The following is a 72,089-nucleotide window of genomic DNA, read 5'->3' as shown; positions in this document are numbered from 1 at the left end:
GGAATCATTGCAGCTTTTGTTTATACCAATATTTATGTAAAAAAAAAATATGCTGCTTGATGCTGGACACATTGTTTTATCTTGCTGAGACAAGATTTTGATTTAAAATATATTTTTTAAGATATTTTAGATATTTATGGTTAAGGCTTACATGCAGGACACTGTAAGGCAAATTGTGAAATTGTGATTATTTTTCAATAAGGGGTGGCCACATATTGCTATATTAAAGCTGGAAATGAATATAATAAGGCCAAAAATGATAAGAAACTTAACTCATGGCCTCAATCCATTAATCTTTTATTATAACTGGAGAAGAACTGTCAGTTTAAAGATTAGAGGTTGATGAAAGATTGGCAAATAGTTTAGAAACACCCCAAATCAGAAATCATAATGCATTTTCCTTTCACATTGTGATGAATTTTCTGCAACATGGTACATTTTCTCTCATGAAGTTGAGGTCTTAAAACAGAATATTATTGGTTAACGGGCTTATATTCCAGAAAGTCTTTCAGAAGTAAAGATGGGGAGGAGTTCACACTCTCTGAAGGACTGGGTGGAAAAATAGTGCAACAATTCTAGAATAAAGTTTCTCAATAGTAAAATAGCAAAGAACTTGGGGATTTCATCATCTATGGCACATACTATCATTAAAAGATTCAGAGAATCCAGAGAATCTCTGTATGCAAGATAAAGGCTGAAAGCCGATATTGGATAGCTGCGAACTTTGGGCCCTCAAGCAGCACTGCTTTAAAAACAAACATGATTCTATAGTAAACATCACTACATGGGCTCAGGAACACTTCTAAAAATGTCTGTCTGTGAACACAGTTTGTTGCTGCATCCACAAATGCAGTTAAAACTCTAAAACTCAAAGAAAAAAACACATATAAACAGGATTAAAAAATGCTCTGGCTCAAGCTCATTTAAGATGGTCTGAGGTAAAGTGGAAAAGTATCCTGTGTTCCGACAAGCCTAAATTTGAGTCCAGCCTGCAGTCCAGACTGGTCACCCTGTGAAAACATTTGGTGCATTATGAAATGATAAATACGACAAAGGAGACCCCAAACTGTTGAAAAGGTGAAATCTTACATTTCACTTTCAAAACTACAGCAATTGGTCTCTTCAGTTCTCAAACACTTACAGAGAAGAAGTGATGCAACAGAGTGGTAAACATGCCCCTGTCCCTACTTTTTTTGAAACATGTTGCTGTTTAAAAAAGTTAATATAATATATTATATAATGTGGATGATTTTTTGATGGACCTGATAAACCCCAAAACCAAATTTCCAGAAACTGAAATAATGGAATAAAGTTCAATTATACATACAATTAGAATAGTCTCTGCATGTTTTTAAAAGGATAGTAGGAAGTGAGTTCTTACACGAATGTAACGACACTTTTTCATTTTTGTAGTAGCATAAAATCTCACAGTGGTCAGAGTGGAGGCGACGCCTGAGCGTTTTGTACTTTTCTGTGGACTAAATGAAAATGCTGGTCATCTTTGGAATCCTGCTGATGTTCACAGAAGCTGGAATGGGTAAGTTTCTGCAGTGGAATTTCATTTTATGATTTAATGCTTCACATTTTTTGATGACAGTGGCAAAGACGTTTGTTCATGTGACAGTTTTCAATTTATGTGTATCTTTCTACTGAATTGGTGCAAAGTCAGAGCCTAAAACACATTTCAGACTTTTAACTGACTGGGGCTTTAGACTGAAATCTTCTTGTTTTGAGTGATTAATTAAGTTTATTTTATTAAAAGAACTAATTGAGCATTCCAGTTTGTCACTACCAACAGAATCATAACTCTACCAACTTTACCAGATGTTTGTAGTGACTGTTTCAGCAGTGACAATTTTAGCTAATTTTGAGCAGAACTCAAAAACCCCAGTACATGATGAGCAAGTACAGCTTTGAACAGTTGTACATCTATTAAATCATAATGTTTTTCATTGAAACACAAAAAAAAAATTTACTTAATTGCAGAAAATGTGGTTTGTCAGTGACATTTCCTGATGTTACACACTGATTTTCAAACTTTCAGACATATTTACTTCAAAACAAAGGGATCTGCTCACCATATGGTCATGATGGACAGGGATGCAGTCTCATGTCCTGCTCTAATGCAGGGGTGTGGATAAAATAAGGCTCTGCGTATGACCTAAAACTCTTTGTGTTTCAGTAGTGACATAAAAATGTGGGACAGCATTTTTTGAATATACTTTTTTATGAAAAATGTCACAGTGATAGAAGCCAGGATGTTGAAGGGGCATGAAAAGATCCAGAGCTCTGCCCAGTTCATTGTAGAATTGCTCTGGCATATGGTCATAACATATTAGTATTATTTTTAATTGATGTGTCTCTTTGCACATAGATCATGTCTGTTACAGTCCTTTTATATATTAAAAAAAAAGATAGAAAATAGAAAATATAAATTAATATAAAAAATATAGAAGATATAAAAGATAATTGGTCATGCTGTAAAATTGTTCTTGACTGGTTGGGGTTGGGGGCGGTATGGTGGCACAGTGGGTAGCGCTGTCGCCTCACAGCAAGAAGGGTTTCCTCCAGGTGCTCCGGTTTCCTCCCATAGTCCAAAAGACATGCAGTCAGGCCAATGGGACACGCTAAATTGCCCCTAGGTGTGAGTGTCTGTGTGGATGCATGTGTCTGTCTACCCTGCAATGGACTGGTGACCTGTCCAGGGTGTTTAAGGAATGGTGAACATGCCTTTGTGTAGTATTATAAGGGTCCAGGCTAGGCAATACCCCTGAGAAGCTGTCACTTTATATGCATTTAACATATAAAGTTAAAGTGTTGTTTTACAATTATATATATTTTTTCTGAGTTTTACTATGTAATATTGATTATGTAAAATAGATTTCTTTGGGAATTATTTTACCTTCCAGGACAAAACCTTCACCAAACTATCTTAAAACTATGTCTCAGACATCGGGCCACATATTCATAACCACTTCCTGTACTAGCTTTCTGTGAGGAAGTTGTTGAAGTACATTGCAGAGTTTTTTTAAGTAGACTTAATAATAGTGAAATGATCAGCTCATGCAGGAAGATCATTTTACTTGACGAGAAATCTTAAAATAAGTTCCAGTGTAGAAACAAGTAGGTTCTGAAAAGTGTTTTACAGCCTGAAATGAGTAAAAAATGCTGTGTTTTTTAGATCAAATTAATTGAGATCAGACTTGCTACAGCACAGTAATAAGCGAAATATGCTGTATATTATAATATCATCATTTTTGCATTGTTAATTTTAGAACACTGAAAAAAATGAAGGCCAAAGAACAAGAAAAAATATATTTAAGTGGAAATTAATTAATTCTAGTGGTGTGTAGTTATGCAGTTATTGGTACTTTATGTAACATAGCTTGTTTTGCCTGTAAATTATTCAATTTTAAGATTTCCTGACTAACTGAGGCATAAAAGACATAGCTGTGATCACTTTAAGAATATATCATTAGATCAAAGATAGAAACTAGGAAATACTTTTAAAACAAGATAATTAATTTCATATTTCCAGATTTAAGATTTTAAATCTTGGCAAGCACAAGACAATTTGGAGTACATTAAACTCTTCAGATGTTACATTTCTATCACCACCACTGTGAACAATTTATCACTTTATGCAGAAATTTTGACTGTGGAACTCCCCTTTGACACTGACTTAGCTTGCAATCATTTTTTTTTAAACAATGAAATTAAAAAATCTAATTATTACTTCCACATTTATTTCTTCACTGAAAACTGTCACTCAGTGTTTAATCTCAGCTCTCTGGTGAAAACAGGCTGTTTAAAGTGTTTTAGAGGTGAATACAGTAGACGACACTTCACTGTATCAGATTAATGACAGAATGTTCTTGCTGTTCTTCCTCTGCAGGTTTGCTGTTCATGAACCCTGTTTGTAGATTTAATCAGAGTGATCCATGTTATGGAGCTGTGGGACGACCACTGTACCTGCAGCTGCCATCTGAGTATCAATTAGTCTTAAAGAAGAACATCAGTGGAACTGATTCTGTAAACATTTTCAGATTTAAAAACCAAAAAATCACACAAAACCATTCAGATTATCCAAGATGGCAGTTTGTTACTAATAACAGCACCATGATAATAAACAGTGCAGAGAAAAGAGACTCAGGAAGATACATTTTAGATACATTTGATTCAGCAGGGAGAGACAGAGGCGTTTATCATCTCCAGCTGGTTATTGAAGGTAAGTCTACACAACCTCTAATTACATCACACAGTAACAAAAACATAAAACTACTATATTTACTAATTAACTCATATAAATTCCTAACAGAGAATTTTGGTAGAACAAGTAGGACCACAATATGAGTTCAGTACTACTTTTAACAAACTGTATAATGACATTAAATTTGGGATTTCTAAATTATTTGCTGCAAAGATTGGTATATTGGCAAGTGAAAATGTCTAAAATCTTGTAGAGATATCTAATATTTCTCATGTTGAGACTGTTGTAAGCTTATTATAAGATTATTTAACTTGCCTCTAGGTATTTTAAAGTGATTTTAGTAAGTGAAATTATCTCACTTCATTCAACAAGCAAAATTATCTATCAGTACAGTGAGATAATAGACTAACTAAAATCACTATAAACACACAAAAATGTCTAGAAATAAGTTAAATAACTACATAGTAAACTTACAATAATCTCAATGAGAAATATTAAAAGAATCAAATAAATATAAGAAAATATCACTTGTCAGGATACCATTGTGTTACTGCTGTATTTGTTAATATCTTACAGGTTTTCTCAAAACATCAGTAGCTTTGATTGTAAGTTCTTGTATTCAGAAAAGAAAAAATCTTAGTTGTAGAAATTTAACTGTCTCATTCAGTATTTATAGAAAATTAAGTGGTGGAGAAATTCAGGCAGCCAAATAACATTATTAGCTCATAAAATTGATACACATAGCTTGGGGTTGATTGATTGATCTGTAATCTAGACTATGTTATAATCTAGACAGAGTAATAATCTACAATGTGCTGTAATATAGATGGAACCACACTCTAGACTGAGCAATAATATAGACTGAGCTGTAATGTAGATTGAGCTCTGATATAGACTGAGCTCTAATCTAGACTGAACTCTAATCTAGACTGAGCTCTAATCTAGACTGAACTGTGATCTAGACTGTCCTGTATTATAGACTGACCTGTAATCTGGACTGAGCTGTAATCTTGAATAGCCTGTATTTTAAACTGAGCTGTAATCTTGACCTGCTTGTAATCTGGACTAAACTGTACTCTACACTGAGCTGTAATCTTGACTATCTTGTAATCTGGACTAAACTGTAATCTACACTGAGCTGTCGATCTATAATTTCCAGATGTGGTGTCCTCAGTGGCTGTGAAGTACAACTGCTTCTCCATTGAGAACAGGACATTGTCTTGTTCCTCTGATGGAGATAATGTGCACTACAGCTGGACTGTCCAACATGCACACCAACTGACTGATGGGAACCAGACTCTTCTGCTGAACAAAGAAGCTGTTGGAAATGTGACCTGTTATGCACAAAATCATGTTAGCCGTGAACACAAAACTATTGAACTACAACAGTGTCCTGGTAAGTCTTGTCTTTTTAAAGATTTAAATGAGAAATAAAACAACATTAACAACAACAATAACAACAACAACAGTGATACAACTGTGAAAGTGTTATTAGACACAGCTTTCAAGGCAGAACCCAAAGCAGGTCATGTGTGAAATTAAATCATCTCTCATGCTGTTATATTTCACATCATATTTTCTTTCTTTTTCCAAAGCAAAATGTAATAACTGTTGGCATGTGCTAAAGAAGTTGCAGTATCATTGTTTTTTTTTTATTCTGTGAATTTGGTGTTTTCACAGGAAGTGATCAAAGGTACGATATAAATGATCGATAAACAATTTTTCAGGACCTGCAGTTTCAGTCTGCTTTAAGGATGCTAGGATGCTTGAGAGTTTTAAGTTTGCTTTTTTTTGTTGACATCTTAGCTGTTCGATTTGAAAAGTAGACTGAACACATACTTCATAATGAAGGGTAGCTAGAGTGGTGGGTTTATATGATTTCAGCATATTTACTGTATAGACTTGCCATTGTTTTGTACCTATAAGGCAGAAATGTATTGTTGTGTCACCTTATTTTTATGACATTGCAGGACATTTAGAAATTGTAACTTATCCCTAAAAGAAACTATCTAAGTGACATACTCACTTTTCTCTTTATCACAATTGATGCTCTGTTGGTGTGTAATTACAGAGCCTACAACTGTGACCCCCAGTACCACTCTGAAAGTCAAATTGACCCCATGGATGCAATCACGTAAAGGTACAAGTCTCACACTGACTGATAAAGAGGCTCAGACCCCCACTAATAATTGCACCTCCAACCCTCAAGTTCCTCTCAGTTTTCAGAGTAAGAGAATAGCTTGATAAAGACAACACTGCAAGAAAATCAGCGTCACAAAAGAACTTAAAACCTTATTTGGTACAAAATTCCTTTGAAATAAAATGTTTGAACAAGCTTCAAGCTCAATACTAGAGAAACTTTGTTCTAGTAAATAATGAATAAAGTAATAAAGTAAAAATTTCTACAAATAATACTTTTTTGCTTAAAATAAGATACATTCCTGAAAATGCTTCTCAAAATGAGGCACCAACGTTAAAAAACACATATATGATAATAAACTGCTTTATGAACTCCATAGAGTTAAACATTTGATGCTCATGTGGTGACACTGCAAACAATGAAATCTTAATGAGCCTGAAAATCTTTGTGTATTCATTTTAAGATTAATAGACTAGACTAGATTTATATGCAAGACGATAAATTTAGTTTAAAATTTCAAGACAACTTATTATTATTATTATTATTATTATTATTATTTAACATTATTTTAACAATGCAATGTTTTTGGAATATTCTGAGTTTATAAAGCAGGAAATCTGTCCAGTTAAGTTCTTATAATAATTGGTCTTGAAATGTCTTCTACCATAGTGGAGAGCTTCAAAAGTTTTCAGACCACAAAGTCTAAAAGCTCCTTACTCTAAAAAAGGTAATTGTAAAGAAGTACCATCACTTATATGTCTGAAACAGTGACATGGTGGTTTGATTTCAACTTTGGGGGTCACTGCTCACAGCATCTGTCTCAACCTATTCTAAGTGTTCAAATGTTCAAGAATATTAAGATGTGGAGTCGCTTAACCAAGAACAGAGAAGTAGGGCTGTAGTCAAGACCACCTTTGTCGAGTCAACGACCATGGCAAGTCGAGATCAAGTCAAGACCAAGTCTAGAGGGGGCTGAGATCAAGCCAAGACTAATGACAGTGAAACCTAAAATATCAAGTCCCCTTTGAAACAAAGTCTTAAATAGTCTTTATTTCCAATAAATGAAGGATTTTCTTTACACAAAAATACAAAATATCTCCATTTCTATTTACACAGATGGAATATGGATTCAGAGTTTGGCATTCATTGCCTGATTGGAATAAATCTAACCAACAGCATCAAAATTATATCAAGATATTTTCAGATTTTTATCTGACGAAGTTGAGAGTCAGAATAAAGCCTTTAAACAAGCATCAACTGTTGTAAAGAATGAAGCCCTTCATATGACATCAAGAATTCTTCCTGTGCTTTTTAACTGTATGCTTCGTGCAACTGTCTCCTTTTTAAAGAGATTAAGGTACCACTTTAGAATAAGATCACCATTATACAGCATGGCTTAAAATGAGTTTGTTAATGTTTATTAGTTGGCTCACAAACACTTTAAAAATCATAAATATAGCAGTTATAACACATTATGAAAAGGGCAAGTGATCAGTAAACATCAAAATCTGAGGTTTAACTGTATAAATGAATGTGGTTTCACTATTAGGCAAACAACAGGTCACTGTTGCTCTTTTTATTCATGTGTTATAATTGCTTATTAATGATTTCAAGGTCTTTATGACCTAAAAAATAATGATTAATTAACTCATTGTAAACCATTCATAAATGCTTTATTAGGGGAGTCTTATTTTAAAGTAGTACCAAGATTAAGATAGTACAGTATTTTCTACAGAACCTGTGAAATTGTTCACCTCTATGCAAAACTACTGCGAAGTGTTTAATACCATCAAGTCAGATTTAGAAACATCCTCTCAGACTCAGACTCTGAAAACTCCAGCCGTCCTACTGAACACCACTGCAATAAAAACCACACCAGCAAAACCATCATATGTTGTGTGTTGGATGCTGGTCTGTTGGTCAGCAAAAATAAAAGTTAATATTCCAATCACCAGAAAAAACAGCATATGTTAGGTTTTGGATGCAGGTATGTTGGTCAGTCACAGTGACCATGCTAAGTGACCAACTCAACCAGCACCAGACCAGCATAAACCACCATGGTATTTATGCTGAACTGTGCTGTTTTTTTCAGCAGAGATTAATAACCAATATAACTCAGATTAGCCATTTTAATCTACAAACACTGTTAGCTAGCTTGCTAGGTGAAGAAATATGCCTTTGAGTACATTTGAGCCAGTTTTTATACATCACACTTATTGTCACAGTTCCCCCTTTGTCCCTCTTCTTCCCCTGTGTGGTAGCCATGTCCCTTTAGTTTTCTTGCTCCTGTGCTTTTGTTGTTATTTTGTTCTGTGTCTCCTCCCTGGTCCTGCCCCCTTGTTATCTTCTCCACCTGCCTGTAGCTCCAAGGTGTTTATCGTTTCCTCTCAGTGTATTTATACCCCTGTTTTTGTTCAGTCTCCTGGTCTTGCATTGTGCATGTTCTTCTGTTTCATCTTTTCTTGATCTTTTCTTGATGGGTTTCCCAGTTTCTGGATGCTGTTAACTCTGATTTCAATAAAAGCAACTCACACTTGCATCCCGCCTCCTCACCTCCAACGTTAAACTTATAAAAGGCTGTTGAATTTAGTAAAAGCTTTTTTTACACAGATCTCTGCTGGCTGCACAAATTGGATTTATCTTCCTCGGTTTTGACTTCTGTCTGGCTCTTCAAACTCGGTTACATACCTCGGTGACAGATTGCTTTAGATTTACTTTTAAAAATGGTAAATAATGATGAATAGTCTAGGCTACTTTTTGAGGTACAATAAAATGAAACAAATCTATTAACCCAGTTAAATATCATAAAATATCAGAAATGAACCCATAAGTACTTACATGACAGGGAAAAGTAGTATTATGAGTAGTACTAGTAATTAGTTACAGGTTTAGTGACCATATTTACAGCATAATCATGCTGGTTGAGAGCTGAAAGACAAAAGTGCAATGACAGGGCTAAAACTGTACTTTATCCACTTCAACAAAAATCAAGACACAGAAGAAAATTTTATCAAACTTCTGTTGAGAGTGAATTATTGGGGAGAACAGTTCACCCCCTCACAACATTGCATGGCCATGTCCCCTTTCCCCCCCACTCCTCTTAAATCTGTGCCTATCAAAACATCCCACCCCTAAAAATTCAACCCCAGAGCACCTCAGCTACTTTTTCCTTTCATCTTTGAGTTATATTATCAGGAAGGGGGTTTTCCAAGACTTTAAATTGATAAGGCCCACTTTAGAGACTACTGCAGCTTCTCTGTACCAGGCAAGTAGACGTGTTTATAGATATAGCACTTTTTTTTATTTTTTATCCAGAGTGCTCCTTTAATGCACTTCTTTTCAATTCAAAATATAGAACCCTTCCATTATAAGAAAGTCTGTAAAGACTGATATATTACATCCATTAAACGCTTTATTTAGGTTATTCTGTATATTTCTATATAGACCATAATAGAAATAAATTCATATTCAGCTAATTTTTATTGTCAACATTGATGTTGTTACAGTTACTGAGCAAAATTCCATTCTCTCTCTATACTGTCTTTAATCCAGTTTTTGAATTTCCTGTTTACTGTATTTACAGCTAATGTAATACTTTTTGGTATATTTGATGTCTAATCTCTCTCGCTCTCTCTCTCTCTCTCTCTTTCTCTCTCTCTCTCTCTTAGGAGACATTGTGTTTGTGTCTGTGTGGGTTTTGGAGATTATTATTCTGCTGTCATTGTTAGGAGGTTTTCACATCTATGCCAGAATCCAAAGAAAACAGGCCAGCAGAGCAACAGAAAGTAAGAGCTCTGTGTTTACTACACAATAAAGGCACATTCAGAAAGTATCTTTAACCAGAATAAGACTCAAGTATAGGGCTGTCACGATCATGAATTTGGACCATGCCTTCAACATACGGTGCTAGTATGAGTGAGGATTGGTGGAGGGAGGAATTGGGGTGTTCTTGATGGCTTCTGTCTGGGGCTACGAGGCCAGACCACCAAAGAACTCTGAGATGAATTTCAGAACTGTTTAGGTCTTCAAATGAATGAGGTGCATGAGGAGTATGATCAAGGTACCTTCACATGAAGAAAAAGACAGTGGTCCAGAGACTTCTGTACTACAAGAGCTGATTCTGCAACAGTGACATGAGAACTGTAGCAGCTTGGGTAGAACTTGTTATGAATATATGCCAGCAGGATATGTGGGAGCTGGATTTAAAATGAGGGTTTGGTCACTTGCTATTAAGATAAGAGGAAAGATGTAGCAGATGAATTTGACTTGGTTTCATGGCTTGATGGTGAGAACTGCATAACAGACATCTGGGTCTGAAACCCTGATGAGCAAGCTGAGGGCAAGAGTGGCAAGGAAAAACTCCCAGAAGCATGAGGAAGAAACCTTGGGAGGAAACAGGACTCAACAGGGGCGTGGCAGGTAAAGGGTTGGATAAGAATAAACAGATTATAACTTACTGAAAAAAATGGTCAAGGAGTAGGGATGGCTATTAGAAGGTATTGGCTGCATATGGGATGGGTTGGTGATGGGTGTGATGATAGGCAGAGGCAGCTGGTTGATGCTGTGGTCAATGTTTGATGTAGTTTAGCCTGGAGTGTCCTATTGGCAACACAATGGTTGTTCAATTAAGGTTATGGATGAGGATCCCTTGCTTGAAATCCAAGCTTCCAAAAGGCCAGTGATGGTGAATCGACATGGATCCCATGGATTGAGGACTGAACGGGATACGAGAGCATAGTCAACAGTATATGGGGAGTCAAATCAGTGATGGCAGAAGTGTGGCCAAAATGACTTGGAGAGCAGCAGGTTCCCAGGGGCACAGGCAGCATCTTCACAAATGAATCAATGTTAGTCCATTTTAAGGGAAAGAAGGGATATTTATGGGATTTCCTCTGCATTGAGATGCAATGCTGACCCAGGGTAGAAGGAGTGGGAGAGGTCAAGCTCAGCCAAGCTGTTGCAGTGGAGAGACCTGGGAAGCAATGGCATCTGTTTTGTGAAGCATCAGATGTGATGGGGATAAGAGATGCAGCCAGCAAGAGTAGAGGATCAATCGGAGGCTGGGGTAAATGAAACAAGACTGTATGGGAGATGGAGAGAAGCTGCTGTTGTAAAATACGAAAGGAGTGGCTGATGCAGTTGAAGTTTATTGCATTGGGGTTTTGAGATGAATGCTGAATGGGGGCTAGAACTCTGAATGAGGTGTATCAAAAGTGCTGGAAGGACAATGGTCAAATTCAACGAAATGGGGTGCTTATCCCCTGCAGTGATGTTCCAAGTGGCAAAGTCCATGGGGTCACTTGTAGGTTTGGAAAGAAAAGTCAACAGGGGACTAGAGAGGTAGAATGAGAATGCCAGGTAGCAGGAGACGGTGTATGATGCTTGAGAAAGTAACAATGTTGATTCCAGGTCCTGGTAGTAAGAGTAGGAATGGGTGGAGGCAATCTATAGCAGGAGGCAGGGCTGGACGATTAATTTCCTATATAACGAGACATATTAGCCAATGAGACCATTGTATTCACAGTTCTTGGCCTGAGGCAAAGATGTGAGTCCTTCACCGATAGAGGAGATGTGGTGCACCAGGCCTTGTTAGGTGCAATTCCAAAGGGGGGGAGTGGAAGTGCAAGTCGGTCAAAGAAACAAGGTGCCAGTGTAGGGGGATATTAAAGAGGGGGATGAAGTAGAGCTTAGACATTCCATGGGTGCAGACCTGAAGAACTGGAGGAGTCAAGCAGTGATAAGTGGGGCAGTTGGGGAGAGGGGTGGTGGCATGAGTCATGTGGGGAATGACAGCCATCACAGGGGTGGAGCAGGAGGAGAGAGAAGTGTGTAGTTGGAGGATCCACAGGTGCAGGCAAAAGTGATCTGGATGATGTATAGGGAGTGAGGCTTTAGCAAGTAGGACAGTAGGGAGAGACAGTAGCATTGATGCTGCGGGAAGTGGTGAGACTAGCTGAGCAGTCAGGTCAAGAAAGTTTGAAGCATATATAGGTGCAGGCCAGAAGTAATAGAAGGAGGCATTGAGGGACATGCGTTGGCAATCGAGCAGCAAAAGGGTGGTGGAACCAGTAAGGATTGGGTTGGTGGCGGCAGCTGAGGAGTAGGAAACCTGGAATGAGGAGGTACAATGGACTGAGGAGGTGAAGGGTGTGGGATGAGGGATGAAAAAGGAGTGGGTGAAAGGAGAAAGAGGGATGTAGAGAGAAGAGCATGATGAAGGGGGATGAAGGAAGAGGGAGGGCTGAGGGATAAGAGATGAGAGGGCTGCATGAAAGAAGAGACAAATAGAGTGGGACATAAAAAGAAAAGGATTGAAGGGAGGGACAGCAGACAATGGGAAGTTGACTATAGGAGAGGATAAGATCAGTAGGTCGTGAAAGTATATAATACAATATGGAAGGGATCAAAGGCTAAGAAACAGAGCAAGAAGGTAAAAAAAAATGGAGGTCATTTAACACTATCAATGGTACACTGGCTGTGAACATTATAGATAATAGAACTAAGTAAGCAATTCCTCAACAAGAGCTAATACAGTCAGAATGCAAATATTGATTTAGGTAGGTTAGGTTAACGGATAAACTGACAAGCCAAACTGATGAGCAAAATGCTTAACATATGAAGGCATTGCATCCTACCAAGTAGATGTAACATATGATATTGGACAGATTGGAATTTTGGCTATATGGTAGGGAAAAGAGTGGGGGATAAACATGAGGAAGGAGGAAAATGGAAGCAGGCATGAAGGAGGAAACAGAAAATAGCAAGAGAGTGTGGAAATGGCAGCTTGTTTCACCACTTGGAGTGGCTGTTGATGAGGTGAAGACACTGTGTAGAATGTGCATTGGCTCTGTGATGTCATCATGTAGGGTGTGCACTGATGCATCGTCATGTAGTTTGAATGCTCACGCAAGCTGAGGATGGTTGAGCAATGGCGGCAGAGTCCAGGCAAAGTGATTGGTCCTTCATGTGCGAGGGCAGGAGTGGAGCCGCGTGAGTCACTTGAGACCACCTTGAGACCCCCGCCACCATGCTTGATGCATTGAGTCTGGGCAAGGAGAGTGCGCAAGACTGGGCAAGTCAGCCGGGCATAACCATGATTAGGTGATTCTGTACTAATTGTGACAGGCCTAGTTATGTAAGAGTCATTATATATTATTTAAACTTATCTAAATAAGGATTGCAAAGGTGGTGTCGATGTTGCTCAGTTGTCCATCAAATGTTAGATACATATGAAAGAGCACTGTTGTAGCAGCTAATATTATGCCCACTGTTAAGTTCCAGCCTGGATTACTTTCAGAATATTGTGGTCAAATTGGTAAAATTTATTGAAAAGGAATTATAATTATATTTTGTCAGATTTCATGCAATAATAGCCATTAAAAAGTCTTTAAACTTGGTATTAGCTAAAATCTCAAAAATGGTGCTATGTGTCCATTGTGAAATTAAAGTATCCTCTTCCACTGTGATGCTCCTAGGTAAGGAAGAGGAGGTGGAGGAGGGTCTGTACACCAACCGGGAACAAGAAGACAGAAGGCATCATTAGAGGAGATAAACCATCAGACTCTCCAACTCACACAACCTGAACCATCAGCAGAAGACAACCATCAAAGAGGAAATAGGCTGAGGTCATTTAGATAATTAAGGACAATGGTGGACTAAATTGACAATGAAAATTTGCCAGTCCAAGTAAGAAAGTTATTTAGTCTTCTGAATTAAATTTAAACATAGACAAGCATTTATAGCAATTTTTTTTGTCCGAAAGGTCTGCATGGAACTTACTTTAGCTAGCAGGTTGAGTCCAGTCCAGTCATCACTGGAAGAAAGTATGGCCTTCAGTAGCTTAATAAACACATCTCTTTAAACGTATCCTTTACAAAGAACATATGAGGTTAGAATTCCATTGAAAGTCCATAGAAAGATTCTCCACTCCATGCATAATGCGAAAGGTATGGAAACCGGTATCTCTCTTGGCATTGCTTTGCTTGCCTTTACCCCTACTGGCTGGCACTTGCTCCAAGGAGCTCAGGATGCGTGGCCATGCAAGCTGGCAAACGTAGAAGCTCATGGTACATGCAGATGTTCCTAAAAATGACTTCTTGTTAATTTTGCTGTTTGTTCATTTAAAAATATGTACATCTGTTTACTGTGTTATTCTGGGTCAAGGTGTTTGAGTGTTTCATGTTGAGGTTTAACGACCATGAGTTCAGTGCTTTGTATGTGCTTTTCTGCCCTGGTGATTAATAAAGCGCACCTCTTGTGGTGAAATCATGGCCACCCCTGTGTCTTGCTCTATGCCAAGGCTACTGTATATTTTAGTATTTCAACTACTGTTCCAAATTGAGAATTGAAATCTGCTGATTTGCTGGTCAGCCAAAGTGTCCCAGTGTTCCATCATGTCTGTTATCAAATCACTCACATACAGACACCCTACAGTTCAGTCAAAATATATGCACAGTTCTAAATAAGTTTCCCTTCACAATGAAATTCTAGAATAATACAATATATACAACACACATATACAAAATACAAAACGTTGTGCAAAACGTCTGTCCACAGGCAGTGGGTAATGCCTGTGAGTGTGCAGTGTGCATCTGCGCATGTTGTGTGTAGAAGGTTCATGGGGGGGATAGAGTCAAGGTTTCTCTCTGGTGTAGTGGGTTACAGGAGGGGCAGGGGAAGTGGATTGGATCTGTTAATCAGTCTGATGGCTTCAGTTGTTGGTGGTGTTGGAGGTGGGAGCCTTTGATGATGCTACAGGCTCTTCTGAGGACTCTCTGTTGGTAGATGTCCTACCAGAGATGGTAACGGTGCACTGGCAATCTTCTCAGCAGTCTTTATCATTCTCTTCAGGTCTTTTCAGTCCATTGCGGTGCTGTTCCCATACTACACAGAGATGCAGCTGGTCACGATAATCTCTATGATGGGACTGTAGAGCCTACTGAGAATCCTTGATGATGTCAAATTCTCTGAGTCTCCTTACGTACAGACACTGGTTGTGCTGTCTTGACCAGCCGGGTGATGTTGCACATCCATGTGAGATGATTACTGATGTGGACGCCCAGAAGTTTAAAGCTGCTCACTCTCTCCACCTCAGACTCTCAGATTATCAGTGGTTGTTAAGGTCCTCTCTCCTCCTCATGTCCACTATCATCTCCTTGGTCTTGTCTATATTGAGAGATAGGTTATTGATGTCACACCATAGCACTGGACTTGCTCCCTCACTCCTGTATCCTGCTTTGTCACCACCTGTGATGTGTCCAGTGACTGTGGTTTTGTTAGCCAATTTCAGGATAGTGCTGTTTTTGTGTGAGTTGATGCAGTGATGGGTGAATAGTGTGTAGAACATGGAGCTGAGAACACATCCTTGTGGGGTGCCAGTGTTCATAATCACAGTATTTGAGAATAGATTTCTAATCCTGACAGATTGCGGTCTTCCAATGTTGTGTTCTGCTCGGACATGAAGCACAAAGTTAGTGTAAGAGACTGGTGTAATCCTTGGAATTGGTGCTGTATTAGAGAAGTACTCATGTATGCGCCTATAATTTTTTGTCTAGGGAATCCATATTTGTATGCTTGTAGCTTTCTTTATCCCCATCCTTAAATACCTGTTTAATAATAATAATCTGTTTATTATTTTATTACTTTGAAATTACATTAAGAATTCACACAGAGTTTCCCCATCCTCCCTCCAATATGCTCCTTGCGTGGCCTTCTTCTCATGTTATAAGGCAACAGTGAGAGTTTGTGTCTACACAAAGACACAGTAAATGTCCAGAAGTATCCAGACACCTCTTCTAGTGAGTGAATTCAGGATAATCAGTGAATTCTCCATCGAAAAACTTGGACACTCTAAGCCAAGGTTTACCATGGTCAACGTAAAGCATAAGCTAGTGGGGTGTAAAGCCCCTGGCATTGGGTTGAGAAGCAGTGAACTATGCTCACTGATGGAGCTCCATAGCTTTGGGATGAGTTGAAGTGGTGTTTGTGATCCACAACTAATCAACCAACATCAGTACCTGACCTCACTTTCAACGTGTAATATGCACTGTTCTTTCAAACTGTTTGTTTCAATGATTGGAACATCTGATTTACCAGATAAATGATGGTAATCTGATCTAACTGGATATATCAGACATTCAGTTTATTGAGACAAACAGTTTAAAATAACTTGCTTTTATGTAAACAGAACAAGCATTTCCAAATTTATAAGAGATGTTATAAAGAAACCACAGATATATCTAAAGACCTAGATTGCTGATGATGTCACTATATACACAGTAAAGCGAAGCTACTTGTGTACTGTATGCTCCTGCTATAATCCCTAATTCGTGTGCTGTGGCAAGACATTTCATGTGCAAGTATTTATGTAGAATTATTTCACGTATTGAAACCATGATCTAAAATCACTGCTTTCTGTTTTTATTTGCATTTCTTATACTGTCCTAACTTTTGTGTAGTAGGTACACCTATGTATTTATTTGACCTTCAGAACAGCATGATTTTATCTGTGCATGGATTGCAGGATGAGGTGTGATCTATACCAGCGGTGATCTGTTCCACCTAAAGTATGTTGTTGTATATGCACTGTACACAGAGGTGGCAGGAGTACACAAGTCCTTTACTTAAGTTAGAACTGTTTTTTAACCAGTTACTTTTAAAGTATTCGTTATAACTTTTTGTTGCATTTTAGTTACAACATAACTCAAACTAACTAGCAATCAAATATGGATATCAGTACTTATTGCAACATAAGTTGATTAGTTTTGGCATTAAATATGTATCTCATCAATACTTCAAAATAATTTAAGCATATATAACTTGTGCTTTTTCCTAATAATACTTTTAAGCATATACTTACCTACGGTTGGTACACTAAACTAAATTTCATTTATTGAATATCTTTAAGTGTATTTTGTTTTATAGCAAAATATAATGTACAATGCATTTAAATGCAGCATAACTCAACATGTGGTACTGAAGTGTATCAGTGCAGGCTTATATGTGAAATCAAGCGCCAGCCCACCAGCACCTCATTTACATATCATTTACATGAAGCAACCCAAAATCATGTAAATGCTTCTGTAGATGCCAATAACATGACAGCATCCAGCATCTAATGAACCAATGGCTGTACTTGTAGGCAGAGCTGACCAAACTTTATAATGTTAAAATTACGATGACTGGAAAGAATAAAATGGAGAATTAATTAAACAACTATGTATTTTTAAAACTATATAATGATATGATTGTGTGATTATTTTCCATATTTAAATGCTGTATTATTGCAGCGTTTGTCCTGACTGGGTTTTGTATTTGTTATTTTTTGGGTGGAGTCAGTAGGATAAAAATAAAGCCACAGTGTCTTGGAATAGAACATGGAATAGTTGCAGCTTTTGTTTACACCAACATTCATGTGAAATAATTATGCTGAATGATGGTGGATGCATTGTTTTACAATAGATTGAGAAGATTTTGATTCAAAATATATTTTTAAAAGGCATTTATGGTCAAGGGTTTCATGCAGGACACTGTAAGGAAAAACTGTGAAAAGAAAAATATATTTTTCAGATTTACCAGTATTTTATGTGGAGTGCCAAAGGTGAAATGATGATCATTTTTTAATAAGGTGTGGCCACATATTACTATATTGATGCCACAAATTAATATAATGAGGCATTGTGAGTCCTGGTTGCTATCATCACCACTGTAAAGAAAGCTGAGTTAGTAAGTTTATCTAGAACTGAGTAGTGGAATTCCCCTTTAAGTGTGGTCAGATGTGTTTCCAGCTTTGCATACTGTTTAGAATTATCTCAGTGACTGAATTATGCAGAAATTTTGAGAAAAAATGGAATTTCCTTTTAATAGGAGAAATTTCTTCCCTCTAGTGCATAAAGCAGAGCAATGCAGGCGATTGGAGAAGAACTGTCAGTTTGGTCAGAAGTTGATGAAAGAATAAAAAAACAGTTTACAAATGTCTTGAATTGGAAATTATAATGCATTTTCCTTCCATATTGTGATGAATTTTCTGCAGCAAAAAGGAAAATATTTTTCCAGTCTCTCCTTTTCCCTTAGAATTAAACAGGCTGATTTTGTTACTGTTCATTTAAGACATATATATGTCAATGACCTATTCTCTGATTGGCTGCCCTACATTTTGCTTTATTATAAAATCAGTCTGGGCTTATTATAAATTCAATGCAAATGGTCTGGGCTCAACTATTGTAGGCTGAAACAGTGGATGTAGGTACAACTCTATTTCCAAAAAGTTGGGATGCTGTATAAAATGTAAATAAAAACAGAATGAAATTTAAACTCTGTATTTAATTCAAAATAGTACAAAGACAACATATCAAATGTTGCAACTGAGAAATTTTATTGTTTTTTTGTACATGTCAGGGATCTGGATGGATGTTGTATAAAAGGTTTAATAAAGAAACAAACCAGAGGTGGAATCCAAAAACAGGCAAATGGATACAGACAAAAGGCTCTGTAATGAACAGCAGTCTGATCTGATACTTCACAAGGAACCTAACTAAAAGTCTGGACTTTATGCTAACTCTAAGGGATCATATGACAAGGACAAAGAGGTGTCAACCATCAATAATCAGGACAGGCTGAACGTGGATAGGAGGGTTGCAAAGAGTCCAGAGTCATGTGACCTCCTAGAGGATTCTGAGAGTTGGAGTCTGCAATGGAGTGAAGAGTAGTGGTTACAGCAGAGCCAGGGAGAGACATGACAGTAAAATATATGCCCATTTTGAATTTGATGCCAGCAACATATTTCGGTAACACACTTTACATTAAGGGTCGCTAATCAATCATTAAATATATAATAATCAACTATTAGTTTCCAATTATTTAGTTATTAGTTAACTCTTCATTAAGCATTAGCTATTACTTAGTAATCGATTAAGCACTTATCAATTAGTAATTAAGTACACTGTTAGTTGATAAGTTAGTTTGTCGTTAGTTTGTGGCTTGCTTACTCATTATCTGTGTGCTAATTGCTGCTTATTACATTGTTAATTAACTAATAAGTATTTTTCTTCATATAAAGAAGTAACGTGATAACTTACTGGCACTTATGTGTTAATCCCGCTAATTATCTGTTAATTGACTTTCCATCACCTCCATATATTCAGTTGCTTCACTTTTCTCACTTTGGTTCTTGTTCATTAAAGATGCTTATGGTCACATCTGACTCTTTGTGAAAAGGGCCCATGGCCATTAGATCTTTACATTTTGACCATTAATTACTTCTTAAATTCCTCTTACTTAACCATTAATTACTGCTTTTGTGTCCCTCCAAGTAAGGTGACAACACCTAATGGCCATGGGCCCTTTTCACAGAGTCGCGATTACGTCCGGATTAAGCATTAGCAGTGAACTATAATGCTCAAATACTGAGCTACAACAGAAATATATTAGTTTTCATGCACTATCATGACAAAATGGCCATTAGATCTTTACATTTTGACCATTAGTTACTTCTTAAATTCCTCTTACTTAACCATAAATTACTGCTTTTGTGTTGTCACTTTACTTGGAGGGACACAAAAGCAGTAATTAATGGTTAAGTAAGAGGAATTTAAGAAGTAATTAATGGTCAAAATGTAAAGATCTAATGGCCATGGGCCCTTTTCACAAAGAGTCAGATGTGACCATAAGCATCTTTAATGAACAAGAACCAAAGTGAGAAAAGTGAAGCAACTGAATATATGGAGGTGATGGAAAGTCAATTAACAGATAATTAGCGGGATTAACACATAAGTGCCAGTAAGTTATCACGTTACTTCTTTATATGAAGAAAAATACTTATTAGTTAATTAACAATGTAATAAGCAGCAATTAGCACACAGATAATGAGTAAGCAAGCCACAAACTAACGACAAACTAACTTATCAACTAACAGTGTACTTAATTACTAATTGATAAGTGCTTAATCAATTACTAAGTAATAGCTAATGCTTAATGAAGAGTTTACTAATAACTAAATAATTGGAAACTGATAGTTGATTATTATATATTTAATGATTGATTAGCGACCCTTAATGTAAAGTATTACCCTGAACTCTAATAAAGGCTGAACTGTAATCCAGACTGAGTTTTACTAAAAGCTGAACTCTATTCTATACTGATCTTAATACAGGCAGAACTGTAATCTAGACTGAGCTTTAATTAAGGCTGAACTGTAATCTAGACTGGTGTACTCTAATCTAGATTGAGCTGTAATCCAGACTGTGCTGTAGTCTAGAGTGAGCTGTAATTTAAATCGAGCTGTAATCTAGGCTGTTCTGTAATTTAGGGTGAACTTCAATCTAGATGGAGCTGCAATATTGACCAATCTGTAATCTAGATTTAACTGTAATCTACACTGAGCTGTTGATCTATAATTTGCAGCTGTGGTGTCCTCAGTGAATGTGATGGACAGCTGCTTCTCTAGTGAGAAGAGGAGAGTTTACTGTTCATCTGATGGAGATAATGTGCTCTACAACTGGACTTTCCCACATACACACCAACTGGCTGATGGGAACCAGACTCTTTTGCTGGACAAAGAAGCTGTTGGAAATGTGACCTGCAATGCACAAAATCATGTCAGTCAGGGACACAAAACTATTGAACTACACCGGTGCCCTGGTAGGTGTTTCTTTTTTTAAGATTTAAATGAGAAGTAAAATCACAACAACAAATGTCAGTCTTTAATAAATACATGGTTTGGAATCTACACCTGCACTAGATAGATAAGCAGGGTAGAGATGTAATGAAGCACAAGAATTGGGAATATGCATTTAGAATACAGAAATTAAGTATCTGCATTTGGTCCAGATTACATTTAATAAAGGCAGTATTCATAATACCGTTACTTTTTACATTTTTCAGAATGCTTTTAGAATACTTACCCACTTAAAAAATACAGACTTCAAAAGAAACATTTAATTATTTTAAAAATGCTTCTTTACAAACACTGAAATCCCAGCTAAAGCCTGAGTAGACTGATAAATCAACGCGATTCTCAATTATTATTTCCAATTTTACTGAGCTCTGCTGAAGCCTGAGTAGTCTGTTAAATCAATGTGATCATCTCAAACTCCTGCTAGGATGATTATGAGAGCAACACTGAACTGAAGCAGGTGGTGAGACAGAAAAAAAGTTTAGAATATCAGAACTTCATTTCAGTGACAAGTGGATTTTTTATGAAACACATTAGCAGAAGAATTACAGGAAGAAAACTGCTAACTAGTAACAAAGAGGAACAAAGTGAAAGTTAAAAAAGGAAGAAAACAGAATTTTTTTCCCATGTGCCTGATCAAGATGTATTGTAAGTGTATTTTAAATTGATTTTTATTACATTGCTCTTTTATGTATTGTAATGGAACACATTATTAAATACATTTAGGGCAGTGTATTGAGTCATCACTATTTTTTCAAAGTACTTTGCTCAAACATGTAGATAAGCAGGCTGCTGTTGTTTTTTGGAAGTTTGGTCACTGTTTTAAAGCCAATCAAAGTCATTAAGCTCTTCACCTCATGCCAAATGTCCAAACAGTTCCAGTGATATTTTTTTTTACTCTTAAATGATTCAAATGCATATGTGGCTTCCACGTTCCACTGAAGAGTTTTGCTTTTACATTGTAAGAAAGTGGTCAAGGGTGCTGTCACAGAGCTAAAGCTTCAACGACAGAAATGTGACTGTGTGTATGTACACACATTATATATATATATATATATATATATATATATATAGCAGTAGCAGTATATATATATATATATATATATATATATATATATATATATATATATATATATATATAAGCTGTAGCCCAGACCAATAAAGTCGCAGATTATGGTGATTAAATAATTTGTTTAATAGCCTGTGTCCACCAGTTCCCTCATTCAGAGTGGTTTGGTGTAAAATGATGCATTGTTGAGAAACTTATTCACCCTGCCATTTTACTTACCATTCAAAATGAGCAGTGAACCAAAATAATGTTCTGTTTTCATTCATAATCCAAATAAAGATTAAATAGTGGTATATATAAAATATTAAGTTTTCCTTGGGAACAATCTTACCTTGCAATGAGTGACACATACACTATATGGACAAAAGTATTGGGGCACCTACACATTACACCTGAAGGAGCTTTTATGACATCCCTTTGTAAATCCATAGGCATTAATATGGAGTTGATCCCCCCATTTGCAGCTATAACAGCTTCCACTCTTCTGGGAAGGCTTTTTACAAGATTTTAGAGTGTGACTGTGGAAATTTTTGCCTATCCTTCCAAAACAGTATTTGTGAGGTCAGATACTGATGTTAGATGAGAGGGCCTGGCTCACAATCTCCATACTAGTTCATCCCAAAGGTTGTTAATGGAGTTGAGGTCAGGGCTCAGTGTGAGCAAGTCAAGTTCTTCCACACCAAATCCAGCCAGCCATGTCTTTATAGATCTTGCTGTTTGCACTTGGCATGCAGAAGCATTAACATTTCCTTCACTGGAACTAAGGGCCCTAGGCCCCTGAAAAACAGCCCCAAAGTATTATCCCTCCTTTACCAAACTTTACAGTTGGCACAATGAAGTCAGGCAGGTAATGTTCTCCTGGCACTCGCCAAACCCAGAGTTATCCATCAGACTACCAGACAGAGATATGTGATTCATTACTCCATAGAATACATTTCCAATGTTCCAGAGTCTAGTAGTGCTTTATACCACTCGATCCGACGCTTGGCATTGTGCTTGGTGATGTAAGGCTTGTGTGCAGCTGCTCAGCTATGAAACTTGGCCATTTTCCCCAGAACTAAGCTTTTCTCCTTTCCTTTTAACAATGTTCAGTAATTTGAACTGAGAACACCAATTATTGTAGTTGTAAAAGTGTATTTTTTCAGATTCTTGCTGGATACAACACTTCAGTTGCTCAACAGTCTGGGATCTCTGTTTCTATATACTGCACTTCATAATGCACCACATTTTTCAATGGGAGACAGGTCTGAACTGCAGGCAGGCCAGTGTAAAACCTTCACTCTCTTACTATGAAATGTCATGTTGTAACACAGGCAGAATGTGTCTCCGCATTGTCGTAAAACAAGCAGAAAAATCCCTGAAAAAGACATCTGAATGGCAGCATACGTTGCTGCAAAACGCATGTACCTGTAACTATGTCCTTCTTGTCCAAGTACAAATCACGTCTCTTCAGAATGACTTTGTCCTCTGAGAACAAGATTTCCTCCATCAGGAGACGAGGGCTCATCTCTGACATTTTACAATGCTTTCAGAGGTCGTGTTCCACTTCAAACATATTGGAGTTAGGCAATTTATGCCATTTTCCAGTTTAAATGACTGAGGATAAGTGCTGTAGCAGGATTTTTATGGTTTCTGATTTCACCTCCTCAAGTGTCATTGCTTTTGGAACTGCATGTGGTGTCTTTGTTAATGGAAAAAAGTCTTTGTTAATGAAACATTGAAGTAAATGTTCTGCCTGCATAGAAGACAATGTGTATCCTATTTGTGTGTCCTGTTTGTTTCTCTTCTTGGGTTGAGGCCAGAAAGGTTTGCATCAACAAGGATATCTGTTTCTCTGTCAGGATGAAAGTAGCTCATTACTGAATTGTTCACAAGTCTTTCTTTCAGGACCTTCATTGCTTCAGCATGTTTCATGTTGTAGGACCGTTGAGCAACTTTCATCAGTGGTTCAGTTTGCCACACACTTTGTCTATGGCTGGGCATGTTGACTGACCACAGTGATGAGGAAATCTGCCCCCACAGTTTCAGCATATTGATGTTTGCTCTCTCCCTCATGTCTTGTTTTGTCTTTGGCTCTTGTTCATCCATTTTTTGTTGTCTAAGTTTAATAGTGCTGCCACCTGATCCTGCATCTGATTTTTTACCCTCCATACCTGATGCTTGTAACACTGACATTTCCACAGCTCTGGTCAGGTCCAGAAGGGCTCTGAAAGTCAAATAGCTGTCTATAAATTTGCTTGTTCTCATGCATGATGATGTACAACTTAGTATAATGTGAGATTTTAGCTTTCTGTCCACATCAGCAAAATCATACGTTTTGGCTAGCTGTCTTATTTGGTAGGAGTCAGTTGTTTCTCCAGGTTATTCTTTGAATTTGTGAAAAATGTAGTCAATATTGTGACCAGGCTGAAATATTAGGTAATCAGTTTTACTGCTGTCATAGTCATTTTCTTCACCTTTCTTCTCCTGTAATTTTAAGTTTTAAGTTTTAAAGATGTCTTGTACTTGCTATCCAGAATAGTACAAAAGCATGGCTCGTTTTCTAGATTTGTCTGTCACGTCACTTGCAACAGGAATCAGTAGCCATTTTTTTCCAGTTGGGTGCTAATGAGCCTGGTTTTGAGTCAATGTTGAATCTGGGAAAGTATGTTATATCTGCAGCAGCTGTGTCAGTCATTAGTTGCCAGGTTCTTTTTATTAGGCAGGCTAATGTTAATAGTCAGGAAGGCTTGGGGCTAATGTTGTTTACTTGGCCGTGTTTTTCTTTTCTGTTCTGCAGATTGTGCCCCTGTGCATCCTTTTTTCCTTCTCTCCTGACTACAATATCCAGTATGCTCTACAAATACATAATACAACCACTGGGAATCCCTGTTAACCAATCCTGACTGCTTGTACAGCTACTAAGATATAGGCTAATACAGTCATGGGAGAATTAGTGTAACTCCGCTCAGTCACTGAATAAAATTGTAAAGAATTAGAAATTCTCTATTTAACACAAATGTGTTTCAGCTTTTAGTTTGTGATCCTCCTCAACTGATCAGTCATTTCTGTTTGAGTAATCCATCCTGCCCACTGCACTGCAAAAATGATATCTTGGCAGTGGCCATCTTAAGTCTAGTTGATATTTGTAATATTGATTATTTTATGATTGTTATAAGATGATTTAATATTATTTATGTAACATATTAAGTTTACTTCATACAATATAATAACATCTACTTAATAAAAGTAATGTATCAATAGAACATCTTCAAGATTTTTTAATGTTTTCGGATGCTGCACTACTGCTTCTTCACTGGTATGCTGTTAATATGTTATTGATACTCTATTAAGAATTTATTAATCAATTACACATGACTAGTGAAAGTGTTATTGAGCTTCCCAGTCTTTTAACCTTATATAGACTACTGCAGCACCTCTGCAGGAGGTGAACAGACTTCTTATATGTATTTATATGTATGTTTATTGTATTTTTAATACGTTATATTTTTCTTTTTGGCCAGAATTCTCCTCTAAATTACTTGTCTTCTATTCAAAATATAAGAGCATTCACAAGACAGTCAACAATGATTTATCTATTACATCCTTTACACCCTTTATTCAGTTTATTCTGTGTATTTCTATGTAGAAATAAATTCATATTCATCTTGTTTTCATTTTCAATGTCCTAAATTTTGTCCTAAATGGATTTCTGTGAAGCTGCTTTGTGACAACATCAGTTGTAAAAAGCGCTATACAAATAAATTTGACTTGACTTGACAATATTGATGTACAGTTATCGATTTAAATCCCTCTCTTAATACGTTCTTTATGTTGTGTTGTTTTACTCTTGTTTTACACCTGAAGTAATACTTCACAGTATATTTAATGACTAACATAATCTCTCCCTCTCTCTCTCTCTCTCTCTCTCTCTCTCTCTCTCTCTCTCTCTCTCTCTCTCTCTCCTAGACATCGTGTTTGTGGTTGTGTGGGTTCTGGAGATTATTATTCTGCTCTCATTGTTAGGAGGCTTTCACATCTATGCCAGAATCCAAAGAAAAGAGACCAACAGAGCAGCAGAAAGTAAGAGATCTGTGTTTATTACATAATAAAGGCACATTCAGAAAACACTCTTAATCAGAATAAGAGTCATGTAAGGGTAAAACATATATATATATATGTGTATATATATATATATATATATATATATATATATATATATATATATATATATATATATATATATATATATATATAATTTTGTATCAAAAAAGGCATCAATGTTGCTCAGTTTCAAGATCATATTAAGTTTTACATTTGTATATAATTGCTGTGAGCCATCAAATGTTTGCTAAATATGAAAGAGTGAAACTGAAATAGTTAAAAACCCCACAAGAATTTACAGAAATCATAAAGACTTTTTTAACATAATGGCAATGTTGACAAATTTTGTACAGACAATGCCCTGAAAGCTTCAATGGTGCTATGTTTCCATTGTGATGTTAAAGCAGGGATGTCCAATCTTATCCGCAGAGGGTCAGTGTGGCTGTGGGTTTTCACTCTATGAAACCAGGAGCTCACATGATCAGTAGGTTGAAGAATGAGCAATTGATTAAACAAGTGGAATCAGGTGTGATTCTGCCCATTTGGAATGAAACAGCAGCCACACCAGCCCTTTGCAAACAGGTTTGGAAATCCCTGTGTTAAAGCATCCTCTCCCTCTTAGTGAAGGTACAGGAGGTGGAGGAGGGTCTGTACACCAACCTGAATCGAGAAGACAGACAGCATCATCATCAGGAGAGGAGATAAACCATCAGACTCCCCACCTCACAAAACCCGAACCATCACTAGAAGAGGACCATTAACTAAGAAGCATAAGCACATTCAATGAACACAGGTTCAGATTATTCAGATAATTTAGGATTGTGGTGAATTTAATAGACAATGAAAACTCTCCAGTCTGAGTAACCTCAGGAATTGACTTTAATCATAGAGAAGTTATTTTGATATTGTCTTTTTCTGAAAGGACTGTATGAAACTGGCTTTAATCTTCAGGAGAGGAGTCCAAATCCACTGGAAGAAAGTGCAGCCTTCAAAAACTGAAGTGTGTCCTTTAGACAAGACATATGAGGTTGTAATTCCATAGAAAGTGCATGATTACTCACTACATGCTGTGTTAGCGCAAAAGTTTTAGAGCAGTATTTCTCTTAGTGTTGCTTTGTTTGCCTTTGTCCATCTCTCATGTCCACCTTGCAACTTCAAGTTCATTTCAGGCTGCAGACGTCTATACTTGATTTTCTCTTTCACTTTTAGACTAAGCTTTTCTATAAATGGCATATCAAGTATACTATAGACATAGAGATGTTAAGCTCACCAGACAAAAAAAATGAGTTGCATGCATAATTTCCTTTCTCATAATTGGTTATGTGTCTCCTTGTATTAATGACAGTGTTAACACTTTACAAGAAGAGTACATCTGTAATATAATATACCTGATGTATGTGTCTGTACATATACACCAATCAGGCATAACATTATGACCATTGTTTCTATGCTCATTGTCTGTTTTATCAGCTCCACTTTCTATATAGGAGCACTTTGTAGTTCTACAATTACAGACTGTAGTCCATCTGTTTCTCTGCGTACTTTGTTAGCCCCCTTTTACCCTGTTCTTCAGTGGTCAGGACTCCCATGGACCCTCACAGAGCAGGTACTTTTTGGGTGGTGGATCATTCTCAGCAATGCAGTGACACTGACGTGGTGGCATGTTTGTGTGTGTTGCGCTGGTCTGAGTTGATCAGACACAGCAGTGCTGCTGGAGTTTTTAAACACCTCAGTGTCACTGCTGGACTGAGAATAGTCCACCAACCAAAAATATCCAGCCAACAGCGTCCTGTGGGCAGTTTGAACATCACTGGTGAAATGACACATTTTATTGATCTTCTAAGAGAAAATAAGCTTCTACAGAGATGACAATCGAATGTGCCATTTTTCCACATTTTAGTGTAAAATTTTCTCAGTTTAACATACTGAAAAACATTTTTTTTTCAAAGCTCATATTTTATCATTTATTATTATCCTAATGTGTTAAATTGAGCAAATAAACAGTGATTGTACCTTAAAATGTGCAGAAGTGTGTTCTGTGTAGAGGATGTGTTAACATACTTTCACTTATGAAATCAACAAAATATGTCATTTGATCAGGGACTCGAGCATCTGCTGCACATTCTGTATGTTTCTCTCTTCTTTTTTCATTTCTTTTCTTCATTTAACCCTTTAAATGGCCAGGTCCCAAAGTTTTATTATACACTTCTATAACCTAAGAACAGCACAGCCAGTTTGCACTGAAGTCCCTGTAATTACTGAATAAAAAGCCTTAGTATGTAGAAAGCCTTTTATTTTAAGGGTTTAAAAGAACAACAACTCATATAGATTCCACCACAGCAGCACCAGTCCCTGCAGTGACAGAATAAAGACAGGCGACACATTTGGATACCAGTAAGACTGTCACTCTCGGTATATTATGTAACCTCTTACAACTCAGTATGTGTGTACTTCAGATTGCTGTACAATTCGGTGAAATAAATGTTAAAATATGCAGGTTTTGAAATTTAATACAAAATAGTAAATGTGTTGATTTTTGTGACATCACAAAAGCAGTGAATTCAATTCAGGTTTAGATTCCATAAATAATGTTCATATATAGACTCTATGAACTGAGGTGAATGGTATATTTTGAATATGTAACATTATTTACATACGACATCAAACAGTGTTTACATATGACATCAAACACTGATCAAAAAGGTATTATTCCATCATAGGGCCCTTTCACTAATGAACAAATGCTGGATATCGTCCTTGTAGGGCAACTTGAGGGAAGAAGGCCCCGAGTCTTTATACTCTAATAATAGCTTTATTTGAACTATATTATAACCTATATTATAACTATATTAACTATAGTATCCAAATTTCAGTTTATTTCCTCTAACTGAACACAGTTTATACATCATCCTCCTGTACCTGCTAATCTCCTACATAGATGCGGTTTATCTGTACTCTTAAGTGGACTTTGGGGTACATTTTTCATCACTCTCCTCTTTGTTACACTCGAAGCTCTCCTCAACACCTTAATCCATTATTTTAATAGCAACACATATTTTAATAGCAAAGCACACATGAAGAGTATAAATAAATACATAATATTTATAGATTCTAGACTTAGTCTGTTTGTTGCAACTTTGCAAACAGCATCTGAAAGTTTTCTCTGTATAGAAAATTCTCATCCTGAATGTTAACTGACAGAAATGTGTTTGTCATCCAGTCTTGGTTGTTTAAAATGTTACATGCAGTATCTCTGGTGTGCTTACTGGTCATGTGAATACTAACTGCCGGACCTCTTACATAACACTTCTAACCCACAGTGTTACTGTTAGTGCAGAACTAGTAAAGAATTCACTGTGAATACAAAAACCACAAACACAGACTTAAGAAGTGAGCTGGCACAGTGCAAACACACAGCTGAGTTTCTAAAAACAGAGAACTGGATGACTGCAATTCTATTTATTTAATATGTGTTTAATATGTTCATCAACATGTTGATTTTGTTATCCTCTTGTTTCTGCTCTGTGTAGCTTTACTGCTAAACAGGATTAATTAAACAGGATAAATTAAACAGTGTATCAGATCTGAAATAAAAGGAGAAGCATGTGTGCAACATCCTTCTTGTATACAGGTGAGCTTTAACCTGCTTGTGGAGCTACAGGTGCAAGTGAACGCTTTGGGTCCAGTAAAAATCAGTACAGCTCAACAACTGAGTTCCTTCTTGACTGATGTGGACAAATCACACCAGATTTAGTAAGAATGGAAAGAGGCAGTCACAGTGATACAAACAGCAGAACCAAAGCCTAACATTACAGCACAACGACACACAGTGCTCAAAAACTCAAAACCTTTCTTTTCAATGAAGAAGGACACCCAGAATGGTCACAGGCTTACATAGTCAAATGGAGAACACATGGAATAAATCATATTTTTAAGATAATGTTACATGCCTGCGATGCACGTATGTTTTGTTTTTCTTTTTTTTTTTTCTTTCTCTCTCTCTCTCCTCTTTCGCCCAACCAGATCATGGTGCAGGTGTGGACTAAGGGACCAATGTGGACATCAAATGCTTGGCTGTGCTCTTCTCTCCACCAATCCAGATGGCTGCTTTCTGCTGCGGGGCGGGCCTTGGCAGATAAAAGGACTCACCTGAGACTAGTTATGGAGGGGAGCGTTTAGCGTGCATGAGACTTGTAGTGTCAAGCTGTGTTTCTTTAAGCCGAGAACATGTAGCCAGTAATGCTAGTCTCTAGCTCTCTCTCTCTCTGCTGTTTTCTCTCTCCCAGCGCATGTGTGGACAGGCAAGTTGGGTGCGCCTATACATATGCACACACAATAGTGGTCGGATTGTTTAGATACATCAGGTAAGGGGCGAGTGCCGCCCACTGTATTTTGGTGAGGATTAGACTTGGCTAGGCAGATTAGACTTTGGTTTTCTTAGTTTCATTTCTTTGGCACCGTCCTCCGTCCACCCTTGCGGTTGGTTGCTTCCCGTTAGTCAATGTTCTTGCATACTTGGTGGTTAGTTAACTCCTTTTCTTTTAATCTATACACATTCAGCTCAGCTTATTGTATTATCCCCTTTTTCCTTGTAAAAATATTGTTCCTGTATCAGATACTTTTGCAAGTGAGAATCAAAGTAAAGACTTGATTGCAAACGCCACTACTGTGTACTTGTGTCCTTCCCTTCCGTCTCCATCACATGCCATGTTGTTTCCCCTTCACCCCTAGCTACATCTGAGGGGAACGTAACATATGGGGGCTCATCCGGGATAGTTTTCCAGGATAATTTGAGTTTTATGATTTTGGGCATGTGATGTTAGATGGTCGGTGTCGGACGTATCCCCTTTTATGCGCTGTATTAGTGCGTGCCTGTTGCTGTGTTCTGGGCTGTTCTGCTCTGCCTAGCTGTGGTAATCGTATATGTAAACAGGATGGCTACAAGTAAATTTAATCTACATGATTTTATTTCTAATCCAAGTTATGAGGCGCTAGAAACATGCAGAAAGGATGATTTACTCTCTAGCTGGCCATATCAATCTCTCGATTTCGAGGGCTTTGTCAAAGTCTGAGATCCACAAGCTCGTGGTAAAGCGGTTAACAGAGGAGGATGTGTTGGCTGCGACGCATTTGGTGGATACAACCACTGCCAGTATTTTGCTCGAACCAGCGCTTTCTCCTGAAAGGGAGGTCTCATATGGCCAGGAGGTCACGCCGGATCGGGCGGAGCCGGTTGTTTCTGGGGAGCCGGGGAAACCGGACATGAGGGCTGCTCAGTCATTTATTTTAGCTAACGTGCTGCCATTTTCTGACCAGTCTTTCTGTGGCTCGTTTGTAGTATGTCAGGGGCTTGAAATGGGCTATGTTAAGGAGCCATTGCACCATGTTCAGTAGTGTACTGACCTGTGTTCTGGTGTGTTTAAAGTTGCTGTCTGCCGCGCTTTACCTGTGAAGGAAAAGGTTTTGCCGATTTTTAGAAGTTTTGAGTACTCCCAGCTCTACTTTCGTGTCCTCTGACGTTGTTATGGATCAGTCTGATGTTTTTCCCGCCTGTGTACTTGAGCTCAGTCTCAGAGGTTGGGAAGTTTGGTAGATTTAGCTGACTCATTTCTTTCTGGTGATGACAATTCTGAAGTTTTATGTCCAGCAGTTACTGTCACTTCAGGGCAAAGAGCAGGAAATGATCAAAGTGACTCCACTGATACCTCGGACAAACAACACCTTGAATGGGCGGTTGGTCACGGTCAGCTTGTTGAGGCACAAAAAGCAGACTCTAGTTTGATTAAATATTTTTCCATGATAAGTAAAACAGAAGAAGTACCTGACAAACTGATAACATATTTTGTTGACAACAATGTATTAATGCGCAAATGGAGTTCACGTAAAGATCCTGTTTTGGACAGTGTTTGTCAGATCGTACTCCCTGCAGTGTATAAGCAGCAGGTGTCGTCTGTAGCTCATGACAGTCCTTGGGTAGGTCATTTGGGTGTTACAAAGACGTATAATCGCATCCTTAAATGTTTTTTTTTGGCCTGGAATGAAAACTGACATTTCAAACTACTGTCGCTCTTGTCATGTCTGTCAAATAACAGGAAAGCCTAATCAAACTATTCCACCAGCTCCTTTGTGCCCAATCCCAGTTATTGGTGAACCATTTGAAAAGATTCTGATTGACTGTGTAGGACCATTGCCAAAGACAAAAACAGGTAACCAATTTCTACTCACTATCAGATGCACCGCTACACGCTTCCCTGAGGCTGTGCATTTGCAGAACATCACAGCTCCAGTGGTGATACAGGCGTTAATGAAATTCTTTTCTACTTTTGGGTTGCCTAAAATAATCCAAACTGATCAGGGTACTAACTTTTTATCTAGACTCTTTGCACAAGTTATGAAAACTTTGAACATTCACCATGTAGTTTCTAGCCCTTATCATCCAGAGTCCCAAGGAGTGCTTGAACGTTTCCACCAGTCATTAAAGTCTATGCTGCGCAAATTCTGCTTGGACACTGGAAAGGCCTGGGATAGGGTGTTCCTTTGGTTTTATTTGCAGCTCGTGAGGCAGTACAAGAGTCACTGTCTTTTAGCCCTGCTGAGCTTGTGTTCACACTGTACGTGGTACATTAAAGTTACTAAAAGAGTTATTTCTAGCTGATACTGTAGGAGAAAACACTTCTGTACTGGATTATGTTGGTAAGTTCCGTGAGCGTCTGCATAAGGAATGGGACCTTGCGCAAGAAACTTTGAAACTGTCTCAGGTAAACATGAAGAAAACTTTTGATAGGAAATCTGTATCCTGCACTTTTAATCCTGGTTCCTCCCTTGCAGATTTTCAGGCCCATACACTGTTCAGAAAAGGTTAAGTGACACCGATTGTTATCGAGACTCCAGAGCGGAAAAAGAGCATTCGGGTTTGTCATGTTAATATGCTGAAGACTTATCAGAAATGCATCTGTTGGAGATGCTGATTTCAGTTCAGCTCCTATGGCTGTTGTAAGTACTCTAACTGATGTCCCCATCGCTGATGATGCAGACGGGCTAAATTTCCGTAGCCAGTCTCTCCCTGCTGCCAGACTTTCAAACACTCAGACTGTATCAGAGTTGTCATCTACCTTAGACCATTTGTCAACAGAACAGCGCAATGACCTTATGAAACTTGTCCAAGAATTTCCTTCAATATTCAGTGACGTTCCTTCCCAAACAATTGTTTTGCAGCATGACCTTAAAGTTACGACTAACACTCCAGTTAAGCAACACCCATATAGGGCTAATACTGCCAAAAGAGCTATTATGCGACAGGAAGTAGAATATCTTTTAGAACATGGTTTTGCCATGCCCAGTAAAAGTCCCTGGAGTTCACCTTGCTTATTGGTTCCAAAACCTGATTGAACTTTCAGATTTTGTACTGACTATAGAACAGTTCTTAAGATACAGGTGAGGCCAAGTGGATGAGGTCTTGTCAAAACCGCTACTAAACCAAGCAGCAGGACTAAAGTTGGAAAGTACTGCAAAAGGACATAAAGCTCAATGTCTATGTCGCCCGCCTGCTGTTAACAGGAGTAACTGAAGTCCTCACAGCTTCCACATGATTGATGTTTCACCCAGCATGTACAATTTGTACATAGAATCTCTGCTCTGTCCTTCGCTTTTTTCTGTCTTTGTCAGGTTTCATGGTGTTTGTGTCAGTGTGGCTCTTTGAGGTCATCATCCTGCTGTCCCTGTTAGTTGGAGCATTTTACATCTACACCAGAATCTACAAGAAACACACAGCAGCTGAGAGTAAGACTGAAAATGATATTTATTAACTTTTAATATTAATATAGAACATTAATCATTCAGTGGCCACTTCATTAGAAACACTTACCTTGTGCTTCCACTCACTGTCCACTTTATTAGAAACACTTTGTAGTTCCACTCACCGGCCTCTGTTTTGGAAACGTTACCTTGTACTTCAACTTACTGGTCAGATTTATTAGAAACACTCACCTTGTGCTTCCACTCACTGGCCACTTTATTAGAAAAACCCAACTTGTGCTTCCACTCATTGACCACTTTGTTGGAAACAGCTTGTGTTTCCACTCAATGGCCACTCTATTCCCAACTTGTACTTCCACTCTCTAGTCAGTTTATTTCAAACACTTAGCTTGTACTTCCACTTACAGACCAGTTTATGAGCTCCACCTACCTTATAGGTCCACTGTATAGGTGAGCAATTACAGACTGTAACTTATGTTACTGCTCAGTTTATCAGTTTATAAATGTCAATGTCAAGTGAAGACTGTGCCACTATGCAAAAATGACCTAGCTAAATGTTGCTCTGTGGTCAGAAACTGTCCATTGAAGGACTAGAAGATGGCAACTTCAGACAGAGTGTTTATAGTCTTCACTGCAGATGAGAAAAATGCAGCCTTAAGGGGTTTCTAATAAAGTGTCAAGGAAATATATCAGCAGAAGAAAAAATGGAAAAATGGATCAATGTGGAAATTTGTTAGCTAAGGCAATCAGTTTACCGTTAATATAATATGCTGATTTGTCTGCTGTGAAGCCTTGTTTAAGCTTAGGCTCTCTGTACTGTGGCTATTTCTTTCAGAATTAAAGATCCAAAGTGTATCCATTAAGGTCTTATAAGTGTGGTGGTCACCTCAAGTGTCTTTTTCACTGCGATGTTCCTAGGTAAGGAGGTGGAGGAGGTTCCGTGGACCAATCTAGGCCAAGAACAAAAGGGGGACAATGACAGAGGAGAACAACAACAACTATCAGACTCTCCATCACACAGTCTGAGCCATCAGCAGTAGACGAGTGTTTCAGCTAAGAGAAATGTATACAGTGGCTGTCTTTCCATTAATTTTCTGAGCAAACCGCAAACAATAAAATGAAAGTGAAAAACATTGTGGTTTTAGCAAAAAAAACAAAAAAAAACAAAAGATGCTTTCATTTTTTATTTCAAGAAATAAGAAAGTTGCATCTAAAATCATCTGCCTGTGGAACAAGTTACTTTTATAAGAAAACATAACATAAATTAATTTTAAAAAGTAATCTTACAGTATTCTTACCACAATAAGAAATGACTTTTTTTTTTCATTGTTTCATTAAGAGTATACTTGAAGTACATATCAAATACTAAAAATATTTTATTAAGTAGAATTCATGGAAGTACACTTAAAATATATTGTTATATATTTTGTAAAATCTATATTCTTAAAGTATCACATTTTAAATTCTATTTTAGTATGCTAAAGGAAATACACTTCTATATGTTCACATACTGAAGTACATAAACAAAAGTACATTTTATTGTCATTAACTTCAGTGTGTTATTTAGAAGTTCAGTTTAACAGCACATTATAGTTGCAACATAAACAACATAAACATATACCACTCAAATATGGGCATCAGCACACCCAAGAATATATGTTTAAAATATGTTTTAAGTGTACTAGTTTTTATTAGTTGTGTTTTCTCCTAATAATATTTTAGGTCTATTCTTAACTATGTTAGTACATTGAAACACATTGTATTCATTGAATGTACTTAAGTGTATTTAGTAATGCAGCAAAATATAGGGTAAATGCTCTTAAGTGTATTTTAGTTGCAGTATAGCTCAACATGTAGCACTGAAGTGTATCAGTACATCCAGGCTTATATGTAAAATCTATTCCAACTGTAATTACAGTTATGACTACAAATCACATCTTTTTAGTGTAACTTAAAGTGCTTCAAGAAAAAAGCACTCAAAAGCAAAAAACTTTATGCATTTAATATATATTTAAATTAGCTTAATTACAAATAAAATTCACTTAAGTTGTTCTAAGTTGCTCCAAAACTTTGTTCCAACTTTGTAAATTGGAACTTTGTAAAACAACTTTATACATTTTTCCATTTACTATGAATTAAAGTATTTTCAAAGTGTGAACATTAAAAGTTTGTACTTTTTCTTTTAAATATGTTTTTAAAATTATATTTAAATGCATTTGTCTTTAACAAGGGGCAACTTCAGATAGTACACTTTTGTAAATGTTTGCTGTGAAGCAAATTGTTCACAGTGAAGCTGATCATCATCAGTTTTCTGTTAATCACACTGTGGTTGTTATGAACTCAGGAAGTAACTTTTAAACAGAAATAAACTTCCTCTTTGGTTTTTCTAAAAGACTGTCAGTGATGTTCAGTTTAAGTTGGGGGACGGACTTATCACCCTTATATGTGTGAAGAACAAAGTGTGGTTCAAGCAACATCCATTTTCTACAGCTTTGATCAGAGTCTGTTGGTCATTGTTCTGGAACCAGACAACCTGCAGGTCATCGCTGTTCTGCTGCTGGTGTGGACGGGAGCCTCTCACAGTAGGTTGATTACCTTTTATTTAAATGTATTTTTCACAGGAGTGTCCTGACCACTCCTCACTAATACTGAGTGCCTTACAATTTGGAATTCTGCAATTACAAAACTGTGAAGAAGTAGTAATTTATATTTCACTTCTGTTAATATAATTAATAACAATACTTAGTTCACACTTTGCACCTTATAATTTACAGCTGGTTTGCAAAGATAGCAATGGGTTTGTTTTTAATATTAGATAATATATCTTGGTATCTTATGATTTTGCCTTTTGCAGTGAATCATGCTGACAATGTAGTAAACTGGTTGTGGATAGCATTGATCTCCAAACCAAAGTTGTAATTGAGTCTGTATGTTACACACTGAGCTGTTTTTTTGGCAGAAATGTGTTAGAAAAAGAAAAAGATGGAAAAGAAGAATAATTATTCTAGGAAATCAGATGGTAAATACCAGGATAGTCTAAATGAATTACTATGAAATGTTTTACTGGTTCTTGTGTTTGACACAGGTACTAGATTGTCAATATTAGAGGGAATGCATTTATGTGTTGTAATGTATTTACCTGGATCTTCAAAAGAATAAACAGGATGTGAGTAGGAGCTCAGGTCACTCAAATCTGTAGAGTCTTAAATAGTATGTATCTGTCTATTACTTAGATACAAAACTGAATCTGAACTGTAAAAGAAAGCAGGGACTCTTTCTATGGTTTTACTGGGTTCTTACCTCAAAGTTCAGAAAAACTGCCACTTGTAACACAAGTGTAAACGGACAGTAAGAGAAAGCAGGATTCGTCACAATGGTAATACCTGTTTATTCAGGCCTTTTGACAACTGTCTTTTGACACAATAATTCCTGTACATTACAATGTACAATATGACACTTTACCCGGTATCTATGGTCAAACTGTGATGTAAAAGGAAATAGTACAGATGACCATGATTTTACTCTGTTCTTGAAGCTTTTCTAATGTAAACCATACATACATAACTGAACATTGCAGTATATTTGGTAAGTGCAGGCAACCTGCCCTGTAAAAGAAATCTTTTATCTCAGACAAAATATAATTCACACTTAGGTCCTCTGTCCTGAGAAGTGAAGATCATACCATTTAAACATTATACTACAAATTATGTTAAAAGAACTAAACAGTAATGCTTATGTTCACTTATTTACCGATGGCTTTCTAGATTTTTCACCCTCAAACCTTGTAACATGCCCTAATGTCTTTGAATAAACGGCCCAGTATTCCATTCCTGTGTTGTCTTCCCAGACAGTAATGCCACTCTGTAAACTTTAAATTAATTTTTAGAGACTTCTCTGTCAAGTTGTCTCTGTACCTATAGATGTCCTCTTTGTAATTCTGCCAGGCCCTTTCAATATGCTGGGTGTGAGCTCCGTTCCCAGGATGTACAAAATGTCTTTGGTGATTGACTTGATAGTGGATATATCCATGCTGAGCCAATCTGTTGTAGGCACCCCAAGAATCACTAATTATATGAGATCTGGATCTAACATACTTCCTTACATTTTGGAGTAAACACCTCCTAGATTGATTTTTCACAAGTTTTAATATGGTACACCTCGTGGAAGGCTTCACCTCCAGCAAGCCAAAAACTCATGACCTCCTTCACCAAGTCTGTCCTCACCTCCCTCGTCCATACTTTAAAAAAACAAAAGAAGAAAAAAAAAAACCCAGCAGTAAATAAAACAGAATTCCATTATGCACACTTTATTAAACAAAATATTGAATTAAACAATATTCACCTTTCTTTTGTGTCTAAATTTGCTCTCATCGATTGCAACAAAAGCTCTCTGCCCTCCAATTTTCAATTTTCTTCTTCTCTCATGTCGCCTTATTGCTCGTCCACACACTTTTCGCAGATGTGTAGTCACCCTGGTCAAGCATTTGCTGCTCCCACATACACCATCTTCTATCATATCAACGTGTCTCTTCCTTAAGCCCTGCGTCAGACTTGTTCAAATAATAGCATTATATACTGTCAAATTAAGCCACTAAAAATGGTTAAAGAATGAGTGACTCAGGACAAGAAAAACCTATATATATATATATATATATATATATATATATAAAACCCAGGTATAAGGTGGGAAGAATTTCTGAACTTTTAAAAAACTACAACTACGTTGTGCTGAACTTTTAGGACCATACAGTAAGTGCTGGAGGGCAAACACATGCTTGCAACAAGGTACTCAAGCATCCTTTTTTTGTGTTTGAAAGACAGATAGTTGACCTTGCTTCTAAGAAGCTAGAAAACACATTTCACACATTTCCCACCCATCAAAAATCCACCCCAATGCAGCTGTAGTTTCTCTCACTCTAGTTCAGGGTCCTTTAATTGCAGTACAGCACAGCACTGCCTGATTTCTTTGTTCAAGCTACACAAACTACTAAACTTGGCAATTAACAGACAAGATCAATCAGTGTTTACGCAGGAAAATAATAAAACTGTGCTGTGTGCTCCAGGGCCAGAACTGAAGAACAAATCAACAGAAGGAGCTTTGGTAACACTTTCTATGAATGTCACCTTTGTAAGCATCTATAAACACATTTATAACATGTATTCATAACATGTATTCATAAGGCATTATAAACATGGTTATAAATATTTATAAAAAAGAATTACACTGAATTACACTTTATAGCCATGTTTATTATGCATTATGAATTGCTAATATAATGCATTAGAAATAGTGTTAATAACATATTATAATTTCAGTGCCAAAGAAGTCAGTTCCAGCTTGGAGAGCATAAAGTAAAGACAAATGCCAAGCTAACGGTGGTGTACATTGACTTTCCCACATTGGGTAAAACACTGATGGCAGCTCTAGTTTAAACTCTGACATTTGAAGCCTGTAATGTGCTTTATTGTGAATGGTTTACTGTTTCAGTAAATCCTTCAGTAAATACTTCAACTTGAAGCCTCACTCTGAACACTGGAGGTGGCTTTAGTACAGTATGCTTCACTTTACTTAGAGCGGACAAATACAACTTATGAGCTCTTATAATTTATTATGATCAGTACTTATAATGTATAATGTTAACAATTCATAATGCATAATAAACATGGCTATAATGTACAATGCATTTTTATAAATATTTATAGCTAAGTTTATAATGTCTTATGAATGCATTTTAACATGTTATGAATATGTTTATAGATGCTTACAAAGGTGACATTCATAGAAAGTGTTACCAGAGTTTTTTCTAGTCTCTTTAAAGTTAACATTGCTAAAAAGTATTGATAACGTAATTATTGAAAACACTGATTCCAAACCTTTGAACGGTAGTGTATGCACCTAAAGAGATAACTTACTAACCTGTGAATTATTTGCAACCAGGAGGACAAAGAAATGTGAGACCAGGAAAATATGGAGTCCTTTCTGATGGAGCATGTGATGTTCCTACCCCTGTGGTTTGCTCTTCTGCACATCCTGGAAAATGAAACACAGCAAAAAGATCATTTGTACCGAATTATAGATCAAGACTCAACTATAGGCAATCCAGTTCATGCCTACTTGCATGACTACAATAATTATCAACTACAGTGGTATGCAAAAGTTTAGGCCCCTGGTCAAAGTTTCTGCTACTCTGAATAATTACATCAGTAGAAGATCAACTGATCTCCGAAAGGCATAATGCTAAACATTTTAAACAAGAACAGTGTATTATTTTTGTTTTGTAAAATTTTAGACTGAAAAATGGAAAGGAACGAAAGTTCCAAGAGATTCGAGCTCTATGGCTTCTAATCATCATTAGAAAAGGCCAGATGATGTAAATATCAAAGCTTTATAAATAATCTTACTCCTGAAACCTCCCAATAACTAGCAGCCATTGGCTCCACTAAGCAGCTGCATAGCACTCTACTGTTCCTAAGTACTGACCATGCAGAGTGCCCAAACTTGCCTTGGGCCTTTTCCTCTTACCTTTATGCCTCTTGGGAATCAGGACATGTTTTAGTTATTCAAAGTAATAGAAATTTTTACCAGGGGTGCCCAAACTTTTGCATGCCACTGTATAATAGTAACTTACCATCGGTAGCCATCCTTGGTTGTTCCCGTTCTGGTTAACTTCATTCTGTGTTGGCACGCTGAACATATTTTTTCGCAGCTAAAAGACGCCGCCTCTGGAGCCATTTGATTAAGCCTTTGCCGCCTTTCCCGGCCTTCCGAATTAGTTTAGTATTCAGAGTCATGTACTTGAAATAATGAACATCAACAATCTTTATATACGATAATGGGACTCAATAATGATGCCGCAGAGTTCCACAATTTTAATTAGACCGAATATTTACCAAATTAATACCGATGACGTACGGAGGATGAAACGAAAAGCCTGAGTGGTTGAGTAATTTTAGCCTGAACCCCAAATTGCTCCTTACTCCCCATGTAGTGAACCACGTAAACAATGAAATATCGGATTCTATATCGAAATAGTGCATGTTTAATAGAAAGTGATTTGTATTTAGCTATACGTTGCACAATTACATATTTAACATTTTGTTCAACATTTCGTTGTAAAATCTGTGGTTTTATCGTTTATGTAGTGCACTTTGTAGGGATTGAGGAGCGATTTAGGACTCCACCATATTTTACCGCTCATAGACGTTTGAGTCCAAACAAACCAATAGGACTGGCGGTTAATTGACTGAGCGCTACCCTATTGGCTTAATTTGGATTCTATTCCCAGCATTCCATTGCAAGAAGACAGATATCAACAACTGATGCTGTTGGAATGTCTTGGATTACTCTGAGAAGTGACAAGGTAAACCTACTTCATTCAGCTATTTAGGCCACAATGCTTGTGTCACAACATGAAAAGTTTAGTACCCTTGCTTAATTCAAATGTATAATGTTGCAACGAATGCACATGAATAAAATAGTTAACTTTCATTCCAGTGATGCATTTAGTAAGTAAACTGACAGACAGTGACATCGACAGTGGTGGTGGAACATGTTTTATTCATGTGCAGCCACTGTACATTTTTAATCAGGTAAATTAAATACACTGTTTTTTTATTTTTTTTTCAGAGTAGAAAGCTGGTGTAGTTAATGTATGAGACATAAGTTATTCTTGCAGTCTAGTCAGTTGGCCAATACAAACGGTTAAGCTGGCGTTAATTAGATTAGATAAATTTATTTGGTTGACCAACGTATGGAATGGTTTCTTTTGTATTTTTTATGGTGTAGCTGGTCGACCAGCATGAGCAGCTAAGTTACGTCATCAAACTCAACTAAAAACGTAACTTTACCCTGTGCTTGTTTGCAAACTTTAACGCCATACTGATCAGCACAGAGTATGTCATTGTTGCCATGGCAGCACCATGCCATATAGGGGGTTAACTGTCAAACCTGCTAAGGTCCACTTGTCCCACTGTTATTGTTTGTTAATAATTAAATGCTAATTCATATGTACTGTTGTTGGTTAAATGCGTAGAGTACATCCACATTATGAAGTGTTTGTTTTGTTATGCTTTTTTCAGAGCCATACCTAATATTAGGACAACAAAACGTTCCACCAAAGGCCCAGTGGTTGTCCACTCTGAACAGGAAGGTATAATAACTGTCAAATGTAATTTCAGTTTTGAAGTAAATTATTATGTGTGACAGGAATTAAGTCTGTTGGGTTCAAAAAGGCTTTTGGTGGTTAATTTTAAAGATGTGTCCAATTTCCAAATTATGTTTTTTTTTTCTTTATGAACATATAAGCCTAGCATGGACTTGCTGAAAATCCATATGGAAACCTGATATGATTTCATGTTACTTACTATAAGGATTATTGCAGTAAATTCTCTGTTGAATTTATAATGAACACAACATGAACACAACATCATACATCCATGTAGGCCTTAAAGTTGTGTTTTGGCAGAAACACCAAGGCAAGCCTATAGTGTTCTGAGATGATAGACACACACACTCTCTCTCTCTGTCTCTCTCTTTAGTGACTGCAGTCACACCAGTTGCAGCACCAACTGCAAAAGCAACCATTGTTAAACTCAATGAGGAGACCAAGTGGCTCAGTGATGAAGTGAAGGTCTTAAAAGAGGAGAATCATTTCCTAAAAGAGGAGAATTGTCTCCTAAAAGAGGAGAATCGTCTCCTAAAAGAGGAGAATCATCTTCTTAAAGAAGAAAAGGATTTCCTTCGTGAGCAACTCAGCAAGAAAGAGCGTGGGAGCACATCTACATCTGCACAAGGTATTAAAATCAGCCCCTTGTTACATTAATATAATCCATGGTTTGATTGATGTTTTGGTTAGTTTGCATTGCAAATTGATATTATACCATTGAATGAAGGAACATAAGATCATTTAAAGTTGCACATGTCCCAGTCATTTTGGTCATTTAACATATATTCAATAACATAAACTAGTCTAGATTTGAGTATTATAAACAACAAGATATTTTTGGATTCTTTTTAGATTTGTAAATTAATATTTCAGGTATTTTGAGAACAACAAGCAATTATGAAATTATAAACAATACATTATCTATTTACGCTCATTTTTATCATCTAATTTTTGAAACATGAGGCAATCCAGATAGTAATCATTTTCATAATCATAATCATTTGTTCTTTCTTTGAGAGTTTTCTACAAATTATTTGGAGCATTGGAAGATGTACAGTACTTCCATCTTGTAATCATGTCTACAATCTGTCAACAAAAGGGTTTTATTTTATTGAAAACATTTAATAATTTAACTTTTGAACTTCCAAACTTCGAAAACTGTAGTTTGTATAGAAAATGCTGTCACTCTGCTGGAGGCATTTGGCCATTTTGAAATCATACTGAAGGTTAAAGTTACCATTTTTAGGCTGTGTGAAATTGTGAATGTCTTTAACTCTGTCAAAGGATCCAAGAAGAGGAGAACACGCCATTCATCAGACGCTTCCTGCTTTTCTGAGTCATGGTCTTGCTCACCATCGAAGTTTGGCTGTTTGGCATTTATTGAATCTTAAAAGAATGCTTGTGTTATTTTCTGATGTTCTTTAGATTACGACGTGTAAGAATGTCTTAATTCCTACACAGTACTGTTTAGTTCTTTTCACATAATTTGTAGTATAATGTTTAAATGGTACGATCTTCACTTCTCAGGACAGAGGACCTGAGTGTGAATTATATTTTGTCTGAGATAAAAGATTTCTTGTACAGGGCAGGTTGCCTGCACTTACCAAATATACTGAAATGTATGTATTTATGGTTTACATTAGAAAAGCTTTAAGAACAGAGTAAAATCATGGTCATCTGTACCATTTCCTTTTACAACACAGTTTGACCATAGATACTGGGTAAAGTGTAATACTGTACATTGTAATGTACAGGAATTATTGTGTCAAAAGACAGTTGTCAAAAGGCCTGAATAAACAGGTATTACCATTGTGACGAATCCTGCTTTCTCTTACAGTCCGTTTACACTTGTGTTACAAGTGGCAGTTTTTCTGAACTTTGTGGTAAGAACTCAGTAAAACCATAGAAAGAGTCCCTGCTTTCTTTTACAGTTCAGATTCAGTTTAGTATCTAGGTAATAGACAGATACATACTATTTAAGACTCTACAGATTTGAGTGACCTGAGCTCCTACTCACATCCTGTTTATTCTTTTGAAGTTCCAGGTAAATACATTTTAACACACAGATGCATTCCCTCTAATATTGACAATCTAGTACCTGTGTCAAACACAAGAACCTGTGAGACATTTCATAGTAATTCATTTAGACTATCCTGGTACTTACCATCTGATTTCCAAAAATAATGACCTAGTACTTTGCAATTTATACCTTACCCTTACCTGGGTAATACCTAGAACCTGTGAGACATTTCAGTGTAATTAATTTAGACTATCCTGGTACTTACCATCTTGTCACCTAAAATAATTATCTAGTACTTTGGAGTTTGTACCTCACACTTACCTGGTTAATACCTAGAACTTAGGGGACTGTAATGGAAAACACATTTTTTTAAATTTAAAAATACATTCTATTCATTGCACAGAAGTGTGTTCTCCGTAAAGGATTTGCACTTATTTTCATTTAGAAAGTCAACAGAATATGTCATTTGTTCCATTTTTTATATGACTGTACATACAGTGAGGGGAAAAAAATCAGATTTGTTTTTGTTATTTAATATATTTACAGTGCATTTATCCTCTTCAACTGTACACATATAATAACCCTCATTCATCAAAGTCACAAATAAAGGGGGCAGATTTTACCACCTTTAATAATGTACAAACTGCTCTGTGTCTGGTTAGTAAAACTTTTGTATGATGTGGAAACAAGTGGAGATTCGAGAGCAAATGATGAATCAGCTTCAGTGCATTAAATCAAGCATCAGCCTACCAGCACCTCATTTACATATCATTTACATGAAGCTAAGCTAAGTCATGTAAATATTTCAGTAGGGAGCCAATAACATGACAGCATTCAGTGGCTCATGAACATGAATAGTTTGAGGTCAAGCAGTAAGTGCACTGAACCCTCTACTGACCAAACTTTATAATGTTAAAATTATGGTGACTGGAAAGAATAAAATGTGAAATTAATTAAACTATATACTGATATGATTGTTTAGTGTGATTGTTTTCCTAAAATACCATATTTAATTGTTGGATCATTACAGCTTCTGCCCTGGCTGGGTTTTGTATTTGTTATTTTTGGGTGGATTCTGTAGGATAAAATAAGGGTACAGTGTAATAAGTCTTTGAATAGAACATTGAAAAGTTTCAGCTTTTGTTCATACCAACATTCATGTAAAATAAATATGCTGCCTGATGCTGGACACATTGTTTTATGGTAGATTTAAGACAAGATTTTAATTTAAAATATTAATTATTAATTATTATTTATTAGAAGGTATTTATGATCAAGGGTTAAATGCACGACACTGTAAGACAAAAAAATAAGAGAAGAAAAATATATTTTTCAGATTTACCAATATTTTATATAGAGTGCCCAGGGTGACATGGTGATAATTTTTTAATAAGGCGTGGCCACATATTAATGCCACAAATTAATATAATGAGGCCACAAATTATAAATAACTTTACTTGTGGCCCCAATACATTAATTTGTGGCCTCAGTATAGAAATCTGTGGCATTAAAATATTAATTTGTGGCCATGCCTTATTAAAAATAATCACCATGTCACCTTAAGGGCTCCTTAACGCAAGAGTAGCTTAAGAGTATTTCAGCAAGAAAATGTCAAACCACATTCTGAACGTATTACAACAGCATGAATCCACGGTAAAAGAGTCTGGATGCTAAACTGAGCTGCCTGTCATCCACTGAAAACATTTGGCACATAACGAAATGAAAAATATGACAAAAGAGACCCCAAACTATTGACCAGCTGAAACTCTATATCAAGCAAGAATGGGACAACATTGTTATTAAAAGAAGAAGTGATGCAACACAGTGGTAAACATGACCCTGTCACAACTGTTTTTGAAATGTTATGCTTGCATCAAATTCAAAATGGGCAGATTGCTCTCTTTTACATATGACATCATAGAAACTGGCCATTCAAAAGAGGCTGCTTAGTTTCTATACATCAATTGTATGGATTGAGGAGTGAATGTCGTGTCTCTAGTGGTTGGTATAATGAAGTGGGTAACACTTCTGCCTTCTACGCTGTAACCTAGGGTTCAATCCCCTGCCTGTGCAAGCAGCCTATACTATACCAGTAAGAGTCCTTGGGTAAGACTCCTATCACTACCTTTGCCTACCTGTGTAAAATGATCACATTGTAAGTCGCTCTGGATAAGATCGTCTTCCAAATGCCGTAAATGTCTTTAACAATGTTTACATACTGTATCAAACCCTTTGGTGCACAGTGACACAATCAAAACTCAGAAAAGGTTTTAGAGGTGGGAACAATGCATTACATTTTGATGGAACATTACAGGAAAGTGTTTTAAATGATATGATATGATGAATCATGCTAATATGACCAGAGACTTGAAGTAACAGGGTTAAAAAAGTTCCAAAGTGCTATGATTTTTTGAAGGACTTGCTAATTCTAATTACCAAAAGCAAATTTCCAGAAAACTAAAATAATGAAATAAAGCCCAGTTATAAATACAATTTTAATACTTTCTGCATGTTTTAAAAAGAATAATAGGAAGTCGGATCTTACATAAATGTAATGATGCTTCCTCTTTTCACATTTTTTGTTGCATCAAATCTCAGAGTGATCAGAGTGGAGGCTGCATCTGGCTGCTTTGATCTTTGTTCTCTGGACTAAATGAAAATGCTGGTCATCTTTGGAATCCTGGTGATGTTCACAGAAGCTGGAATGGGTAAGTTTCTGCAATGGAATTTCATTTTATGATTTAACGCTTCACACTTTTTGATGACAAAAACGTTTGTGATAGTTTTCTATTTATATGTATCGTTCTACTGAACAGGTGCAAAGTCAGAGTTCAAAACACATTTCGGACTTTAAACTGACTCGACTTTAGACTAAAATCCTTTTCTTTCAATGAACTTATAAGTTAATTAAGCTAATTATATTAAAATAAATCATTGAGCATCCCATTTTGTCACTACTAAAAGAATCATAACTCTACCAAAACTTTACCGAATGTTTCAGTAGTGACTGTTTCAGTAGTGACAATTTTAGCTAATTTTGAGCAGAACTCAAAACACCAGTACATGATGAGCAAACCAGTGGTGGACAGTAACGAAGTAAATGTAATTCTGTTGGACATACTGACCCAGTGCAAGTATACAGTTACTTTTACTCAAGTGGAGGAACTTCTACTTTTACTGAAGTAATATTTTACCTTGGGTATCTCTACTTTAACTCAAGTACATGATTTGTGTACTTTGTCCATCACTGGAGCAAACACAGCTTTTCACAAAAAATATGTATCTCATTGCAGACAACCTGAGTTTCCGTAGTGACATTTCTTGATGTTACACACTGATTTTCTGACTTTGGGACACATTTACTTCAAAACAAAGGGATCTAACTGCTCACCATGTGGCCATTAAGGACAGGGATGCAGTCTCACTTCCTGCTGTAAAATGCAGGGGTGTGGCTAAAATAAAGCTCCGCCTACAGACTAAAACTCTTTGTGTTTTGGTAGTGACACGAAAATGTGGGACAGCAAATTTTGAATAAACTTTTTTTATTTAAAAATGAACTTAAGATAAATGTAAATCTTTTAACTTTAAAAGAAATAAAAAGGTCACAGTGATAGAGGTCAGGGGTTTTGGTGGGACATGTACAGATCAGGAGCTCAGTCCAGTTTATTGTAAAACTGCTTTGGCATATAGTCATAACATAATATTATTATTTTTAATTGACGTGTTTCTCTCCACATTGACTATGTCTGTTACACTCCTCCCACATGTCCTACTAACAGTGAAATATTTTATCTATAAATTGTATATATTTAAATAACAGATAAAAAAATATAAAATATATATTCATATAAAAGATATAGAAGATATGAAAGATAATTGCTCATTAAGTAAAATTGTTCTTGATTAAAAACAATCAGGAAACAATATTTTAAAAATTATGTATTTGAGTTGGGCTTCACACACTCACACATTTCTCCTGTTCAAGCTCTCATGTGTTCACACTCACTCTTTCTCTTTCTCTGTCTCTCTGAGCTCGAGAAGTGAGAGAACACGCCCCTGTATAACATTATAAGGGTCTGGGCTGGTTAGGAATGGAACCCCAGGCTTAGCAATGTCCCTGACAGGCTGTTACTTTATATGCATTTATCATCAGTGTTGTTTTATGAGTATAATTTTCTTGTAAGTTTTAATATGTAATGTTGATTATGTTAAACAGTTTTTCTTTGGGAATTATTTTACCTTTAAAATTTTTAAGAATTTTTTTTGACGAAACTTTCACGAAACTTTCTTAAAACTATGTCTCAGATATCAGGCTGCATCAGGCTTTGAGCGAGCTTTTAGAGGCACTACAAAAAACATAAATACACTAAAATACATAAAATAAGCACAGTTTTTAGAAATTAGGCTCCGATAAGTGTTTAAAGTTTAAAATAAGTAGAAAATCCTTTTTTTTTGGATCAAACTACTTGAAATCAGACATGCTAAAACACAAGAATGAGAGAAATATGCTGAATATTAGCAAAATATCTCAAATCATAATTTTGCATTCTTAGATTCAGAACACTAAAAAAATTAAGGCCAACGAACAAGAAAATAGATCACTAATTTAAGTGGAAATTATTTAATATTAGTGGAGAATGTTTTGCTGCTATTGTTACTCTATTTAATGTAGTTTGTTTTACCAGTAAATTACTCCATTTTAAGAATTGCTAAGAAACTGATGCATAAAAAACAGACTCATGATCAATTTAAGAATATATTGTGAATTCAAAATGAGAAACTAGTGAATGATTTTTAAACAAAATAATAAATCTCATATTTCCAGATTTAAGATTTTAATTTTAGTAAACACAGGATAATTTGCAGTGTATTAAACTCTTCAGATGTCTGGTTCCTGTCACCACCAATATGAACAACTCTGACTCTGTTTGTTGACTTTGCTTTCAATGCTCCTTTTTTACAGTGAAATTAAAATATTTATTGTTTAAACAATTAAAACATCTTAAATTATTCTGCACATTTCTTACATTCCTTACTTCATCTCCCCAGAAACATTCACTCACTTACACATTTATTTATTCACTGAAAACTGTCACTCAGTGTTTAATTACAGCTCTCTGGTATAAACAGGCTGTTTAAAGTGTTTTAGAGGTGAATACAGTAGACGACACTTCACTGTATCAGATTAATGACAGAATGTTCTTGCTGTTCTTCCTCTGCAGGTTTGCTGTCCATGAACCCTGATTGTAGATTTAATCAGAGTGATCCATGTTATGGAGCTGTGGTACGACCACTGTACCTGCAGCTGCCATCTGAGGATGAATTACTCTTACAGAAGAACATCAGTGGAACTGATTCTGTATACGTTTTCAGATTTAAATACCAAAATATCACACAAATCCATTCAGATTATCCAAGATGGCAGCTTGTTACTAATAACAGCACCATGATAATAAGCAGTGCAGAGAAAAGAGACTCAGGAAGATACACTTTACATGCATTTGATTCAGTAGGGATATCAAAAGGCATTTATCATCTCCAGCTGGTTATTGAAGGTAGGTCTACACAACCTCTAATCACATCACACAGTAACAAAAACATAAAACTACTATATTTACTAATTAACTCATATAAATTCCTAATGGAGAATTTTGGTAGAACAAGTAGGACCACGATATGAGTTCAGTACTGCTTTTCACAAACTGTATAATGACATTAAATTTTGGATTTTTAAATCAAATCCTGCAAAGATTGACATATTGGCAAGTGAAAATTTCTGAAATCCTGCAGAGATATCTAATATTTCTCATGTTGAGACTGTTGTAAGCTTATTATAAGATTATTTAACTTGCCTCTAGGTATTTTTAAGTGATTTTAGTAAGTGAAATTATCTCACTGCACTGGCAGATAATTTGGTTTGTTTCATACAACAAGCAAAATGATCAACCAGTATAGTGAGATAATAGACTAACTAAAATCACTATAAACACACAAAAATGTCTAGAAATAAGTTAAATAACTACATAGTAAACTTACAATAATCTCAATGACAAATATTAAAATAATCAAATAAATATAAGAAAATATCACTTGTCAGGATTCCATTGTGTTACTGCTGTATTTGTTAATATCTTACAGGTTTTCTCAAATTATCAGTAGCTTTGATTGTAAGTTCTTATATTCAGAAAAAAACTCTTAATGGTAGAAATTTAACTGTCTCATTCAGTATTTATAGAAAATTAAGTGGTGAAGAAATTCAGGCAGCCAAATAACATTATTAGCTCATAAAATTGATACACATAATCTAGACTGACCAATAATCAACAATGAGCTGTAATATAGACGAAACCACACTCTAGACTGAGCAATAATATAGACTGAGCTCTAATCTAGATTGATCTGTCATCTAGATTGAGCTCTGATTTAGACTGGGCTCTAATCTAGACTGGCCTGTAATCTACACTGAGCAGTTGATCTACAATTTGCAGCTGTGGTGTCCTCAGTGACTGTGACAGACAGCTGCTTATCTATTGAGAAGAGGAAGGTTTACTGTTCCTCTGATGGAGAGAATGTGCACTACAACTGGACTTACCCACATACACACCAACTGGCTGATGGGAACCAGACTCTTCTGCTGGACAAAGAAGCTGTTGGAAGTGTGACCTGCTTTGCACAAAATCATGTTAGCCGTGGACACAAAACTATTGAACTACAACAGTGTTCTGGTAAGACTTGTCTTTTAAAAGATTTGAATGAGAAATAAAACAACAATAACAACAACAACAACAACAGTGATGCAACTGTGAAAGGGTTATTAGACACAGATTTCAAGGCAGAACCCAAAGCAGGTCATATGTGAAATTAAAGGATCTCTCATGCTGTTATATTTCCTAGGTTTTTAATTTCACCATGTGGTGCCCAACGCTTGTCCTGAAGATCTATCACTCACTAGGACTTACTTCATAAACTAATCTAACACTGTTCATGTAGGTGATCAAAGTTTAACTAAGGTGTAGATCCAGGGTACACGCCTGCTTATCACTACAAAATAAATATTGTTTTTACAGTTAGGCATAATCATTCTAGACATCACTTACACACAAAACAAGGATTAACAACTTAAAGATTTCCTCATGTCTTCATTAAATAAATACATAGGTATGCACACCACATTAGACATGAACAAGCATCACCAGCAAGTTATACTAGGCTGCAAACTAAGTAGACTGCTATTGTTTTCTGTCAGTGTTATCTTTGTATTTTGGTCAATCAGAATGATTAAACTCTTCACCTTATTCTGACTGTGTGAGGTATAGTCCAATCAAACAATCCAATTTTATTTTTTAGGCCTCCAGTCACTGCTTAGCAACCACTGCTATCAAGCTTCAGTTCTATAGCAGTGCAGTTTTGTGTTGTGTATATATTTTGAATTGAAAACTTTGGCTATGGTCAAAAGATGTGTGAGGCACCTATAAATGTGAGACCTACACATTTTCTACTCATACTCATACTGCAGCCAGAGTTCTTACTAGAACCAGAAAATCTGACCATATCAGCCCAGTTTTATCAACCTTTGACAGGTTACCAGTTAAATTTCGCATTGATTGAAAAATTCTCTTACCGTCTCTAAACGGACTCGCCCCTCAGTACCTGAGTGAACTTCTCTCCCATTGTGAACCATCACGCCAACTTAGTTCACAAGGTGCTGGTTTACTATTAGTTCCTAGAATTAATAAAGTTACACCAGGGGGGAGAGCCTTCTCATACAAAGCCCCCCAGCTTTGGAATAGTCTTCCTGTTAATGTTTGGGACTCAGACACAGCCTCAGTGTTTAAGTCTAAACTAAAAACTTACTTGTATAGTCAAGCCTTTGGTAATTAGTTTTCCCTGTCAGTTCTATACCTGCCAGAGTCTCCGCTGCTCTGCTAACACTGTAATCTGTGATCAGTCACCCATTACTGAACTGACTCTCTGTGTGTTTTTACTTTTTTTCTTTTCTTTGCTTTGCCAAGTTGAACAGCTGCCCATCCTGTGCGTCTGATGCTGCTGCCTCTTCTGCCTTGATCGGATGCCATTGCTGCCAGCCCTCTGGACCGGCTTGACCACGATTGAGCTTCATGCTGTACAACGCCGTGCAAACCTCACCCTCATATCATGACCCCACTGCTGCTGCTGCATAAACTAATCAAATTAATCATTTGCTCCACCTGTTTTCCCCGTTTTTGTACTAACAATGTTTACTGTCCCGTGTCGACCGGAGGAGGATGGGTTCCCTTTCTGGGTCTTGGTTCCTCTCAAAGTTTCTTCCTATCTCTTAGGGAGTTTTTCCTTGCCACTGTCGCCACTGGCTTGCTCACGGGGGTTTGGACTGGGATTTCCTTTTGCAATGCTGATTTTTTGTTTTGTAAAGCTGCTTTGTGACAACACCTGTTGTAAAAAGTGCTATATAAATAAACTTTGCTCTTGCTCTTTCTACTTTTTTCCAAAGCCAAAAAATGTAAGAACTGTTGGCATGTGCTAAAAAGTTGCAGTTTCATTGTTGTCTTTTTCTGTGAATTTCACTTTTCTCTTTATCACAATTGATGCTCTGTTGGTGTATAATTACAGATCCTACAACTGTGACCCCCATTATGACCCTGAGGACGCAATCAAGCAAAGGTAAAAGTCTTACAGTGACTGAACTGAACTGACTTGAACAAGCTTCAAGCTTCAAATGTCTTAAATTAACACTATAATGCATAAAATAAGATACATTCTTGAAAATGCTCCTCAAAATGAGGCACCAATGTTAAAAACACATATATGATAATAAACTGCTTTATGAACTCTATAGAGTTAAACATTTGATGCTCATGTGGTGACACTGCAAACAATGAAATCTTAATGAGCCTGAAAATCTTTGTGTTTTCATTTTTAGATTAATAGACTAGACTAGATTTATATGCAAGACAATAAATTTGAGTTGAAAATTTCAAGACCACTTCATTATTTAAATAATGCAATGTTTTTGGAATCTTTTGAGTTTATAAAGCAGAAAATCTGTCCGGTTAAGTTCTTAAAATAATTTGTATTGAAATGTCTTCTACCATAGTGGAGAGCTTTAAAAGTTTTCAGGCCTCAAAGTCTGAAAGCTATTTATTCTGAAAAAGTAATTGTAAAGAAGTAGCATCACTTATATGTCTGAAACAGTGACATGGTGGTTTCATTTCAACTTTGGGGGTCACTGCTCACAGCATCTGTCTCAACCTATTGTAAGAGTTTAATACTAATTATTAACATTAAGGATATGTCACATAAGAAATGTTCAAGAATATTAAGATGCGGAGTCGCTTAACCCAGAACAGAGAAGTAGGGCTGTAGTCAAGACCACCTTTGTCAAGTCCATGACCATGGCAAGTTGAGATCAAGCCAAGACTAATGACAGTGAAATGTAACATATCAAGTCTCTTTTGAGAGAAAGTCTTAAATAGTCTTTATTTCCTTCCAATAAATGAAGGATTTTCTTTACACAAAAATACAAAATATCTCCATTTCTATTTACACAGATGGAATATGAATTCAGAGTTTGGCACTCATTGCCTGCCCGGAATAAATCTAACCAACAGCATCAAAATTATATCAAGATATTTTCAGATTTTTATCTGATGAAGTTGAAAGTCAAAGTAAAGCCTTTAAACAAGCATCAACTGTTGTAAAGAATGAAGCTCTTCATATGACATCAAGAATTCTTCCTGTGCTTTTTAACTGTATGCTTGGTGCAACTGTCACCTTTTTAAACAGACTAGTCCAGTTTTTTCTACAGAACCTGTGAAATTGTTCACCTCTATGCAAAACTACTGCCAAGTGTTTAATACCATCAAATCAGATTTAGAAACATGCATTTCAGACTACTGAAAACTCCAGCCGTCCTACTTAACACCACTGCTATAAAAACCACACCAGCAAGACACACCAGCAAAAACATCATATGTTGTTTGTTGAATGCTGATATGTTGGTCAGCAAAAATAGAAGTTAATATTCCAATGACCAGGAAAAAACAGCATATGTTAGGTTTTGGATGCAGATACGCTGGTCAGTCACACTGAACATGCTAAGTGACTAACTAAACCAGCACTAGACCAGCATAAACCAGCAGAAACCAGCATGGTATTCATGCTGAACTGTGCTGTTTTTTCAGCAGGGATTAATAACCAATATAACTCAGATTAGCAATATCAGTCTACAAACACTGTTAGCTAGCTTGCTAGGTAAGGAAATATGCCTTTGAGTACATTTAGCAACAGCCAGTTTTAAACATCACACTTATTATCACAGTTCCCCCTTTGTCCCTCTTCTTCCCCTGTGTGGTAGCCGTGTCCCTTTTGTTTTCTTGTGCCATGTGCTTTTGTTGTTATTTTGTTCTGTGTCTCCTCCCTGGTCCTGCCCCCTTGTTATCTTCTCCACCTGCCCGTAGCTCCGCCCCTCCTTTGTCCCAGGTGTTTCTTGTTTCCTCTCAGTGTATTTATACCCCTGTTTTTGTTCAGTTTCCTGGTCTTGCATTGTGGATGTTCTTCTGTCGCTTGTTTTCATGATCTTTTTGTTTGGTTTTGTTTCATTATGGACTTGTCTGTTCTTCAAACCTCTGCTTCCCAGTTTCTGGACTCTGTTAACTCTGATTTCAGTAAAAGCAACTCACACTTGCATCCTGCCTCCTCGCCTCCAACGTTAAACTTATGAAAGGCTGTAGAATTAAGTAAAAACCTTTTTACATAGATCTCTGCTGGCTGCACAAATGGGATTTATCCTTCTTGGTTGTGATTCTGTCTGGCTCTGCAAACTCGATTGCTTTAGAATTACTTTTAAAAATGATAAATAATGATAAATGATCTAGGCTACTTTTTGAGGTACAGTAAAATTGAAACAAATCTATTAACCCAGTTATATATCATAAAATATCAGAAATGAACCCATAAGTACTTACATGACAGGGAATAGTATGAGTAGTACTAGTAATTAGTTACAGGTTTGGTGACCATATTTTCAGCATAATCATGCTGGTTGACCAGCATACTAGTTTCCAAAACAGCATATACATGGTTTTACTGGTGAGCTTCATTGTAAATTTCATGGCTGCCATCCACCATACCATAAATCTGTGCCTATCAAAACATCCCACCCCTAAAAATTCACCTCCAGAGCAGCTCAGCTACTTTTTCCTCTCACCTTTGAGATGCATCATCAGGAAGGGGGTTTTCCTAGACTTTAAATTGATGAGGCCTACCTTAGAGACTACTGCAGCTTCTCTGTACCAGGCAAGTAGACGTGTTTATAGATATAGCACTTTTTTATTTTTTATCCAGAGTGCTCCTTTAATGCACTTCTTTTCAATTCAAAATATAAAACCCTTCCATTATAAGAAAGTCTGCAATGATTGATATATTACATCCATTAAACGCTTTATTTAGGTTATTCTGTATATTTCTATATAGACCATAATAGAACTAATTTCATATTCAGCTCATTTTCATTGTCATTATTGATGTTGTTACAGTTACTGAGCAAAATTCCATTCTCTCTCTATACTGTCTTTAATCCAGTTTTTCAATTTCTTTTTTACTGTATTTACAGCAAATGTAATACTTTAAGGTTTATTTGATGACTAATGTCTCTCTCCCTCTCTCTCTCTCTCTCTCTCTCTCTCTCTCTCTCTCTCTATCTATCTATCTCTCTTTCTCTCTCTCTCTTAGGAGACATTGTGTTTATGTCTGTACAGGTTTTTGAGATAATTATTCTGCTGTCACTGTTAGGAGGCTTTCACATCTATGCCAGAATCCAAAGAAAACAGACCAGCAGAGCAGGTAAGTAAGAGCTCTGTGTTTACTACACAATAAAGGCACATTCAGAAAGTATCCTTAAGTCCTTGGGGTCACTTGTAGGTTTTGAAAGAAAAGTCAACAGGGGACTAGAGAGGTAGAATGAGAATGGCAGGTAGCAGGAGACGGTGTATGAAGAGAAACTAACAATGATGATTCCAGTTCCTGGAAGTAAGAGTAGGAATGGGTGGAGGCAATCTATAGCTGGAGGCAGGGCTGGACGATTAATTTCCTATATAACAAGGCATATTAGCAAATGAGACCATTGTATTCACAGTTCTTGGCCTGAGGCAAAGATGTGAGACCTTCACCAGTGGAGGTGAGAGGAGATGTGGCACACCAAGCGTTGGTAGGTGCAATTCCAAAGGTGGGGGTGGGGGGGGGGGTAGAAGTGCAAGTTGATCAAAGAAACAAGGTGCCAGTGTAGGGGCATATTAAAGAGTGGGATGAAGTTGAGCTTGGACATTCCATGGGTGCAGACCTGAAGAACTGGAGGAGTCTAGCAGTGATAGGTGAGGCAGCCGGGGAGAGGGGTGGAGCATGAGTCATGTGGGGAATGACAGCCATCCCAGGGATGGAGCAAGAGGAGAGAGAAGTGTGTGGTTGGAGGATCCACAGGTGCAGGCAAGAGAGATCTGGAAAGTGCATAGGGAGTCAGGCTTTAGCAAGTAGGACAGTAGGGTGGAGAGACAGTAGCATTGATGCTGCGGGAAGTGGTGAGACTAGCTGAGCGGTCAGGTCAAGAGGAAAGATTAAAGTCTGAGATTTGAATGATACATTGGTGCAGGCCAGAAGTAATAGAAGGAGGCATTGAGGGCCTGCGTTGGTAATGGAGCAGCAAAAGGGTGATGAAGCAGGTAAGGATTGGGTTTGTGGCTGCAGCTGAGGAGTAGGAAAGCTGGAATGAGGAGGTACAATGGATTGAGGAGGTGAAGGGTGTGGGATAAGGGATGAAAAAGGAATGGGTGATAGAGAGAGGGATGTAGAGAGAAGAGCATGATGAAGAGAGATGAAGGAAGAGGGAGGGGTGAGAGATAAGAGATGAAAAGGGCTGTATGAAAGAAGAGACAAATAGAGTGGGATATAAAAGGAAAAGGATAGAAGGGAAGGGCAGCAGACAATGAGAAGTTGACTATAGGAGAAGATAAGAATAGTAGGTCGCGAAAGTATATAATACAATATGGAAGGGCTCAAAGGATAAGAAACAGAGCAAGAAGGTAAAAAATAGAGGTCAATTAACACTATCAATGGTACACTGGCTGTGAACATTATAGATAATAGAATTGAATAAGCAATTCCCCAACAAGAGCTAATACTGTCAGAATGCAACTATTGATTTAGGTAGGTTAGGTTAACAGATAAACTGACATGCCAAACTGATGAGCAAAAGGCTTAACATATGAAGGCATTGCATCCTACTAAGTAGATGCAACACATGATATTGGATAGATTGGAATTTTGGCTATATGGTAGGGAAAAGAGTGGGGGATAAACATGAGGAAGGAGGAAAATGGAAGCAGGCATGAAGGAGGGAACAGACAAGAGAACAGACAAGTAGCAAGAGAGTGTGAAAATGGCAGCTTGTTTCACCACTTGGAGTGGCTGTTGAAGGGGTGAAGACACTGTGTAGAATGTGCATTGGCTCTGTGATGTCATCATGTAGGGTGTGCATTGATGCATCGTCACCTAGTTTGCATGCTCACACAAGCTGAGTCTGGTGGATCAATGACGGCAGAGTCCAGGCAAAGTGATTAGTCCTTCATGTGCGAGGGCAGGAGTGGAGCCATGTCAGTCACTTGAGACCACCTTGAGACCCCTGCCACCATGCTGGGCAAGGAGAGAGGGCAAGACTGGGGAAGTCAGCCAGTCATAACCATGATTAGATGTTTCTGCACTAATTACATTAGATTAGATTAGATTAGAAGTGACCCTTATTAGTTCCACAATGGGGAAATTTCAGCTCCGCAATCTAACCCATCCGTGCAGTGAAACACTACATACACACTAGGGTGCAGTGAGCACACTTGCCTGGAGCAGTGGGCAGCCCTATCCGCAGCACCACGGGAGCAGTTGCTGGGTTAGGTGCCTTGCTCAAGGGCACCTCTGTCACAGACTGTGGGATTAGAGGATCGAACCTTCTGGTCGCAAGGCTGGTTCCCTAACCTCCAGCCCATGACTGCCCCTTGTTTTTAAATTGTGACAGGCCTAGTCATGTGAGAGTCATTATATATTATTTAAAATGATGTAAATATGGATTGCAAAGGTGTTGTCAATGTTGTTCAGTTGGCCAACAAATGCTAGCGAAATGTGAAAGAGCAATGCCCACTGTAAAGTCTTGGCCTGGATTACTTTCAGAATGTTGTGGTCAAATTTTCAAAAATTATTGAATAGGAAATTATAATAACCAAGAGCAATTTTGTCAGATTTCATGCAATCATAGCTGTTAAAAAGTCTTTAAACTTGGTATTAGCTCAAACCTCAACAATGGTGCTACGTATCCATTGTGAAATTAAAGTATTCTCTTCCACTGTGATGCTCCTAGGTAAGGAAGAGGAGGTGGAGGAGGGTCTGTACACCAACCTGGAACAAGAAGCCAGAGAGCATTAGAGGAGATAAACCATCAGACTCTCCAACTCACACAACTGGAACCATCAGCGGAAGACAACCATTAACTAAGGAGAAAAAAGAAAATAGGCTGAGGTCATTCAGATCTTTAAGGACACCGGTGGACTGAATTGACAATGAAAATTTGCCAGTCCAACTAACAAATCATTTAGCCTTGTGAATTGAATTTAATTGTAGACAAGCACTGAAAGGTCTGCATGGAACTTGCTCTAACTAGCAGGTTGAGTCCAGTCCAGTCATCACTGGAAGAAAGTATGGCCTTCAATAGCTTAAAAAACACATCTCTTTGCATGTTTCCTTAACAAAGAACATATGAGGTTAGAATTCCATTGAATGTCCATAGAAAGATTCTCCACTCCATGCATAATGCGAAAGGTATGGAAACCGGTATCTCTCTTGGCATTGCTTTGCTTGCCTTTACCCCTACTGGCTGGCACTTGCTCCAAGGAGCTCAGGATGCGTGGCCATGCAAGCTTGCACATGCAGAAGCTCATAGTACATGCAGATGTTCCTAAAAATGACTTCTTGTTAATGTCGCTGTTTGTTCATTTAAAAGTATGTATATCTGTTTACTGTGTTATTATGTGTTGAGAGCTTTGAGTGTTTCATGTTGAGGTTTGACGATCATGAGTTCAGTGCTTTGTATGTGCCTTTCTGCCCTGGTAATTAATAAAGAGCACTTCTTGTGGTGAAACCATGGCCTCCCCTGTGTCTTGCTCTATGCCAAGGCTACTGTATCTTTCAATATTTCACCTACTGTTCCAAATTGAAAATTGAAATCTGCTGGTTTTGCTGGTCAGCCAAAGTGTCCCAGTGTTCCATCATGTCTGTTATCAAATCACTCACATCCAGATACCCTACAGTTCAGTCGAAATATATGCACAGTTCTAAACACGTTTCCCTTCACAATGAAATTCTAGAATAATACAATATATACAACACACATATACAAAATACCAAACGTTGTGCAAAACGTCTGTCCACAGGCAGTGGGTAATGCCTGTGAGTGTGCAGTGTGCATCTGCGCATGTTGTGTGTAGAAGGTTCATGGGGGGGATAGAGTCAAGGTTTCTCTCTGGTGTAGTGGGTTACAGGAGGGGCAGGGGAAGTGGATTGGATCTGTTAATCAGTCTGATGGCTTCAGTTGTTGGTGGTGTTGGAGGTGGGAGCCTTTGATGATGCTACAGGCTCTTCTGAGGACTCTCTGTTGGTAGATGTCCTACCAGAGATGGTAACGGTGCACTGGCAATCTTCTCAGCAGTCTTTATCATTCTCTTCAGGTCTTTTCAGTCCATTGCGGTGCTGTTCCCATACTACACAGAGATGCAGCTGGTCACGATAATCTCTATGATGGGACTGTAGAGCCTACTGAGAATCCTTGATGATGTCAAATTCTCTGAGTCTCCTTACGTACAGACACTGGTTGTGCTGTCTTGACCAGCCGGGTGATGTTGCACATCCATGTGAGATGATTACTGATGTGGACGCCCAGAAGTTTAAAGCTGCTCACTCTCTCCACCTCAGACTCTCAAATTATCAGTGGTTGTTAAGGTCCTCTCTCCTCCTCATGTCCACTATCATCTCCTTGGTCTTGTCTATATTGAGAGATAGGTTATTGATGTCACACCATAGCACTGGACTTGCTCCCTCACTCCTGTATCCTGCTTTGTCACCACCTGTGATGAGTCCAGTGACTGTGGTGTTGTTAGCCAATTTCAGGATAGTGCTGTTTTTGTGTGAGTTGATGCAGTGATGGGTGAATAGTGTGTAGAACATGGAGCTGAGAACACATCCTTGTGGGGTGCCAGTGTTCATAATCACAGTATTTGAGAATAGATTTCCAATCCTGACAGATTGTGGTCTTCCAATGTTGTGTTGTGCTCAGACATGAAGCACAAAGTTAGTGTAAGAGACTGGTGTAATCCTTGGAATTGGTGCTGTATTAAAGAAGTACTCATGCATGCGCCTATAATTTTTTGTCTAGGGAATCCATATTTGTATGCTTGTAGCTTTCTTTATCCCCATTCTTAAATACCTGTTTAATAATAATAATCTGTTTATTATTTTATTACTTTGAAATTACATTAAGAATTCACACAGAGTTTCCCCATCCTCCCTCCAATATGCTCCTTGCATGGCCTTCTTCTCATGTTATAAGGCAACAGTGAGAGTTTGTGTCTACACAAAGACACAGTAAATGTCCAGAAGTATCCAGACACCTCTTCTAGTGAGTGAATTCAGGATAATCAGTAAAATCACCATAGAAAAACTTGGACACTCTAAGCCAAGGTTTACAATGGTCAATGTAAGTGGGGTGTAAAGCCCCTGGCATTGGGTTGAGAAGCAGTGAAACTATGCTCACTGATGGAGCTCCATAGCTTTGGGATGAGTTGAAGTGGTGTTTGTGATCCACAACTAATCAACCAACATCAGTACCTGACCTCACTTTCAATGTGTAATATGCACTGTTCTTTCAAACTGTTTGTTTCAATGATTGGAACATCTGATTTATCAGATAAATGATGGTAATCTGATCTAACTGGATATATCAGACATTCAGTTAATTGACACATACAGTTTGAAATAACTTGCTTTTATGTAAACAGAACAAGCATTTCCAAATTTATAAGAGATGTCATAAAGAAACCACAGATATATCTAAAGACCTAGATTGCTGATGATGTCACTATATACACAGTAAAGCGAAGCTACTTGTGTACTGTATGCTCCTGCAATAATCCCTAATTCGTGTGCTGTGGCAAGACATTTCATGTGCAAGTATTTATGTAGAATTATTTCATGTATTGAAACCATGATCTAAAATCACTGCTTTTTGTTTTTATTTGCATTTCTTATACTGTCCTAACTTTTGTGTAGTAGGTACACCTATGTCTTTATTTGACCTTCAGAACAGCATGATTTTATCTGTGCATGGATTGCAGGATGAGGTGTGATCTATACCAGCAGTGATCTGTTCCACCTAAAGTATGTTGTTGTATACGCGCTGTACACAGAGGTGGCAGGAGTACACAAGTCCTTTACTTAAGTTAGAACTGTTTTTTAACCAGTTACTTTTAAAGGATTCATTATAACTTTTTGTTGCATTTTAGTTGGAAAATAACTCAAACTAACTAGCAATCAAATATGGATATCAGTACTTATTGCAACATAAGTTGATTAATTTTGGCATTAAATATGTATCTCATCAATACTTAAAAATAATTTAAACATATATAACTTGTGCTTTTTCCTAATAATACTTTTAAATGTATACTTACCTATTTTTGGTACACTAAACTAAGTTTCATTTATGGAATGTCTTTAAGTGTATTTTGTTTTATAGCAAAATATAATGTACAATGCATTTAAATGCAGTGTAACTCAACATGTAAGTGAAGTGTATCAGTGCAGGCTTGAAAATATGTGAAATCAAAAACCAGCCTACCAGCACCTCATTTACATATCATTTACATGAAGCAGCCCAAAATCATGTAAATGCTTTGGTAAGGAGGCAATAACATGACAGCATCCAGCATCTAATGAACCAATGGCCGAGCTGACCAATCTTTATAGTGTTAAAATTACGATGACTGGAAGTAATAAAATGGAAAATTAATTAAACAACTATGTATTTTTAAAACTATATAATGATATGATATGTGTGATTAATTCCATATTTAAATGCAATATTATTGCAGCGTTTGCCCTGACTGGGATTTGTATTTGTTATTTTTTGGGTGGAGTCACAGTGTAGTAAGTCTTGAAATAGAACATGGAATAGTTGCAGCTTTTGTTTACACCAACATTCATGTAAAATAATTATACTGCATGATGGTGGTTGCATTGTTTTACGATGGATTGAGAAGATTTTGATTCAAAATATATATATAAGAGGCATTTACGGTCAAGGGTTTCATGCAGGACACTGTAAGGCAAAACTGTGAAAAGAAAAATATATTTTTCAGATTTACCAGTATTTTATATGGAGTGCCTAAGGTGACATGATGATCATTTTTTAATAATGTGTGGCCACATATTACTATATTAATGTCACAAGTTAATATAATGAGGCATTGTGAGTCCTGGTTGCTATCACCACCACTGTAAAGAAAGCTGAGTTAGTAAGTTTATCTAGAACTGAGTATTTTACATGAAACCACTCTAAATCAGTATGTTTACATCTTTACTTACATTATACAGAAATTTTGAAAAATTAGTGGAATTCCCCTTTAAGTGTGGTCAGATGAGTTTCCAGCTTTGCACACTGTTTAGAATTATCTCAGTGACTGAATTATGCAGAAATCTTGAAAAACACTGGAATTTCCTTTTAATATGAGAAACTTAGTAAGTTTATCTAGAACTGTAGTAAGTTTAGTCTAGACTTTATACTAACTCTAAGAGATGAAATGACAAGGAATAGAGGTGTCAACGATCAATAATCAGGACAGGCTGAACGTGGATAGGAGGGTTGTAAAGAGTCCAGAGTGATATGACCTCGTAGAGGATTCTGAGAGTTGGAGTCTGCAATGGAGTGAGGAGTAGTGGTTACAGCAGAGCCAGGGAGAGACATGACAGTAAAATATATGCCCATTTCGAATTTGATGCCAGCAACACATTTAAAAAAAGTTGGGAGAGGGGCAACAAAAGACCTTTGTGGAATGCTAAAAAAACACCTGGTGGAACGTTTCACAACTAATTAGGTTCATTGGCAACAGGTCAGTAACATGATTGGGTACAAAAAGAGCAACTCAGAGAGTCTTTCAGAAATAAAAATGGGATCACATCCCTGTTAATGACTGTGTGGACAAATAGTGCAACAGTTCAGGAATAACATTTTTCAATGTAAAATCATCTACGGTACATAATATCATTAAAAGATTCAGAGAATCTGAAGAAATCTCTGTATGCAAGAGAAAAGGCTGAAAACCAATACTCACTGGCCATGATCTTTGGGCTGCAGATGGCATTGCATTAAAAACAGGCATGATTCTCTAGTTGAAATCACTGCATTGGCTCAGGAACACTTCTGAAAACCACTGTCTGTGAACACACTTCGCCACACACTGCATCCACATGTGCAAGTTAAAACTCCATGCAAAGAAGTAACCATGTACATGAATATGATCTAGAAACGCTGCCAGTTTCTCTGGGCCCGAGCTCATTTAAGATGGTTTGAGGTGAAGTGGAAAAGTGTCCTGTGCTCCAACAAATCAAAATTTGGACACCACATTGTTCGGTAAGAGAAGAGAGGAGCCATCTGGCTTGTTATGAGCACACAGTTCAAAAGCCTGCATCTGTTGTGGTAGGCCTTTATGCACATGACATGAATAATGCTCATCTTTTTGCTTACATCAGCAAGACAATGTCAAACCACATTCTGCATGTATTACAGCTGCATTACTCCATAGTAAAAGAGTCCGGGTGCTAAACTGGCCTGTCTGCAGTCCTGACCTGTTACCCACTGAAAACATTTGGTGTATTTTGAAACAAAAAATATGACAAAGGAGACCTTGAATGGTTGAGCAGCTGAAATATTATATCAAGTAAGAATGGGAACTTTTACATTCAAAACTACAGCAGATGGTCTCCTCAGTTCCCAAACACTTACAAAGTCCCAACTTATTTCAAGTGTGTTGCAGCCATCAAATTCTAAACAGGCATATATTTTCAAAAAACAATAACATTTCTAGTTTCAACTTTTTAAATGTTGCCTTTAAACCATTTTCAGTTACATATAGAGTTTAAATGATGTGCAAATTATTGCATTTTGTTTTTATTTACATTTTGCATCCCAACTTTTTTGAATCAGGGTGGTAAATGAGATTGAGTGATATCACAAGTAAAGGAAAACAAACGGTGAATTCAAAATGAATCTGTTTTACAGTTTATAGATTCTATGAATTGGGGAGTGAATGGCAGGTCTTTATCAAAGTGAGCATACATACATCAAAGTCTATTGCACACAGTAACATAATCAAAAGTCAGAAAAAGTTGAAAAAGAGGAGGAAAAAAGCATTACATTTTGATGAAACATTACAGGGATCAAGAATTTTGTCTTGTACATGATATGATATAATTAGTCATGCTTAATATTGCAGAGACAGAAACTAACAATGTTAAAGAAATTTTAAGTAATATGGCATGATTTTTTCATGGACCTGCTTTACACTAAACCAAATTTCCAGAAACTGAAATAGCGAAATGAAGTCCAGTTATACATACAATTATAATGGTCTCTGCATGTTTTTAAAAGGATAGTAGGAAGTGACCTCTTACACAAATAAAATGACGCTTCCTCCTTTTCTTTTGTGTGTGGCATAAAATCTCAGAGTGGTCAGAGTGGCCAGAGTGGAGATGACGCCTGACCATTTTGTATTTTTCTGTGGACTAAATGAAAATGCTGGTCATCTTTGGAATCCTGCTGATGTTCACAGAAGCTGGAATGGGTAAGTTTCTGCAGCAGCATTTCATTTTATGATTTAACGCTTCACACTTTTTGATGACAGTAGCAAAGATGTTTGTTCATGTGACAGTTTTCATTTTATATGCATCTTTCTACTGAAAGTCAGGGGACAAAACACATTCTGACTTTGGCTTTAGACGAAAATCATTTTGCTTTGAGTGAACCTATAAATTAATTAAGCTAATTTTATTAAAACGAATGATTGAGCTTTTCAACTGTCACTAGTAAAACAATCATAACACTATCAAAACTTTAGCAATTCAGTAGTGACTGTTTCAGTAGTGGCTGTTTCAGCAGAACTCAAAACACCAGTACATGATGAGCAAACACAGCTTTGAACAGTTGTACACATATAAAATCATAATGTTTTTCATTGAAACACAAAAAATATGTATGTCATTGCAGACAACCTGTGTTTCGGTAGTGACATTTCTTGATGTTACACACTGATTTTCTGACTTTGGGACACATTTACTACAAAACAATGGGATCTAACTGCTCACCATGTGGCCATGAGGGACAGAGATGCAGTCTCACTTCCTGCTCTAAAATGCAGGGGTGTGGCTAAAATAAAGCTCCACCTACAGACTAAAACTCTTTGTGTTTTGGTAGTGACATGAAAATGTGAGACAGCAATTTTTGAATAAACTTTTTTATTTAAAAATGAAATTAAGATTAATTTAAATCTTTCAACTTTAAAAGAAATAAAAAGGTCACAGTAATAGAGGTCAGGGGTTTTGGTGGGACATGTACAGATCAGGAGCTCAGTCCAGTTCATTGTAAAACTGCTTTGGCATATAGTCATAACATAATAATATTATTTTTAATTGACGTGTTTCTCCACATTGACCATGTCTGTTACACTCCTCTCACATGTCCTACAGTGAAATATTTTATCTATAAATTTTATATATTTAAACAGCAGATAAAAATATATAAAATATATATTCATATATATTTAGATATAAAAGATAATTGGTCATTGAGTAAAATTGTTCTTGACTAAAAACAGTCGGGAAACAATATTTTAAATATTTATATATATATATATATATATTTTGTTTGAGTTGAGCTTCACACACTCACACATTTCTCCTGTTCAAGCTCTCATGTGTACACGCTGACTCTTTCTCTTTCTCTGTCTCTCTGAGCTTGAGAAGTGAGAGAACACGCCCCTGTATAACAGTATAAGGGTCTAGGCTGGTTAGGCAATGTCTCTGCCAAGCTGTTATTTTATAAACCTTTATCATCAGTGTTGCTTAACGATTATATTTTTTTTCTAAGTTTTAATATGTAATGTTGATTAAACAGTTTACCTCTGGGAATTATTTTACCTTTAATGTTTTGTTGTTTACCTTTAATGACTTTTGTTTTTGGATGAAACATTCACTAAACTATCTTAAAACTATGACTCAGACATCAGGCCACATATTCATAACCACTTCCTGTAAGATCTTTCTGTGAGGGAGCTTTTAGAGGCACTAACAAAAAAGATAAACACACTAAAATACAAGAAATAAGCATAATTTTTAGAATTAGGCTCTGATAAGAGTTCAAAGGTTTGAAATAACTAGAATATACTGTTTTTGGATCAAACTAATTGAAATCAGACTGGCTACAACATGATAACAAGTGTAATATACTGAATATTAGCAAAACATCTCAAATCATAATTTTTGCATTCTTAGTTTTAGAACACAAAAAACAGGCCAATGAACAAGAAAATAGATCACTAATTTAAGTGGAAATTAGTTAATACTAGTGGAGAATGTTTTGCTGCTATTGTTACTCTATTTAATGTAGTTTGTTTTACCAGTAAATTACTCCATTTTAAGATTTGCTGAGAAATTGATGCATAAAAAACAGACTCATGATCAATTTTAAGAATATATTGTGAATTCAAAGATAGAAACTAGTGAATAATTTTTAAACAAGATAATACATGTCATATTTACAGATTTAAGATTTTCATTTTAGCAAACACAGGATAATCTGCAGTGTATTAAACTCTTCAGATGTCTGGTTCCTGTCACCACCAATATGAACAACTCTGACTCTGTTTGTTGATTTTGCTTTCAATGCTCCTTTTTTTTACAATTAAACATCTTAAATTATTCTGCAAATTTCTTACATTCCTGATGTCGTCTCCCCAGAAACATTCACTCACTTACACATTCATTTATTCACTGAAAACTGTCACTCAGTGTTTAATCTCAGCTCTCTGGTATAAACAGGCTGTTTAATGTGTTTTAGAGGTGAATACAGTAGACAACACTTCACTGTATCAGATTAATGACAGAGTGTTTTGCTGTTCTTCCTCTGCAGGTTTGCTGTTCATGAACCCTGATTGTAGATTTACTCAGAGTGATCCATGTTATGGAGCTGTGGGAAGACCACTGTACCTGCAGCTGGAATCTGAGGATGACTTAATCTTAAAGAAGAACATCAGTGGAACTGCTTCTGGATACATTTTCAAATTTAAAAACCAAAAAATCACACAAAACCATTCAGATTATCCAAGATGGCAGTTTGTTACTAATAACAGCACCATGATAATAAACAGTGCAGAGAAAAGAGACTCAGGAAGATACATTTTACAAACATTTGATTCAACAGGGAGAGAGAGAGGCGTTTATTATCTCCAGCTGGTTGTTGAAGGTAGGTCTAAACAACCTCTAATCACATCACACAGTAACAAAAACATAAAACTACTATATTTACTAATTAACTCATATAAATTCCTAATGGAGAATTTTGGTAGAACAAGTAGGACCACGATATGAGTTCAGTACTGCTTTTTACAAACTGTATAATGATATTAAATTTTGGATTTTTAAATCATATCCTGCAAAGATTGATATATTGGAATGTGAAAATCTTGTAGAGATATTTAATATTTCTCATGTTGAGACTGTTGTAAGCTTATTATAAGATTATTTAACTTGCCTCTAGGTATTTTTAAGTGATTTTAGTAAGTGACATTATCTCACTATACTGGCAGATAATTTGGCTTGTTTCATACAACAAAAAAATGACCTACCAGTACAGTAAGATAATAGACTAACTAAAATCACTATAAACACACAAAAATGTCTGGAAATAAGTTAAATAACTACATAGTAAACTTACAATAATCTCAATGAGAAATATTAAAAGAATCAAATAACTATAAGAAAATATCACTTGTCAGGATACCATTGTGTTACTGCTGTATTTGTAAATATCTTACAGGTTTTCTCAAATTATCAGTAGCTTTGATTGTAAGTTCTTATATTCAGAATAGAAAAAAAATCTTTCATTCAGTGTTTATAGAAAATTAAGTGGTGAAGAAATTCAGGCAGCCAAATAACATTATTAGCTCATAAAGTTGATACACATAATCTAGACTGAGTAATAATCTACAATGAGCTGTAATATAGACGGAACCACACTCTAGACCGAGCAATAATATAGACTGAACTGTAATCTAGATTAAGCTCTGATTTAGACTGGGCTCTAATCTAGACTGAACTGGAATCTTGACTGGCCTGTAATCTACCCTGAGCTCTCGATCTATAATTTGCAGCTGTGGTGTCCTCAGTGACTGTGACAGACAGCTGCTTATCTATTGAGAAGAGGAAAGTTTACTGTTCCTCTGATGGAGAGAATGTGCACTACAACTGGACTCTCCCCCATACACACCAACTGGCTGATGGGAACCAGACTCTTCTGCTGGACAAAGAAGCTGTTGGAAGTGTGACCTGCTACGCACAAAATCATGTTAGCCATGGACACAAAATTATTGAACTACAGCAGTGTCCTGGTAAGTCTTGTCTTTTTAAAGATTTAAATGAGGAATAAAGCAACAATACCAACAATAACAACAACAACAGTGATGCAACTGTGAAAGGGTTATTAGACACAGATTTCAAGGCAGAACCCAAACAGGTCATGTGTGAAATTAAATGATCTGTCATGTTGTTGCTTTTCCTAGGTTTTTAATTTCACCATGTGGTGCCCAACACTTGTCCTGAAGATCTATTAGTCACTAGGACTTCATAAACTAATCTAACACAGTTCATGTAGGTGATCAAAGCTTAATCAATGTGTAGATCCAGGGTTCACGCCTGCTTATCACTACAAAATAAATATTGTTTATACAGTTAGGCCTAATAATTCTGAACATCACTTACACACAAAACAAGGACAGCTAACAACTTAAAGATGTCCTCCTGTCATCAGTAAATACTTACACAGATATGCACACCACATTAGACATGAACAAGCATCACCAACAAGTTATACTAGGCTGCAAACTAAGTAGACTGATTTTCTTTACTGTCAGTGTTATCATTGTATGTTGGCCAATCAGAATTATTAGACTCTTCACCTTATTCCTGGATGTGTGAGGTATAGGCCAATCGAACAATCCTATTTTATTTTTTCAGGCCTCCAGTCACTGCTTAGCAAACACTGCTATCAGCTTCAGGTCTATAGCAGGGCAGCTTTGTGTTGTGTATATATTTTGAATTGAAAACTTTGGCTAAGGTCAAAAGATGTGTGAGGCACCTACAAATGTGAGATCTACACATTTTCTACTCATATTTTCTACTTTTTTCCAAAGCCAAAAAAAGTAATGCTGTTGGCATGTGCTAAAGAAGTTGCAGTTTGATTGTTGTCTTTAGTCTGTGAATTTGGTGTTTGCACAGGAAATCATCAAAGGTAAGATATAAATCCATAAACAATTTTTCACACCTGCTGTTTCAGTCTGCTTCAACCAAGGATGCTGGGATGCTTGACAGTTTTAAGTTTGCTGTGTTTTTGCTCGTCATCTTAGCTGTTTGATTTGAAAAGTAGACTGAACACATACATCATAATGAAGGGTAGCTAGAGTGGTTGGGTTCATGTGACTTCAGCATATTTGCTGTATAGACTTGCCATTGTTTTGTATCTATAAGGCAGAAGCGTATTGTCGTGTCAACTTATTTTTATGATATTGCAAGACATTTAGAAAATGTAACTTATCCCAAAAAACTACTTAAGTGACAGACTCACTTTTCTCTTTATCACAATTGATGCTCTGTTGGTGTTAAATTACAGATTCTACAACTGTGACCCCCTCTACAACTCCGAAGCTCACAGTGACTGATAAAGAGGCTCAGACCCCCACTCATAATCGCACCTCCAACCATCAAGTTCATCTCAGATTTGAGAGTAAGTGAATAGCTTGATAAAGACAACACTGCATGAAAATCAGCATCACAAAAGCACTTAAAACCTTATTTGGCACAAAATTTCTTGAAATAAAATGTTTGAATAAGCTTCAAACTCCATACTAGAGAAACTTTGTTCTTAAGTAAAACTGTCTTAAATTAACACTATATTGCTTAAAATAAGATAGATTCCTGAAAATGCTCCTCAAAATGAGGCACCAATGTTAAAAACACATGTATGATAATAAACTGCTTTATGAACTCCATAAAGTTAAACATTTGATGCTCATGTGGTGACACTGCAAACAATGAAATCTTAATGAGCCTGAAAATCTTTGTGTTTTCATTTTTAGATTAATAGACTAGACTAGATTTAAATGTAAGACAATAAATTTGAGTTGAAAATTTCAAGACAACTTCATTATTTTAACAATGCAATGTTTTTGGAATCTTTTGAGTTTATAAAGCAGGAAATCTGTCCAGTTAAGTTCTTAAAATAATTTGTCTTTAAATATCTCTTCCATAGTGGAGAGCTTTAAAAGTTGTCAGACCTCAAAGTCTAAAAGCTCCTTACTCTAAAAAAAAATAAATAAATTGTAAAGAAGTAATATCACTTATATGTCTAAAACAGTGAGATGGTGGTTTCATTTCAACTTTGGGGGGCACTGCTCACAGCATCTGTCTCAACCTATTATAAGGGTTTAATACTAATTATTAATGTTAAGGATATGTCACCTTATAAATGTTCAAGAATATTAAGATGTGGTGTCGCTTAACCAAGAACAGAGAAGTAGGGCTGTAGTCAAGACCAACTTTGTCGGGTCCATGACCATGGCAAGTCGAGATCAAGTCAAGACCAAGTCTAGAGGGGGCTGAGATCAAGCCAAGACTAATGACAGTGAAACCTAATATATCTAGTTCCCTTTGAGAGAAAGTCTTAAATAGTCTTTATTTCCTTCCAATAAATGAAGGATTTTCTTTACACAAACATACAAAATATCTCCATTTCTATTTACACAGATTTAATATGGATTCAGAGTTTGGCACTCATTGCCCGCTCGGAATAAATCTAAACAAACAGCATTAAAATTCTATCAAGATAATTTCAGATTTTTATCTGATGAAGTTGAAAGTCAAAGTAAAGCCTTTAAACAAGCATGAACTGTTGTAAAGAATGAAGCTCTTCATATGACATCAAGAATTCTTCCTGTGCTTTTTAACTGTATGCTTGGTGCAACTGTCTCCTTTTTAAAGAGATACCATCAACTCCGATTCACAAACATGCTTTTTAGACTACTGAAAACTCCAGCTTTCCTACTTGTTACAAAAACCAGAACAACAAGACTTTGCACCAGCAAAACCAACACATGTTGTTTTTAGGATGCTGGTATGCTGGTCAGGACAACTGATGGGTAATATGTTGGTCACTAGAAAAAAATTGGTCTGTTTTTGGTTTTCGATGCTGGTATGCTGGTCAATAACTATGACCATGCTGGGTGACCAACTAAACCAGCACCAGACCAGCATAAACCAACATAAACAAACATAAACCAGCATGGAATTCATGCTGTCTGTGCTGTGTTTTTTTTTGTTTTTTGTTTTTTTTTTCAGCAGGGATTATTAACAAATATAACTCTGATTATCAGTATTAATCTACAAACACTGTTAGCTAGCTTGCTAGGTGAAGACATGTGCCTTTGAGCACTTAGCAACTGCCAGTTTTAAACATTAAACTTATGCAAGGCTGTTAAATTTAGTAAAAACTTATTTACGTACAAGTCTCTGCTGGCTGAACAAATTGCATTGGCTCTGTAAACTCCATTACAAAAAAACATCCCACCCAA

The 72,089-nt window shown here is 36.7% G+C and overlaps 1 protein-coding gene and 1 long non-coding RNA gene across 4 annotated transcripts; both read left to right on the top strand.

Annotated features, from left to right (window-relative positions):
• The first annotated feature begins 6,296 nt into the window (after positions 1-6,296).
• Positions 6,297-13,930, top strand: LOC118821314. The gene is made up of 3 exons (XR_005008328.1): positions 6,297-6,350; positions 10,019-10,135; positions 13,826-13,930. It is a non-coding gene; the product is annotated as an uncharacterized LOC118821314 (long non-coding RNA).
• A 22,438-nt stretch (positions 13,931-36,368) lies between these two features.
• Positions 36,369-68,972, top strand: LOC118821807. Of its 3 annotated transcripts, XM_036590537.1 has the most exons (4): positions 36,369-36,510; positions 46,711-46,820; positions 67,379-67,711; positions 68,619-68,972. In XM_036590537.1, exons 2-4 carry the CDS (start codon positions 46,766-46,768, stop codon positions 68,891-68,893), a joined length of 663 nt encoding a protein of 220 aa, XP_036446430.1. In that variant the 5' UTR covers positions 36,369-36,510; positions 46,711-46,765; the 3' UTR covers positions 68,894-68,972. The 3 variants fall into 3 exon arrangements, 2 of the variants coding, with proteins under 2 accessions (XP_036446430.1, XP_036446429.1); XR_005008359.1 differs by lacking the exons at positions 67,379-67,711; positions 68,619-68,972 and adding an exon at positions 49,335-49,777; XM_036590536.1 differs by lacking the exons at positions 36,369-36,510; positions 46,711-46,820 and adding an exon at positions 64,920-65,036.
• Positions 68,973-72,089: the final 3,117 nt, after the last annotated feature.

Source organism: Colossoma macropomum, unplaced genomic scaffold, assembly GCF_904425465.1.
Source record: "Colossoma macropomum unplaced genomic scaffold, Colossoma_macropomum, whole genome shotgun sequence".
NCBI classification, from domain to species: domain Eukaryota; kingdom Metazoa; phylum Chordata; class Actinopteri; order Characiformes; family Serrasalmidae; genus Colossoma; species Colossoma macropomum.
Note: the sequence above shows the minus strand (reverse complement) of the source record. Positions and strands in the feature narration are given on the sequence as shown.

Excerpts from the sequence above, each read along its gene's own strand:
- LOC118821807 (XM_036590537.1), top strand. The coding sequence starts at position 46,766 with ATGAAAATGCTGGTCATCTTTGGAATCCTGGTGATGTTCACAGAAGCT. Across the intron at positions 46,821-67,378 it reads GTTCACAGAAGCTGGAATGG|GTTTGCTGTTCATGAACCCT; the intron begins GTAAGTTTCTGC and ends CTTCCTCTGCAG. Across the intron at positions 67,712-68,618 it reads TCTCCAGCTGGTTGTTGAAG|CTGTGGTGTCCTCAGTGACT; the intron begins GTAGGTCTAAAC and ends TATAATTTGCAG.